We start from the raw sequence: 72,089 nt of genomic DNA on the forward strand, positions 1-72,089 counted from the left end.
ATCATTTAACTTTTAACAAGTGTTTTCCATTTCAGGGGCGGACAAAATGACAATTTAAAATCAGTCAACAGAAATGCATCTTCATATTTACAAGTAAAGCATATTATGCGGAGGCTTAGCCTACTTTCTATCGGACCCCTCCACACATCTAGTTTTGATGTGTATTTTTTTTTTTAAGAAACCTGAGCTGATCCTATAAACCAATAAAAGTCTGAAAATCAAATCAAAATCAAATCAAGTATATTTGTATAGCGCTTTTCACAATACAGATTGTATCAAAGCAGCTTCACAGTATTAAATTAAAATAAAATAATACAACAAGGTTTGTTTCTAGTGGAATTTATTGATTGATAGAATAAAATTGAATATCCCCAAAATATCCCCAACTGAGCAAGCCAAAGGCAACAGTGGCAAGGAACCGAAAAAACTCCATCAGGTGACCTAATGGAGAAAAAAAAACCTTGGGAGAACCCAGGCTCAGTCGGGGGCCAGATCTCCTCTGGCATTTATGAACTAGAGGCCGGATTGTAGTTTGAACTGTAAGATTAACAATATTATATGAATGCCTGGCCGAAAAGATGCGTCTTTAATCTAGTTTTAAACTGGGAGAGCGAGTCTGAGCAACGAACAGTAGTCAGGAAGACTATTCCAGAGTTTCGGAGCCAAATGTGAAAATGCTCTCCCTCCTTTGGTTGATCTGGATATCCTAGGTATGACCAAAAGCCTCGAATTTATTGATCTTAAAGAGCGCGATGGATTATAGGGCGATAGAAGATCCGTTAAATAGACTGGAGCTAAGCCGTTTAGGGCTTTATAAGTCAGTAGCAATAACTTATAATTAATACGGAACTTTATAGGTAGCCAATGCAGTGATGATAAAATCGGTGTTATATGATCATATTTTCTTGATCTAGTAAGAACTCTAGCAGCTGCATTTTGAACTAACTGTGCATTCACAAGTGATTTTATTCTATGGGAAAATTAAAAGATGACAATATACACAGTTGCTCTTGAAAATAGTTTTCAAAGAAGACCTTTTCTCAGGCAGTTCCTAAAAAGCTACATGTTAAATTCTGCTGAATGCAGCAAAGAAGTGTAGTACCGAAATGCCATGAATGCCCTAACAACACTTCATTATGTCAAGTCTGAAAGGACATTGTGAGCAGTGAATGAATATGTGCTCTACTCCGAAACACAGTTTAAGGATCTTGCAGAATCACTCCCTTGAGCGGCCAATTAGAATATGATGGATGAAAGAGCTAAATGAAAACAGCAAGCCTATTATTTTCAGCATAGCACAGATTGGAATGTCAGTGGTCTTAAAGGCTCTTATAGAAACTTCAGTGTAGTTCAGCTCTTGATTAATGACTCAGTCCTGTCATGTAGCGAAAGGTTTTGAAATACCACTTCAATATACGTGTATGTGAAAAACAGTGATCCGAGCTCTCCCAGGAATCAGTGGGAAACACCTGAGTACATTTCCAACTGCAGCCAGCTGGTGCGGAAATTCTACAATAGTAATTGTTTATTAGTTATTCTAATAAAACATACTGTGTGTGTAGGTGGTTAGGGGGTTAAACTTTTCCTCCCTGTGGTTGTTATTGGAAGACTTTTCTCATAAAACAAATACAGACCATTGCATATATCCATGCATGGATATGGCATGTACTGCAATTAACTGATTAATGCATTAGTTTGGAATCATTCCATGCAAGAGGATGATAACTTTAGTTACTAGTGTTTATTGTGTTAATGTTCAAACGTGCCTGAACAGGTCCAAGGTAGAAAACCGATGTCAGTGATATGAGTTGACAGACTTTGAAGTTTGGTTCCACTTCACTAATGTTGTGCAATTTGACATTAAATAGAAGGCAACGATGACAGTCTAATGCACGATTATTCTTCATGATGGGCGTCAACGCTCTCATGACTTCACTAAAAATGAAAATCCTGCCATCATGTCATTCCATACCTTTGAAAGAAAAATGTCTGCTTTTTTCATACAATGAAAGTCAATTGGATGTATAGTGTTGTTTTGGGCACCATTGACTTTCATTGCATGAAAAAACGTTCCTCAAAATATGTTATTTTGTGCTTCACAAGTAAACACCTCAGGTTTGGAATGACACGAGGGTGAGTAAATGATGACTGCATTTTTTAACTATCCCATTAAGTTGATGTTCATGTATTATAAGAGGCATGCTTTAGTTTGAACAGCTAATTAAATTATTAGAATTTAATCTTCTTTAATTCTTTAATTCACTGCAGTGAACATGATTCTCAAAGTGGTGTTATATATTTATGCATAAGTGTTTTTTTATACTGTGTTTTATTTCTCAGTGAAGATGCATTGAATTCATTAAAAGTGACTTTAATAAATTAAAGGTGCAGCAAGTGATTTCTGAGAAATATGTATAAATTATATAAATTCCAGAACATAAGTAACATTTGTGGTTGTCACTTCTCAATAACTGCGGCCTGATGATGCACACAGGGAGAAATGACAGCATGACTGTAGTTTAATTCACATACAGCATGATATGCGATTCACTTTCACAGGCTGATTATGCAATGGATGTTCCATTGACTCATTCTGTTGGCAGTCCTATGCATTCATGATTTCTGGAATGGAAATCCCCATTTCAGCCCTGTAGAAAATATTCATAAGAATTTCTTTATTCTGCTTTCCCATATAGTCACAATTACAGGTCTATAAGTCTATAACACACTGCTTTTTGTGGCTGTAATTAAACATTTTATTATCCTCCTCAGCTCTGTAACCTTTAAATTTCATTATGTAACTTATTCTCTTCTGCAATTAAAAATATGTGAGTAAGAGTTCATTTCAGGAACCCTGTTTTAAATGCAAAATTATCAATGTGCATATGTGAGGTTAATTTAACAATGTCAAAAGCTTTAAAAAAAAACAAAAAAAAACATCCAGCTATAATCTAGACTTAAACAGACCACTTTACCTGAACAAATTGTAAGTGGAAAACACATTTGTGATAACATCATTGCTGGAGCACTTGAAAATTGGCTTGATCTCTGTTCAAAATGAAACTCGTATAGAGCGCCTGAACCACTGCTGTAAAATCTAACCGCACGTCCCCCGCTGCCTTCACTGAGTTTGATCTGAGCCAACACAAGATGAATACATGTGCAAAAGTAGTACTATGTCCTTATAGACCAAGGAAAAGAGAAGGAATGGGCATGTGACCTTGCAAATCATCTAATAAGACAGCTGAGTAAAAGTAGCGTAAAAGAGAACATGTCTTACACTATGTAATGCTATATGATTTTGTTTCTGCTTAACAACCCAATTTGCGTTGTCTCACATCATGCTGCTGCAGTCTTCAGGAATGTGTGTCACCAAGATGGATTACAAGAAGTCATGCGTGAATATGTCATGTATGATGTTTCATTCCAGGATTTGTGAAAATCATACGGTCAGAGAACTGGGATTTCCATAAGCCAGTGAAAATCAGATCAAACAGAAATCAAAGGAACCTTTTGGCAATGCAGCTGAAATGGCAATCAAGCCTAACCAGTAACAGTCATTTGTTGGTGCAGAACTGAATCAATTTTAGTCATTTCATTGCATTTTTCCCCATAAATGTTAGACTAATGTTTCGTGAATGAACATCCCTTTTTATTTAAGAAAATAAATGTAAATTTTACATATTTAATACATGTATCATCGGATATGAGCAATTGATTATTTAGTGAACATGTAATTATAAAGAATGATTCATTGTTATTTAGCCTAATAGATTTTCATCTTGAGAGAGGTAAAGCCAGAGCTAACTGCTTTAACTCATATGCTGCATTCATGTCATATTAGAATTAATTGTGTTACTGACTAGCTCTTTTTTTACTCAGAATTAGAATTTGGAAAGTCAGAGTTTTACAAAAGCTCCAGCTTCTCCCCCTTAGACTGATGTGACATCGACTTTATGCCCTACATTACTACATAGCCAATGTGAGTGACGTACAATCATCATTAACTCTGCAATTATGGTAATTTGTATTATGATGTAAATTCAGCATATGTGCATTTGACATTGCAAACGTCTGGTGTCATCAAATAAGCCTGAAAAAAAAAAAAATCTGTTTTTGCCATGGTAATGGATAGGACAATAGCTACGTTTACATTGAACAATCCGAACGTAGTGTTTACATGAACGCTAAATAAAGTGATAGTAAAACGACACCTTCCTGAACCTAAAACAAGGCATCTGTGGATGAAAGTCTAAAGCAAGGATTGGTGAGACGTTGTCCTGCACCACTTAACAGACAATGATTGAAAGGGGAGTCACGACAGTCATTCATGACACTTTATTCAACAATAACGACAGCTTGTTCCTTACGTCATTACGTCATTACGCCATTTCTACGTCATTGCACATGCGCAGTACTTTCCAGATTTTTCAATCTGATCAAGTGTTTACATGTCCTCTCGATCGGATTAGAAAAGGTTTAAAGCACCCCATACAATCCAACTGAAATTTGGCCAATTCATTACGATTGACATGGTTACATGTGACTTTTATATTCCGACTGTGCTACTAGTCTGATTACAATCGGATTATTAGGGTCCATGTAAATGCAGCTAATGTTTGGTCTTGGCAGAATAGATCTGCTACTATTACTTCTGCTGCTACAGAGCAAGTACGAGACTTGCTACGGCCAGTACATACATGACACACTGCTGTGAGCAAGACAAGCTGCTGCTTTACAATAGCATGAATTACCTGTGGCAGATCTATACAGGTGGAGCTGGGGAAGGTGAAGGGTTTCTGAAAACGCATTGCAAACTGCTAAAGCAAACACTGACCAGGTATTTGAATGTTGAGCAACAAGCTCATTGGCTACTGATACAGAAGGAACCAATCAGCTGTGCCCAATAGAAAATAATATGATTGCAAGCAGATCGAGTTAAGGACCTATCAGCTTGAACCATCTAGAGTTTCATGACAGAACTTTGTATATCAGGGTTTCCACAATATTACGCAGCTCAACAGAATGATTTCTGAAGGAGCATGTTAAAATTCAGCATTACATGAATAAATTCCAATCACAGTTTGTTTTGTTCTGCATCATGTTTAGAGGCGTGAAAATGTAAAGTCGATATCCGTACAATAGAAGGTATGCATTGACGTCACTTTCCCGCGGGAACACGCCCCCTCAGCCGGACTGAGTGGCAAAAGAGCCTGCTGCGTAACTGGATTTAAATGCGAGCTAAATAAATGATTATCAGTTTAAACCAAAGGCTGGATTCGAAATGGTGTTCCTCACAACTTACCAAAGATCCAGTGATCCATGGATATTGATATGCAGCCAGGAATCATGTTTTCTGACATTTATATGTGCCTGATTTCGATCCCGGGGAAATTCATAAAGCAAATTTGCCTGTGAACGTTTTATATAAATATAATATAGGTAGGTCTTAATCCAGGTGATCACTACAATATATCATATGTATGATATGATCATACCCTACAATGTATAGGGTATGATTTTACCCCAAAATTCAGTATATTGACACAAAATGATAACTGCAAATCCAACTTTCGCTGCCTGAAGTTTAGTTGTTTCTATGAATTGTAGTGATCCATTTCCTTCTCTTTTCTGTAGCTTTTGGTTGTCTGTAAAAATATACCACAGATTTCTTGACAAATCTATTTCTTTCCCATTTTAGATGTGTTTTGTGTGTTTGTCGCGGCATTCACACTGAAAACCAACGCTGCCATCTTTTTGCCACTCAGTGGGCATAACGCCTTCACTTCGGCCAACGGTGACGTCACGTGCATACCCTCTATAACAGACCGGCGTGCATCTCATCAATTCAAGAACGTTGTGCAAGTTTACTACAACAATGGAGCTGCAAACTTCACATACTTTTGAAAATCCAGCGTTTAGTTGATCCTGGTAAGCGCTCATTGTCACAGTTGTAAACACGACGGCGTTTTTCTTCCACAAGGGGGTTTGTGGTCCGTGGCTGTCATAATCCCCCCCCACCCCATATACATGGAAACCATACAAAAATGCATACTGTACCTGAGGGCTGTCAGATAATATCTTAGTAAATATTTCCTGAGTCTTAAAGGATTATGGTCTGAAATGGATGTCAGTCATAGAGGCAAGCCATCCTCAGGTCTCATGGTGGACAGATCAGAACACTTTCACTCTCAGGCTTTCAGAGTTCAGCTGTTTTTGGCCTTCTCAGCCTGTTGGGCCTTGTTTGAGTTGAGTTCAGGGGCCTTTGTGTTTACTGAACACAGAGGTATTCTGAGCATGAGCTGGCAGAATAATCAATCTCTCATTCCTGGAGTCTGCAGCTCAATGGCTGTTTGGAATTACTTGAGCGCCAAAAAATGCTTTCTCCTTTTCCTTATCTATAAATATTGTCAGAAAATGGCAGATTCAGTGTAGGAGCCGACAACAATTTTTCAGAACCATACATGAATGATAGGGGAATGTTCTGTGTTTGCTGGGTTGAACACTGTTAAACTAGATGTTAAACTAGATGTTAAAAATGTCCGTCAGATACAACTCTTCTGAGAAGGTTTTGCTGCAAATATAAATACATAAGAATGTTTTTTGATATTCTAGTTGACGTTTTTTGTTGAATGTTTTTTGATATCCTACTGTATAGTCACTAACGGAACAAAGACCAGCAGGTTGATATAATATACTAGTTTAGCTAAGTAGTTCTCGCTAAACTGCACAAAGCTGCTGTGTAGAAGTTAGTCATGAATGAGGCTCAGTTTGTTGAAATGAAGAATAGTGGTTGTAGGCCTACCATAAAATTACCTCAAATGAACAGTAAAGTTGTCACAATCAGACTTACATTCTGCAGGTTGGTGTAGTTTGCAAATGGCAGCTGTTAACCATAAAAGTTAATATCTCTCCCATGCGGGTCATGATCTTAACAGCCAGTATTTGGTAGTGAGGTAATTGAGGATCAATGCTTTGGCTTTCACATTGTAATCAGCTCCATGTATCAGCATGTTATGGATATGTGCTATGTTGGATTAAATCCAAATCCAAAGGCGCACGTTTCTGTTCTGGTCTGATGTAATAGTCATCATGTGTAACGTATGCAAGAGAGTAAATGTGAAATGTGCACTTATGATGAGGGATGAGCACTGAACCCTCTTAGTGAATGTAAAATAAATATTTTTGGAAAAAAAAATATATAAATAATAATAATATAATATAAAAATATGATGTATATCTATTTGCTAACTTGCATTCTATTTTATATGTATACATAAAAATAAATCATATATTTAATATTTAGTTGCATTGTTACCAACTGTTACCAAGCTGGTGAAATTCTACATAATGTTAAGAATAGAACACGGCCTCATTTCACAATAAACAAAACACAGGTACAGCTTCTCCCATTTGAAGCTAGATACTAAGATGAGGTCATGTTGATATTATTTCCACAATGAGCGCTTTGTTTTTGGTCTCTTTTGTTTAGGAGTTAATGTGCACTGAGGGTCTCCGGTGTGTCACTCTTCACACTGAAGCGTAACCAAACCCCTGAAGTCGACACACACAGTGATTGAAAAGAGAAGACAACACAGAATCAGTATTTACAATAACTCTGTGAAAGCACCATGGTTACAGACTAGGAAAAGGGACTTATTGTTTTGGCTCTGGGCAGGTGTGTTTTGTAGCTCAGCACTAAATGGATTGTATGATATATCTTGCATTCTAATGGTCGACTGCAGATTATCCATGCTCTAGATTCTACCTACCTACCATCTATCTATCTTATATCTGTCATCTATCTCTCTTATATCTATAATTTATCTATCAGTTGTATTTATCATTCTATCTATGGTTTTATAGTTGTATTTATCATTCTACAGTACAGACCCTTTCCAAAAAATTAGAATATCATGGAAAAGTTTATTTATTTCCATAATTCCATTCAAAACGTTAAACTTCCATAGATTATAGATTCAGGGCCCACAACTTAAACAATTTCAAGTATTTAGTTGTTTATTTGTACATAATTTGGGCTTCCAGCTCAAAAAACCCACGAAAACAGGATTTCAAAAAATTAGAATATTACATGAAATCACACAGTAATTACACAGTGATACCATGGTCATTGAACCAGGTTTTGGTTCTTTTGGCAGTGTGGGCAGGTGCAAATCCTGCTGGAAAATGAAGGAAGCATCTCCATAAAGCTTGTCTGCTGAAGGAAGCATGAAGTGCTCTGAAAATGTCCTGGTAGACGGCTGCGTTGAGTGGACAGCACAGTGGACCAACACCAGCCGATGACATGGCTCCCCAAACCAACACAGACTGTGGAAACTTCACACTGGACTTCAAGCATCTTGGATTGTGTGCCTCTCCATTCTTCCTCCAGACTCTGGGACCTTGGTTTCCAAATGAGATGCAAAATTTGCTCTCATCAGAAAAGAGGACTTTGGTCCACTGTGCTTTATTAAATCCACGTTAGAGTCAACGCAGCCGTCTACCAGGACATTTTAGAGCACTTCATGCTTCCTTCATTTTCCAGCAGGATTTGCACCTGCCCACACTGCCAAAAGAACCAAAAACTTGTTCAATGACCATGGTATCACTGTGTAATTACTGTGTGATTTCATGTAATATTCAAATTTTTTGAAATCCTGTTTTCGTGGGTTTTATGAGCTGGAAGCCCAAATTATGTACAAATAAACTACTTGAAATCGTTTAAGTTGTGGGCCCTGAATCTATAATCTATGGAAGTTTAACGTTTTGAATGGAATTATGGAAATAAATAAACTTTTCCATGATATTCTAATTTTTTGGAAAGGGTCTGTATATGGTTTTAAAATTGTATTTATCATTAGATAGAATGCTAAATACAACTAAAACCATAGAACCACAGATAGAACGATAAATACAACCATAGAACCACAGATAGAACGATAAATACCAAACCTTATATGGTTTTATAGTTGTATTTATCAGTCTATCTGTGGTTCTATGGTTGTATTTATCGTTCTATCCATAAGGCCTATAAAGCATATGGATACAGCAAGTCTATACAGAATCAGGCACAGACAACATCACTCGTTCCAAGCAATTTATCAAGTTATGGTGCATGATTGATTACAAAAGCTGTCTTTCGGAAATAACGACAGTTCTAAATAGACTTTAGCAAGTAGAAACAGTTTCTTGAGTGGTTGAAATGAGTGATTCCAGTTCATCTTTAGGCATGTAGTGACCAGGTAAGACCCAGCAGTGCTAACAGATAGTTGACAACCTTAATGACCAGTTGTCCTGTTTGTCCTTGTTGATTTTATTCTGTCATTGTTTTTTCTTTTTTACTCTGTACAGCACATTGGTCAACGGTAGTTGTGTTTAATTGATTGATTGTTTGAATGACCACTTTACATTTTTTGTCTTCCATACAATATCTATTTACTTTAATATTATTATCAGGTTTTGATCTAGAAACCCCTGCATGTTGCGTATATTATGTATACTGTGTATTCAGATGGGCATCTCCACAATGCACATGTACTGTATATATTTAGAGCAAATCAGACAAGAATCAGAATAACCAAAAACAGACAGTGATTTCGGAAATAACACCCTGAATACATGCCAAAGGTTGAAGCGAGTATAAACACTGTGTATATACTGTAGAGGAATGAGAAACAGGTGATTATAATTAACTGTTGGGGTTGGAGGTCCATTGAGAGGGTCCTTTGGTGGGGAACTAAGTGAGTAGTACTGTAGGTCTGAATGTGACGTGTTCCCTATGAGTGGTTCCTGGCGCTGAACTCATGTATCTCCTGGGTCTTCCTCTGGGTTTAGAAGTCGTAGTAGATTGTTGAATGGCTCTGGAATAAATAGGATTACCATCAACAGCTGTGACACGAGCAGGCTGAAGCAAAGAAGTTGTCGAAATATGAAGTAGTTGAAACCTGGTCAGTGTCAGTGGTTGCTCTCGAGTTTCTCAGTGCTGCAGTGGTACACTTTTGTTATACTTAAATAATAAATCTTAACTGCTGCCGATTAGTTTTGTGAGTTGATGTAGGAAGGATTACTCACCAAAGGGTTTTCTTTGGAACAGAGTCAGGACACATACCACAGTTTCCAAGTAAATTGCTTGAAGGATGTTGTTTAAATGTATCCATGAAGACCAGCCTGACAAACATTTTTAGCTAATAACAATTTTTAATCAAGTTGAGTACAAGAACCATTGTGTCATATCTCTTTCTGCCAGATTGGGAGACATAAAATAATTCAACAGATCTGGAGACCTTTTTATTGTTGCCTATGTTCATAGGTCCAGATAGTAGTCTAACTATGAAAGATCAAATTTATGCTTCAGTTGGAAACATAGCTGGGAATGGTTGACTGCTGATTTATTGACTGTTTCTAGAAGACATTGCTCTGAGACTATTGCACTGTTTTCTTTGAACTGTTGCTTGATAAATTTTTTGGGAAAAGTCTTCAATCTCACTCAAAAGAAAACTGAGGATCCACGGGCAGAGATTTATTTACAATAAGCTAAACAAAACCCACAAGTAGAATAAACCACGTAAGAATCAGAATAAACAAAACAGACAGTGAACAGGAAATTACATGCTCAGAATTACAGTTGGAGTGCTTGCTGGAATTTAGGTAGTACTTGAAATGCTATTTTTATTAAAGTGCGTATCAATGCACATTATAATCATTTAATTAGCCACACAAGTACACAAATGTATAAGTAATAAAATATCCTTTGACATGCAGCTTGGACCTAATTGTTTCTCAGGTTTCCAAAAAGTCTTTCTGGCCTTTTCTTCAGAAATTAGTGTTTAGTTCTCGGAAAATCTGATTCTCATTATTATCTTACAATCTCAAAAAACTGAGCCAGGTTTCCACATAAAGTCCATGTGACACAAAAAGTGTGGTATCTTAGTTCAAACAATAAAGTTTTAATAATGCTTGATGTCAAATTGAGAACTTTATGGTGTAATATTTTAACTTTTATTGACTCATAATTGTATAAAGATGCACTTGCTTGCATTAGTTTGTCTTTTGTTGTGGACTCTACAGACTTTACAGTTTGTTCACGGTGTTGGCTGTTTACATTAAACTGTTTACTCCAAAACATACATCAGGCCAAATCCAGAGGAATGTCAGCAGAATTCCATCGGGTCCGTGTGTTTCCTCCGAGCACCTGACTGAAAATGAAAAGTGCGGTAAGGAGCACAGATGGATATCCCACAGACAGATTTGTGTTTCTCTTGAAGCGATTAGTCTTTTATCCCTGTTGATGCATTAGGAGCAGCTGAACTCTGTAGTTTCATAATGGTAATGTAAGCTGAAGGTTTGCAGGCTGCGGTCAAATTGACACAGTGAGATGTACACTGAGCCATTTACCTCAATCTGTCTCAAAAAGTTTCAGTTTTATTTCAGTGCTTACAGTGAAACACATACATTTAGTTTTAACTATGTGAGGTTGTTTGTCTTGTCATACATACTGCGGTCTGAAAAGCAGTATTAAACGGAGGGTCAGAAGGACATTACAAAACCATAAAGGGACAGTTCACCCAAAAATAAAAATTCAAACTCATGTCCTTCCAAATCTGTATGACTATAAAAAAGAGAAACTTTGAAGAACGTGTTGGCTGCACTTCTCCATGCATTTATAATCAATGTGAACTCGGGCCGGATTGACTTATACTGTAGTTTAAATAGTTATTTTTAAATAGACCTGTCTCAAGATGTAGCTGTTTATTACACCAGTCAAGAGCGAATGCGACCTGTGTATGGCCACATTCATATGTGCTGAATTAGTTATGTCCCCTATTAATTGTATTAAATGTATTATATGAAGCTAGTGTTATGTTGTAATGATTAATTACAACAATTAATTTGAAACAGCCCAATACATCTCACCTTTGGGCAAGTTGGAGGTTATCCTAACTTAAAGAGGTTCTTTACGATGATTTTTAAGAAGATTCTTTTCAAGAATTTGTATTCTTTTTAAGAAGTATTTTTGGGAATACAAAATATTCTTAACTTTTTCAATTAAAGAAGAAAATAGAAGAATTTTATTCTTAAGAATGTTTCATGAATCCGGTCTTGAAGCTGTCAAGCTTCAAAAAGGACTCAAAAGCACTATAAAATTATCATAAAAGTCGTCCATTTAGGGCCAGATTTACTAAACAGCCGCAATCTAATGAAAGCACCAATGGGAGTGGAAAGTACTGTGAGTGATCTATTGACAATGTGCAAATTCCATGTCATGTCAGGCGCAAAATTGGTTGAGACATTAACCATTTTTTTGGGCGGTAAATAATGGTGCAAATACCACTAAATGGACTACCGCAAACCTAAGTAAATCACGTCGCATGATTAATTTAAACATGTATGACAGAGAAACTCCTACAAATGCATAAACAATAAGGTCAGCTGCAAAAATAACTGTATCCACGACTTTTCATCGCTAATTTTCCACTGCGTATCTTTAGTAAATCCTGACAATAGTTTTTTATCGCCAAAAGAGGGTTTGCGCTGGAAATCTGGCCACTGGTCTTCTGAAGCATCAAAATAGTTGAAAAGGCTGAAATTAAAGGGATAGTTCGCCCAAAAATGATATTTAAGCCATGATTTACTCACCCTCAAGCCGTTCGAGATGCATATGTCAATCTTTTTTCAGACGAACACATTTTCAGTTATTTTAGAAAATGTCTTAGATCTTTCAGTGGTTATAATGTGAAGCAATGGGGTCCAGCTGATTCAAGTCGCAAAATGTGCATGCATCCTTCACAAAAATAATCCATCCGGCTCCAGGGGGATAAACGAAGGCCTTCTGAGGGTAATCCGTGCAGTTTTGTCGTAAAAATATACATATTTAAAACTTTATAAACGAAAATAACTGGCTTCCGGTGGCGGTCGGCGCGCGTTCATGGAGATGGATGCTGGCATATGACGTAGGACGTAGCGCAGGAAGCGTCGTGACGTAGAACGAGCGTGACAGCGCAGCTAGAGAGCAGAGCAAAACAAAACTCTACGTTCGCTCTACGTCACGACGTCATTCATCTCCATGAACGCGCGCCGACCGCCACCGGAAGCCAGTTATTTTCGTTTATAAAGTTTTAAATATGTATATTTTTACGACAAAACTGCACGGATTACCCTCAGAAGGCCTTCGTTTATTCCCCTGGAGCCGGATGGATTATTTTTGTGAAGGATGCATGCACATTTTGCGACTTGAATCAGCTGGACCCCATTGCTTCACATTATAACCACTGAAAGATCTAAGACACTTTCTAAAATAACTGAAAATGTGTTCGTCTGAAAAAAGATTGACATATGCATCTCGAACGGCTTGAGGGTGAGTAAATCATGGCTTAAATATCATTTTTGGGCGAACTATCCCTTTAAGTCTTTATTTTCTGAAAATATAAGGGTAATTAAACTTAAATGGTCTTTTGCACTCGAGAAGGCCATCAAAATAGAAAATTTCTCCATCTGTTTTTCACAAACATGACAATAGAAGTTTATACCGTGTTTTTTATTATAACAGACAGTGTTTGTTAGATGTTCCCTCAAATACTTGGCCCATGAGTGCTTCGGACTGATGAGTTGAGACAGCTGAGATGAGTGTGGTGTTAGATGCTGATTTCCCTTGGCTGTAATCCGTAAACGGAGAATATGGGATTTTAGAACAAGAATCCATCATTTAGATATCAAAAATCCTCTTGGCTTCAAAAGAGACGAGAAGTTATTGGCTCGACCTGGTGGTGTTGAAAACACATCCATACAGCTGAAAATAAAGGGTATAGCTGTAGCTTTCATGTTTAGTGTTAAAGGGGCTCATGAATGAATGATATGGACCACTGGTGACTAATTATCCTATTACAAAGCACAACCATCCAAGAGTGTTCGTTATTTCTGTATTACCAATACATGCAGGAAATTAAAGAACTGATGGAGTGGCTTCTCTGAACTGTAGCATGTTTTGATCTAAATGCCTTTTTTTGTTTGGCACTGCATAATCCTTTAACTGCCATAATAATGACAAAATATAAAGTGTTTACGTTTTATTAGCTGATCTGTCTCAGTGAAAACACAGCTGGTAAGCCAATACAAGAGAAGTTGTGACTGATATTTATATAAGAACTTGGGATGTTTTTTCTGGGAAAATCAAAAGGATGTGACATTAACACGCGCTTCCGAGAGACTCTTCCATTCTATGACACATGAAACAAAACAATGGTAAGGGTAATGTCGAAAGAGCTATTCTGCACTGTAATGTCAATGTGCCATGCAAAGAAAAGGGATTAATTCAAACTATCAAACTAAATTAACTTCATTGTTGCTTGTAAATGGAAACCACATCGTTTTCAAGTTTTGAAGGTCAACATTACAAAAGATTGCTGGGAAGTGTTGTTGGGAATGTTATAGGTGCGTACTGGATTCGTGCCGGGACTCAACTCACAGGGATTGCAGTAATGTACTTGGGAGTACATGAACTGTACCATAAATGTGCTGGGAATGTGGTGGGAGTACACTGTTATGTCAATGAAAGAAATTTGAAACAAATGTTCATTTCTACCAAACTAAAAGCGTTGAAGTTACAACTAAATCTAATGTATATTAGGTATTGCTTAATAGTTTTTTGATTAAGAATGCTTTGAAAAGCTATATGAAGGCTTGTTGTCATTGATGCATAGCCCAAAACACTGCCTTGATTAAGTCTTCCCTGAAACCACACACACCTACTTAAACACATGCAATATTGGTTTCTTTGGTGTGGATGGCCTCTTAAATTTTACTACTCCCGCGGGGTACTGAATAATACAGGTCGCCTCCATCAGAGAAACCTGCTGCAGCGAAGACAAATACAAGTCTGTGGAGCTTATGAAGTAAAGCTGTTGTGCAAGAGCTATGATTTGAGCAGGAAACCGTCTCAAGGCCTCAGGACTAGCATTACCTCATGCAGTGACAGACCATTGATTGAGAACACTGACAAAACACTGAGGGCTTTGACAAGGCGTACCTGACCCAGGTGCATGATTTGTAACCTTCGGAAACTGCAGATAAGTTTAAATTCTTTCTTTTTATATATATATATATATATATATATATATATATATATATATATATATATATATATATATTTTTTTTTTTTTTTTTTTTTATATATATATTTTTTTTAATATATTATATTATATTTATAAAGTATATATAAATTATAACTTTAATTATAAGTAACCATTCCCCAATAACCAAAAATGGAGTCTGTTGCAAACTCAGTAATGATTCTGAATAATTCACTAACTGAGTGATTCAAACCACTAAATCATGAGCAAGATCGAGATTTATTTTGTAAATCTTTGTGATTGAAAAAGAACCGGTTCATAAGAGTAATATAGAGTGTAATCACATATTGTGCTGTGTTCATTGCTGCATACAGACAACTTAGCCATGCATTTTAAAGATGTAATTAATCAATGTGATCTCATTAGTATTTGTATTTATTTTTTAGTGCTGTCAAATCAATTAATCGCAATTTATTCCATATAACATAAATGTTTTTGTTTATATATTATATTTATATATATATATTATATATGTGCGTGTGTGTGTGCACGTGTCTGTGTGTACATATATATGCATACATAAATGGGTGTGTGTGTATTTATATATATATATATATATATATATATATATATATATATATATATATAAATATAATAATTTATATACACATATATTATATAAACAAAAACCTTTATGTTATATGTGATTAATCGCGATTAGTGAAATGTGGTTCATTTACTTACATTTCCATCGACACTGAAACATACAATATTGTCATATTTACAGCACTAAAGCGTAAAATATTTATGTAGGAACAACCTTACAGACCTACCAATCTTACCAATGCGTATGAATCCTTATTTTTGAATATTAAAATCGTTGCATAAATATTTTAATTCTATTGTATTCAATTGTTATTCCAGTGGCATTTATAGTCTTGTGACTGACAATAGAACCATAAAAATACACCAAAACGCGACGTAAATTCACAAAAGTAATGCATTTTATTTGTGCGCTGTAATCCAAATCTTTAGAATCCATTTGATTGTGAGGAACAGACCCAAATTCAAGCCTTTATTCAGCAATCTCCATTCTCCTGCATTTGTAAAAAAAAAAAGAAAAAAAAAGCCGCCTCAAGTAGAAGTACCTGTAAATGTTACATATTAATACCTGTAAATGTTATGTATTAATTAATGTTAAGTATTAATATCTAATTGATGGAACCTAGAGATGATATGCAGAACCGCATATGGACATAATTTGATTTGAAATCCATGGTGCAATTTCTTTGTCGCATTGGCGTTTTAGTAATTTTGTGGAATATGTGACCTTACTTTTCTTATCTGCTTTGGGAAACATTACACCAGACAGATATGCAAGGACTACAAGGAATCTAGCAACATTTTATAAATGTAATGAATGGTATGTTGTATAGTATATTGTTATTATTAATAATAAAAAAGCAAACAAGAACAGAAAACCAGATAACACACTCATTATTTGTAAGTTGAATGATTCAACACATCACTAGTATATTTTCCCATACTCTTGCGGAGCCATCTGGCTTCATTCACAGAACAAGGGCACTATGGGAAGGGAGTGTTATCAAACAGCAGGAGAGATCAGTTCTCTGGATTCCTTCTTAATAAGGCGTCTCTGAACCATATTGTTAAAATCAGCTGAAGGGTGAAAGCCACATGATTTCATTACTCCCATCCAGTCATGGCAGAGCAAATGTCTGGTAAATTGCCTCTTCTGCCAACACAGATCTTGGTTCACTACCTCTCCTTACACTGCACTCGTATTAGACCCTGTGTGTCTGCACAGCGTGTGAGGAGAGAGGGTAATCGGCCACTTGTCATCTTGCCATGCACACACAGCAAATTAAGATTTAACCCTTGCTGTTCTCTCCTGTGTGATTAATTCAAGCTCACAGAAACAATCAGGCCTGACCATTAAGGAGCTGTGCCTTTATTTAGATGCAATTGTTCCCCTGATCAGCTACTACTGTACAGGGCATTCGGCATTCGCTGTGTAATTTTGTGTAGAATTTAATGCACATGTGAGTTAATATCTTATTTTGACGAAGAACTACTGCTGTCAGCTTGAAAAAGGCCAAGCATCAGTGGAGACAGTCCAAGGGATCAAAGCTTTGGCATTGATTGTGGATTCCTGGCATCCACTGGTTCCATCTTCTTAAGATAACAAAAGGCAGTTTTGTTGAGTAAGGGCAAGAAAGACCGGCTGGCCAGAGAAGCAGCCATGGTTCACATCTTCAGCTCATTGCTGGAAGAGAAGCACAGGATCTACTGCGGATGATCCCTCCTGACATTTCAAAATATATCTGAAAGCTCCCTCAGTTCAGGCTAATCAAAATATTGTTTTTCTTGCTCACTAAACATCTTGAAATAAAAAAGAAAAATAGAAGTCTGTTATACAGACTTTACAGAGGTTTTCAAGAACTTTCAATGTCCAACCTCTTAGTCCAAAACCTCTAAATATTTTAGTTTTTGGAGCAGCCCGTGTAAAAAGAAGTACTATACTTACTAAAGAAATAATACACTTTAAGGCCCCGCCCTATTACTCTGCCCTATTAGCATAGACCCCGCCCTCAGTGAGCTGTACACAGTCCGCCATGTTTATCTCCTCGCCAGAGCATTTAACAGCAGCATTCAGGTTAGAAATGGACTCTTATTAAAGCTACTAAAGTTATTCAATCAAGAGCAGTGAGTGATTTTCTGTTTTTCTTTTGTTGTTTGATTCATATTAACCACATATTTAGCAGTAGTATACATAAATCTAATGTGATTTCTTTACTTGCTGTTTACATTCACAGACAACCAACTGTGTTTATGTGAGCTGTGTGTTTTTAACATAACCTTGTGTGTATTTGACAGTTTAAGCGCATTAAGACATGAAAGACAACTTAGTTTTATACGCGCTGTCTGACAATCCAGCTCTTCGTTTTGACGTGTGCTCTCAGAAAACCATATATCAGAAGTTTAGACTGAAATGGCTTTAAAACGAATGCAGATAATAAACTTTCATGATTATGAAAAAATGAAATGTCACGTGAGCGATATATAGAGATAATAATCAAAACCAAACAGATGTTTAAGTTTTTGGCAGAGTATCTGAGGCATTAGTTGTAAGGCTCCGCCCTCTTCTGGAATGCAAGGTGGAGAGCAGCAGCTCATTTGCATTTAAAGATACATGCACGAAAGCAGCATGTTTTTCCGTCCACTCAAAAATGGGCATTTACAACATGGTATAATAAATATGTGGGGTATTTTGAGCTGAAACTTCACAGACACATTCTGGGGACACCTGAGACTTCTATTACATCTTGTAAAAAGGAGCATAAGTCCCCTTTAAAAGAGTGTTGTGTTTTAAAACTTACTTAACTTAATCACAATTAAATGAAGAAGGCTTATAGTTTGAAAAATAAGTGAGCTTATTTAAAGTATGACAAAAGATAATTAAAACTTTTAATTTGACATTATAACGAAGTGCACTTTTTAAAAGCGTGTAAAGAAACAGTATGAAAATACCCTTTTTTTATACCCATCATTTTTTTTTTTTTTTTAATATAGGCTATTTTTTTAAAACAATTAAGCACACTTCTTTTTCACATAGGAGCCCATAAAACATAGAGAAAAAGTATTTTTTTTTATTCTTTTAGTTTAGACTTCCAGCTATAGGCTGCCTCACTATTTCCACATAAACATTCAATATATCAACTATTACTTCCTTCTCCATCGCAACAGTAAATTTAGTTGTCAACAACAGGTGCCATTTGCTTCAAATTCAGCCTGGGCAAATGATGATGGCTGCACAACGTCACAATTTGAGGCTATTTCTGTGTTGATGATCAGGGAGTGCCTGTGATCTCACCAGTTGCTTTTTTTCTGTACCTTGCTCTGATGTCTGAGGTTTCACACACATTAGGCACAACCCTTATTTTGATGTGCGTTATACCTTTTCACCATAGCAACTTAAATCTACAGTAACCCTGGAAAATCCCTAATTATGCCCATGCAGAGGGTGAGGTCAATGTGGTGTTTTTGTCATTTATCACATTCCAAATAAGTATTTGCAATTCCTTGTGATGGAATATTGAAGACTTTTGTAGAATACCCTATTTGCACAATATGACAGGCATTTTGAAATTCAGATTTTACGAGGTATGAAGATTTTTTTTTAATAGTGATTATCTGACCTGAAAGCAAAATGCTTAAAGAGACAGTTTACCCCAGAAATTTAATTCTGTCAAAATGTAAAAAAACAAAATTAAAAAAATTTCTTTTCTTTTTTTTTACTGCAAAACACAAGAATGTTGGGGTCTGGACAACATTGGACCCCTAAAAACAAAAACAAACGGACACATTCTTCAAAATATCTTTTTTTATGTTCTACAGAGGAAAATAATTCATACAGGTTTGGAGCAACTTTATACTGAGTAAATGCTGATAGAACATTTTTTGGGGTACTGTCCCTTTAAGATTCATCCATTTACATATATGAAAATGTAAAGGTAAACTTAAAAGACAAAAAACACAACAAAAAAGAGACTTGGCAGTCTCATGTCATCTCTAGAATTAGCATTTGAGCTTTGGATCATTTTAAACGTTTAGAGATCTTTGCAATTTTTTACAGTCCAACAGCTCATTATGTGAGACCCCCGTAACAGAAGGTCCTGTTCATTTTCTAAACTTGAACTCTCAAATGACCTTGTAAAAGCCGTGTCTCGAATGACGTGGATTTAAAGCAGCTCTCTAAAACAGGCAAGTGAAGCCAAAGAAAGAAATGGCCTCTTGGTTCACAGAGCATTTTTTCTCCTGCTTAACTATTGCTGGCCGCCTTCACGCTTGGCTTTTGATTTGTATGGTGGTCCAAACAAAGAATTAATGGGTAACAATAGGTTAAAAGCTTACAATAAGGATATGTCATCCACCAACATTCACTGAATGTGTGACAGTGAGTTCATTTTAAAATCACTAATAAATTTTCAATTCAAGGATTTAGACTCGTTTGACAAAAAGCCGTTCTTTCATTTATTTGCCACATCGTCACTTATTTGACTTTAAAATGGGTCCAGATTTCCCTGTGCTATCTTGAAGCATTAACTTCAGCAACGCTGATCATATAGATTTTCATGGGTGTTCTCAAGGTTCAAGAGCAGTCGAGGTCAATCCTGTGGAACAATAGATCCAAAGCAGCTGAGAGTTTTAATATCGTGGAGTTGGACAAACTGTGTGCACTGTTTGGATAGGAGAGTGATCATTTTTATTGGAAGTCAGTCAAACATGGATAAAACTCTTGAAGTTTATTTCAATGCATTAATTTTTTTCCAGATTCATCAAGCAAAAAAAAGTGCATAAAGAGTTTTCTGGATGCTTTAAATCTTCTGACATCATGCATATGATTATGATTATTAAATGGATTGTCTGTACTGCTGAAAGACTGTTTTTTTCTCTGTAGGTGTTGAACATAATCCTCATTATACATTAGACCTGAAATGTGAAGCTGTTAGTTTCATAGCCATACTCTTTTTATTGCAGCTATGCAGTGTGTGTGTGTGTGTGTGTGTGTGTGTGCATCATGAGGTAAGAATAATATTTATTAGTAGTTCATATGACCACATGGAAAACCATTTGCTCCCTGCAGCCAATATCTTCAGCTGTAAAAATGTTGCTTTTTTCGTCAGTGGAAATATACGTTGTTTTCACTAATGACACAGATTCCCATCATTTCCAAAATAATTCAGGCTGAAATAATCACTTTTTATTATAAAAAAAAAGAAAAAAGTTTTAGAATATTTTTATTTTAAAGCATACATTTAGCTATCGTTTTGATTATATTTTAATGTATAATGTATATTGTATATTGTATGTATATATATATATATATATATATATATATATATATATATATATATGTGTATATATATATATATATATATATATATATATAGAATATATATATATATATAGAATATATATATATAATATATAGAATATCATTTCATTGGAAGGCCGGAAGATTATACTGCTATTTTGAACTAATAAAAAAAAAATAAAAAAAAGGATGACATGCATAATTCAGTTATTTATAATTCAGACACCAGTAAAGTTGTTGTTTTTCTTTAACCTCTTATTCTTTAAAAGTAAAAGTCATTCTTAGAACTGAAGGAAAACATAGGATTTAACCTGAAAGTTTAGATAATGAAAGTTAAAATCACTTCAGCTTTCAACTTTATCAGTGGTAGAAGGAAAGATTCTCAAAACCTTGAGAGCATGTTGCAGGCAAAGTTATTTATAGACCATTTGGGTGTTTGGAAAACACCTGGTTTAATGGCTTGCAACCAGGCATTTTTAGCTTGTAGGTAACCCAGAAGCGAAGACCATGCAGGAGACTTGGTCGTATCTTCAGCTGGATTCTTTACTTTGAACGTGCGGTTTGGTCACTGCAGTCATCAAGTCAAACTAAGGCAGTGATACATTGTTGTTTATAAACGTTTTAGGGGGCAGTACTCATGGGGACAAAGCATCTGAGTAACGAACTTAAACAAAGCATGCAAATGAAGTATATAGTTATAGCAACCCACCCCAGACGCTAAAGTATCACCAGTCCTAATCCAATCAGCAAAACTATTCAAAGAATGGGACAGGGGCTCCAAGAGCCATTAAAGACAAAAGTAATCTCAGTAATCTGGCTCATTTGACTTGCAATAAAGAGAACAGGAACTGCAGAAACCTCTTGCTTAACAGAATCATTCATCTGATGTAATCATCTACCTTAAATGCTAAATACAATGTACTTCACCTTAGTTTTTTATGTGATGTTATGTCAAGACGTAGGATAAGCAGATCTTAAACAGATTCTTATATTTGTAATCCCACAGCATCTTCAACCATGGTATTCTGTAAAAATTAGACCTTTTTTTTTTTTATCTGACATCCAAAGGCACAACAAGACATTTTTTTCTCTTATACCGTCAATCTCATCCAATTTTCTGCAGTGACAACTGTGACGTCTGCTCCCATGTGGTCTATTACGATACAGACAGTAGAATGGAACAACATACTGTATAATTTAGCTATAACAAATCAGGTAGGCACTGGCTTTCTTGTAGTTTTAGCTTTCTTTTCAGCTTTTTTTTTTTTACCTTCCCTTATAACATGAGCAAAGCAGTGGAATACAAACACCAAAACCAACTGATAGGAAACCAAAAGACCATAAACTTGAAGGCAAATTGGTGGTGATCACGAGGGGGAAAAGCACATTAACATATTTTCCTAAATGCATGTTTATGCAATAGTTAGATACTTTAATATCTCTATTAAGTTCACCACGATGCTATTCAATTTATAAGCTGTCAGATGAGACCAACCATGACATAGTTACATGGGTGAATGTGATTTCACCAACTACAATACAGTAGGATCAACATCTTTGTTGATCCTGGGACAACATTCCAATCAAACAATCAGATTTGAGGGACAAGTTTACAGTTTATGTCAAGTTTAAGCTTACAGTACAACCAGTTACTTCTATATCAGTTTTATGCACATCTAATTTCCCTCTGATTTTAGGGATAAGTTATGGATGGTGTTAGGTTTAGGGGTAGGACAAAATTTTTGGACAGGAATGTTGTTCCGGATCAACAAAATATGTTGACCCAGGAGCCAGTTACTTGTCAAAATCACAGTGACCTACATGTTAGAACACACAAGTAGATAGAGGTGGACAGTAACAAAGTGAATTAACTTGAGTACTGTACTTAAACGTACAGTATGGGATTTTTTTCTCCACTAGGGGTCGCTAACCTATTTACAATAACAAAGGCGTAGTTTGATGACGCAACATTTGCTAAGAATTATGGATCTTGTCGTCAACGTCAAGCCGACCGATCTAATAATGTTTATGGATGACTTAATACATCGATGTTTTTGTCATGACTATGATATGAAGCAGTTCGGGATTGCTAAGAGACAGCTATCAGCTCCAAACCGCTCCAAACGTGACGCGAGTCCCGTGGATATAAAAGGAATATGGACATTTCATTCTACCGAACTACACGCAGAATCACTACTCACAGGTCAGTTTATTAGACAAATTAAACTTGTGAGGTAACGCAGCGCTGTTTCACTTGGTCTAACATTACACTATCACACTAAACTGCATTTGAATGTGTTGAAATGTAACTTATGTTTTAGTTTGTCTGTATGAGACTAACGTTAGCAGTAACGTTAAGCTAGATCAACATTAGAATAACATACAGATCATATTCTGACATTTTATCATTGTTGAACTATATAACATTGATTAGTTTTATGTAAATGTGCTCACCTGTTTAATAAAGTACATGTAGGAGCGGTCGAAGTCTCGGACGTGGAGCTCTCGTTTATATACTGTCTATGGGAGATAGGCATCTCGAAAACACCGCGCTGATATTGATTCTCGTTTTAGTTCTCCTTTTTTATCCAAAGTCTGCTTGCCATGGTCCATAATGTTTGAATGAAACAACAACAGCGTGCAGATAGACATTGCAAACTACAGTGGTCCACGTCTGTCGTCTTGGTTACTATCAGAGGGCTCTGGTTCATAGCTCTGGTTACCATGGCAGCACGAGCGGAAACCAGGGACAACGCGGATATGACGCCATTGACTGCGACATAACGGAAATAAAGACACGGTCCGTGTCTTCGAATTAAAATATTAATTTCTCTGGATTTAGAAGTTAATTGGAACTGTCGGGATAATGTAAATACACAACTTTAAGAAATATATAACATAGATATAGTGATTTTTTATATTTTTAAAGCAAAAAAAATACATATTGTGCCTTTAAGTACTCTTTTTGAGTATCTGTACTTTACTTGAGTATTATGTTTTCTGGAAACTTTTTTACTTTAACTTCACTACATTTGAAAGACAAATATCGTACTTTTTACTCCACTACAATTCTGTCGAGGTACTTGAGTAGAAAGTAGTAATGTCACTAAGGGGATGATTTTGATTGCAGGGGTTGCATTTTGGTTGGAAATGAAAGTCGGTTTGACGTCAGAACCCGACTGATGCTGGTTTCTGACGTCAACACGATTTTCATTTTCAACCACAATACAACGTCTGTCCAACGTTGGAGATTAATGTCAATCTGGCATTGGATTCTGACATCAACCTCATTTTCATTTTCAACGTTGGGTTTGGTCTTCTAAATGCGAAGTTTGTCATTGTTTTGGAGCACACTAGCTTATAGATAACAGTAAGGCTATATTCATACTAAAAGCCAAAAACTTTAAATAGGGCACTATTTGAGGGAACAGCCATTTCGGTGTCCGAAGCCATTGTGGACGTTATTGAGTGACTTATTCAATCTCACATTCAATCCCACTACTGGTGTTCTAGAAATAAATTTGAAAGTGATATGAGGGTAGGTAGGCAGGCATAGATTCAGAGGCATGAGGTACTGTAAGTATTACATACAACAATGCAACAACAATAAGACAATGCATTGACATTTACTTTTTACTTTTGATACTTAATACTTAAAAAAAAAAAAAGTACTTCTGTACTTTTACTTATTAAGTAAAAATCTGCCTTTACTACTTTTACTTGTAACGGAGTAATATTTGACCTGTAGTCTCTGTACTTTCACTCAAGTAAGGAAGTTGTGTACTTTGTCCACCAAGTAGTATGTAGTGGAAAGCATGTGTGTCCCCCACAAGCAGCTGCCTCCCCAAACAGAACCATCCTGTGTCTGGATTGTCCCAACAGTCCTCATTTTGCATACTGAGATAGCATTAGCATGATGATGAGGGGCATTGTTCCACGTTTAATTCACATGTATTTAAAGGGACTACTGATATAGTAGGGCAGGAAAGAGTTGCACAAATACTCACTCAGGCCTACAAAAGTGTGCATTTATTTGCTTGTTTTAATTTATAAAAACTATATTAAGTATTATTTAATTTAACCTTGGCTTGAGTTTGACTTGGTCAAGCTTGGCTTGACTTTTTAATACTGTAATTTTAATGCCAAGTTAGTGCTTGCTGCGACTAATGTTATAATTCTGGAAGGGGGGGGGGATTTCAATTGTTGTGAAATCACTGAGTTGGAAATCGTTGAGTTGGAAATAGCTGACCACCACTGGTTTTAATTGACAGGGGATGTGCAGGGCTGACAAAGAGAAATAGTCCCATTTAATGTGACTGCTTATGAATGCAGATATTTTATGGTTTCCACACTTCTAGGTTTCACCTGAAAAAGCATCCGTCCATTCTGATGCTCTATCTATCTATCTATCTATCTATCTATCTATCTATCTATCTATCTATCTATCTATCTATCTATCTATCTATCGGTCGATCAGTCTATCGGTCTCTATCAGTCGATCAGTCGATCAGTCTATCGGTCTCTATCAGTCTTTCAGTCGATCAGTCTATCAGTCTGTCAGATGGTTGAGCTCTGTCACACAATTGTAATGGCTTATCAGTCGTCTCAGCAGAATTCCAGTGTCACTGTATACCATGGGATTTTCCATGATGCTTCGTCCGGCCTTTGGTAAAGTGATTACCTATAGTGTGGCATGCATGACCAAATGACTTCCCCATACCCAAGAGTGTGAGGATATACCTTTAAACATTTCATGTAATTTCTTTATTTATTTATGCACAGTCGATGGATGTATACATAGTATACAATGAATTTCAATAAAAAAAACATGAGTGCCTTTTGCTGTATTAACAAATGATGAAAAAATTAAAACATGAAATAAGGGAGCACCTTTAAAATGAATGAGATGCTCTCAGCAACAACGTCTGGTTTACAGGGATTGTTTGCACAAGTTACAAAACATCAAAGTCCAGCAGAGAATACATCCAATTAATTTACAATAAAACTCTTGATTTTCCATCCAGGAGACATGGTGACTTTACTAAAATCATAGTGGCCATAGCAGCTTCATGTTTAGTATGAATACAGGCAAAATACGACTTATATTTTTGTTTAATATTTCTTCTTTCTTTCCCCCTCTGTATACTGTGGAGAGTTTAGCTATTAAAATTTTTATTGTATAAGAGGTTCAGCCATTTGGCATCACATTTTAAAAAGGCGATGGCAAAGGATCAGAAAGTATCTCACTTTACCTGTATCCACCCCTAATCCAAAACTGAAAACTGGGTTTAGTTCGTTTTATTTTTATAGATTTTTATTTAGGGCGGCCATTGTACAATATTTGCATCAGTGTCTTTTAGCAGAGTTCAGTTTTACAAGACCCAAAGACTGTCTTATGGTATACTTACAGAAGCTGAACTGATGAAGTTTATTGCCATAAAAGTATATGAACTGATTTATTTAAAGTATCTTAACTGTTTTATCCCTTTGTGTACAGTACCATTATATTAAACTTTAACATTATTTATTTTATTAAGTAAATATGTTTTCAGAATCTGTCCTCTTCAGCCCAAAATGACAGGGTGAGATACTGATTATGTTTAATAAACTCAAACAATGGCGCCATTGTTTTGTCTTCTCTATACTTATATGTAACCCTAAATTCTGCTTGTTGGACCTTCAATGATTAGGAACACTTTAATCTACTGACTAGCTCATCTTAATATACGAATACAAATTATCAATAGTGCATGGACCAAGATGCCCTATTTTTGCATACAATATGCTTCACATTTAGATCAAATTATTCACATGTATATAAAGTCTGAATACAAACTCAAACACTTTTGCCACAAATCTGATATCTTCACTTTATCTACAAACCACATGCAGAGGAGATGCTGTAAAAGTTGTTGTTTTTTGTGACAGTGCTAATGCCATAACAACATTTTACAACTTTACGTGGTCTGTTTTATTTGGTTGCTTTAAAACACCCTGTCCTTTTCGAGGTAGGTGATATCTAACTATACCTTAAAATGTTACATGGTAAAATTCCTCATCGTCTTTGTCTTTATTTCATGACGGTATTCCCATTAAAAAAAAAAGTGAGGCACCACAGAACGCACAAGTATAAAGATCACTGCTTTTCACGTTTTAGCTCCATAAAATGGGTCCCAGAACACACAGAATGGGTCTCTAGCAGGGCCGAACGGTGCAAAAGTCCAGTTCCTGTGGCTTTCTTTTGCTTGAGCAATTGTCTCTAGGGAAAAGCAGCCCAGTCTGAGAGATGCATCGCAGTGGGCGTCTCTTATAGCCTTTCCCGCAGGTTTTAGAGCATGAGGACCATTCGCCGATGCTCCACGTTGGGCAAGGGTCACCACACACCCTCATAGTACTGGGCCTTTGGGTGCCGTCACAGTGTGTGGCTGTTTCCCCATCTGAGTCCAAACACTGTATCATTCTACTTTGGACCCCGTTCCCACAGGTAACTGAGCACTTATTCCAATCTGCCGTTACCCACTTATAAGACGGCATCTTATAGGCCGGCTTCTTCAGTTCCACTTTATTGCTGTCTTCCAGCACGCTGTTATGGGTAGGGTTCCTCTCCTCCTTCTTTAAGATCTTGCCCTGTTTATTTCCCATAGTCAGGTAGTAGGAGTAGCGCACGCGAGGCGGTGTCATTTTACCCACCGACAACAGTTCCACGGTAAGAGACTCTTTGAGAGGTCTAGTGGCCTGCAGCGTCTCCACCGATGTGCCGGTTCCACTGTAGCGCAGCAAACTTCCCTTCACGATAATGTCTTTTTCTACCGCTGAGACCACAAAGTTTCCATTCAGGAGGTATTTGCCTTGGACATTCTTTACTGCTAAATAGTTGTCATCGTTAATCAAACCGCGGTAACCGCGCTGCCTTACGTCCACGTTTGCAGCTCCGACCGGTAGAGTCACCACAAAGTTATATCCATTCCTGTAAAAGCAGATCACAGGATTGGACAGTATTCAGAATGAATTTGAATTTTTGACGTTAAATTGGAAGTTGTACTGGAATGACAGGTGAAATAAGAAGTTGAAGTGGAATTTACAATTCAAAAAAATTCAACATGCCATAGCATTATGGGAAATGAAGGTGTTCCACCAGACTTTAACATTTATATGATTAAATTATTAAATTAAAATATTACAGTAAAATAAATAATAATATTAAAGATGTATATAAATCAAATTAGAACCATCTACCCACTTACATGGGTTTTGTGAACATTCCAGAGACTTTCTTGCAGTTTTGGTTGTCACCACCACACACACCACACTTGTCAAACTTCATGCTGGAGCTCAGTTTGCCATCACAGCCAGCCTTGATGCACTTTCCTTGAACACACACCGCTGAGGTATCAGGGGAACAAGTGGTTCCGTCCACCACCTGTCACACAGATAACATTCACCGTCACTACACCATCGGCCTCTTTTTAAGTACGGTAACTTAAAGGTGTTGAGTTATACAAGAGTAGTTCCCAGTAAAACCTATGACCTTGGTGTTGTTAGTGGCATGTTCTGCCAAATGAGCAACAGGAACACTTCTAGCTCTCCTTGTCCATGTTTCATCAAGTCAAACTCTTTGGGGTTTTATTGTCATTGTACAAAAACAATCTTATGATTTGTCCTCCACTGGTTGTTTTAAAGTATTTAAATAGAAAAAGAAATACAAATGAGAATGAAATATATTTATTATATGGCAAAGCTGAATTTTCAGCATCATTACTTCAGTCTTCAGTGTCACATGATGCTTCAGAAATCATTCCAATATGCTGATTTGCTAATCAAGAAACCTTTCTTAAACTTTTCAATGGCCTAAAGATATAGAAAGATAGATTTAAGTAAGAAAGTATTAGAAATGTAAGTATAAGTATTATATAATGAGTAACTTATTATAAAATACATATAAGTATGAAATATACAGAAGTCAGTAATAATAAATAAGCACAAGGGTGCAGTGTGTGTGGTATGTTGACCAAGTAGTGCAAAATATTATGATGATAAGCAGGATTTTGGTCCAATGGGACGTCATGTGGGCGTGGCTAGCTCATAAATAGAAACCAAGCGACTAACAGACTAGCATCACTTGTCGCTTGTGTTGTGTTGCAGCTGGTTAGGACATGGTTGTAGTTGTGTAACTATTGTAAGCTGAGACACTAGCTGTATAGGTTGCTGATACTGTGGCTGATTCTCTCTTCCCATCTACATGCTGTAGTGATTGTGACAAGCAGCCCTGCACTGTGTCACTCCACACAGCCATATCTGAGAGATAAGCTCCCATTACTTTTTAAAAGTATCTTGTTCACTTTGAAAAATGGATGTTATTCCTTCCATGAGATAAAAAACTGGCTCAGAACTCCTCCTGCATATAAACCACTAATGTCAAACAACTTTGAAATATTGAAGCGGGTAGTTTATTCAGTTTATTTACCTTCTGCGCGAGGACATAGAAGTATCCGGTGCCATTGGCTCGGCAGATGAGCTTGCATCTGTCCTTAACAGAGACTCCAGAGTATTTCGGGACCCAGACCACAGACGGACTCAGTCTGTTAGTGTTCAGACTGAAGCCATTGAACGCCTCACACTGCTCCTCACGAAAGCTCTTTCCTGTCACAAATAATCACCGTCAGATACGGATATTGACTCATTCATTGTTTAACAGGAGGCTGAAAGATTTAGTTTACCTGAATCTTTACAAGGCTCTACGTTGCAGGAGCGATGCTTCACTCTCAGTCCTTGGCAGTACTTGCCCCCGTTTTCAGGGACGGGGTTGTTACAGTCCCTTTTGGCGAGCTGCACCCCTCCCCCACACATACGGGAACACGGACCATACAGACCCCATCGACCCCAACGGCCATCTACCTGCGGAAAGAGTCCACACGGCTCAGAAATGATTACATACCTGATGAAAAGACTAGCGAACATCCTCAACAAATATTAAGCTAGCCTAGACTAGCATCAAATTGTCAGCAGAATTTTTGTATAACATTGTATAACACATAAAAAAAGACTTCTTATTTTTTAAGTTAAATTTATTTGAGAATCAACACTGGATAAGATTGTATCTTGCAGACTTGTTTTCAAATATTATATCTTGAATAAAAGTGTTTTTTTTGTTGTGCATAGGCAGATTTTTTCATTTGTTTTTAACAAACTGTTTTTAAAATTTATGAAAACAAGTATTAATGCCTGATTTTACTTCTAATATTTTTAGTATTTTTTTTACTGGAAAATTGGACAAAAATACTTCATTGTCTTCATCAATAATATAATAATATAATAAATTATTGTATACACTGTGTGTACACTATTCTGTGTATCACTGTTCATAAGTCAGTAAGACTTTTTCTGAAAGAAACAAAAACATTTATTCAGCCAGGACATGTTAAAGTTATTAAAAGTGACAGTAAAGACATTAATAATGTTACAAAATATTTATATTTCAAATGAAATATCTGTTCATCAAAGAATACTGAAAATTGGTTTCCACAAAAATATTAAACAGCACAACTGTTTTCAACATTGATAATAATAAGAAATGCTTGTACTATAAAATCAGCTTGTAGAATGATTTCTGAAGGATCATGTGACTCTGAAGACTGGAGTAATGATGCTGAAAATCCAGGTTTGCCATCACAGGAATAAACTAAATTTTTAAATATATTATAAATATATTATAAATATAATATTTCACAATATTGCTGTTTTTGGTCAAAATAAATGCAGTTGTGGTGAGCGTAATAGTATACTTATTTTAATATCCAGAGGTGACTGACAAATCAAGCGCATTTGTCTGCAGTGAGATGTATCACTCACCTTGTCTTTGGTAGTATTTTGCTTATCAGTACAAATCCCCCGGTGGCACAGCTTGTTGCTTCCACAGGTCGTCCCGTCAGCCCAGGGAAAGTGGCGAGTCTGGCACACCAGCTGTCCTTTAGCTTTCCCAGTGCACCACAGTTTGGAGCAGGCCTGCATATACGGGCAAGGCTTAGATCCTGAGCCGAAGGCCAGCTCGCACTGACGGGTGAGCGAGTAGCTGACACCCGGAGGCTCCTCTGGAAGAGCCAGGAGCTTTTGGGGCTGATCCAGCAGACAGTCACCTAGAGAGCAAAGAGTACAATTTGTGCTGAGCATATTGTTCGATGTGGCTGAGATACACATGTCAGTGTTGATCGCAACAGAGTAGTCAGCAAACTCACCATGGCCAGCGTCCAGGAAGTCTGTGATGATGGCAGCACTGCAGACGGACCATGGCATGTTGTGGTCAATCTGGATCAGTGTCGGAGACATCATATGGTTGTCCTTCAACTTTCCAAATGCCTCCTCACAAGCCTTCACATTGTCGTGTGGCATACTGAAGACATGGCCTGGACAAGAGCCAGAGAAATAGTCAAGCCATGTCAGTTTTAATTTTGATAAGGGAACTTGGACATTAATATTTATATTTTTACACAGTTTGGCTATTGACAAAAATATTTCATGTCACATTCAATAATTTCAGTCAGTTACCTTTACTGAATAAACTGTATCAACAATTTATTTGATATCTGTCTGTCTGTCTGTCTGTCTGTCTGTCTGTCTGTCAATCATCTATCTATCTATCTATCTATCTATCTATCTATCTATCTATCTATCTATCTATCTATCTATCTATCTATCTATCTATCTATCTATCTATCTATCTATCTATCTATCTATCTATCTATCTGTCTGTCTGTCTGTCTGTCAATCAGTCATCTATCCATCTATCCATCTATCCATCTATCCACCTATCTACCTATCTACCTATCTATCTATCTGTCTATTTGTCTGCCTGTCTATTTGTCTATCTATCTATCTATCTATCTATCTATCTATCTATCTATCTATCTATCTATCTATCTATCTATCTATCTATCTATCTATCTATCATCAGTCTGTTTGCAAGACTAACACATTCAAATATGTTCAAAGAGTTTAATAGGTCTGTACACACAATATAAGGATGGCACTCATGGACCAGCCACAGTGAATGTGGTTCTTTCAGCATCTGCCAATGTTTTCTCATCTGTCTTTTATTAAACCTTTGTTTCCCAGGGATCAAGAGATGTGGAAAACTCTTGAATGTTGTTGTCATCGTTCTACTAAATTAGTAATAGAGTAAGACAGTTTGATTTTTTCTTTTCTTGAAACAGCTGGCACAACATTCATGTTTAAAGATCAAGGAATCAGCGATAGAATTTCAGGAGTGAGAAGCCTCATCAAAGTCCCATCACCCTAAAGGATTCGACATAATTACACCACAGAAAGTCTCAGGGTGGGCACTGGGCAGAGAACTCAGACAGGGACCTTCAGTTCACCTTCTTTCTTTTTTTTTTTTGCACACAAAAGTCTGACTTTGAAACCAGACATAGATCTCACCTAGTTCATGTGCAGTGGTGAAGGCAGAGGGGAGACCATCATCTTCAATAACTGAGCAGCTCCTCTTAGGATCACACATGGTGCCTACATCAGCCATTCCCAGAGTGTCACACGTAGTGGCCCCACACAGGTTCTGTGAAATCAGTCATTGTATTGTGACATAACAGGCATAAAGTGTTTCGGGGGCAGTATGAAGATGACAGCTAGAAACAGCTACAGCTTATTGCTTAGGTCTGATCCAAAGCGTATGTGTGTACCGTCTAATTCCAATTAGCCAAATCAGGATTCAAGCTTAATGGCTATTGACATAATGAGAAGCACAGGACCAGCAAGGGTGGTCAAGAATGCCTGTAAACAGCTGTAGTTATGACCTTGTTAACAGGACAGATGGAACCATGTGAGAACATCATAATGCAGCCACCTGGAGTCTTCAGGGATACCATTTGGGAATGTTGAACATAGTGTCTTAAAATAAATGGTTCATGTTTTTCATACTGTCAAGGAAGATATATTAGTTCAGCTTTCAGTAGTGAAGCTTTTTTAACACTTAAAATAATAGCTTTTTTACTAAATATTTAGCAGAAACAAATTTGTATTGCTTTATTTACAAGTATAAAGGTATGGAGTTAATCTTGCTGAAATAACAGGTGCAGCGCAGGTATCTTGGCATAGCAGGCATCATCGAGACAGCTGACTTCGATCAATCCTCTGCTCGAGTCGGTATTATATTTGGTGTTTTTGTAACTCCTGACATGTGCTTTCAGCTTTCTGATGATGTAATACTGCTTTTAAGTTTGTATTGGAATCAAATGGTAGAAAATTACATTTTCTTTTAGGAGCACTCCCTAGCTTTGACATGTTTCCAGAAATGTTTTCTACCAGATGGCATGTCATGTTCGTTTAGAAAGGGATTCTACTATGGCAAAACCACTAAAGGATGTAATGCGCAACAAACTCAGCCATACCAGGTGACCAATAAGGAACAAATTAAGAAAAGAAGAAATGGGTCAGTGACTAATCAGGATATCAGAGGTGATGAAAAGTAGAAATATTTTAACAATCTAGCTTAAAGCGTGTGTGCGTGTGTGCATAGTAGAAATGTAATCTTTGTGTTCATGGTGGTTTGAAACATTTTTGAAGAAAACATTTATACCATTTTCAGCAAATATTTTGAGTATAGGCAACTAAAAAAAAAGTAATAAAATACTTTCTTGGCACCTTGACCAAATGTGTGTGTGTGTGTGTGTGTGTGTGTGTGTGTGTGTGTGTGTGTGTGTGTGTGTATATATACACACACGCTTTAAGCTAGATTGTATATATACAATCTAGATTATATATATACATTTAATCAAAAAACAACAACAAAACATGTTCATCATAGAAGGGATGTATTGAAGTCATTTGGGATGAATTACATTTTTTGGGGTATTTTAAATGACTTAATATAGCATTGACCCGTATGTATTTCTTACCTGCTTTGTAAACAAAATAGCCGTGTCCCAATACTCTGGGTGTTTGTCGTTGTTCTTATTCAGCTTCTTCTGCCAGGTGCAGAAATTGCGCAGTGTTAGTGCCGCGTTACTGGATACTTTGGGTCCCTTTTCTGCCTCATTAATCACCATAAGCTTTACAACCACTATACTGATGGCGTTCAAGATACTGGGGTGTTTGTACAGCTTTGCAGTGACAGACATGAGAGTCAAAATGTAATGCTTCAGGTCGTCACCGTGGAATTTTGCCATAGACTCATCAGCAACCACCAAGACCTCTACGTATCTCGGTATAGAGGCGAATCTTTTCGATCTGCTCAAAGTTTCTGTGAAGTTCCTCATATGTCCCTTCGCGTGCTTGTACTTTTCTAAGGACTCCACAGCGCCCGGGTTTAAGCCAGATGTAACCCCGCACCGAGATGTTGAGTTCCGAGCGTGAAGATGTCTTCTCCTGCGGATGATGTGCGTTTTCTCAGCATCATCTGTGTTGGTCGACCTTCGCTCTATGAGGTACTCCATCCCGTTATAAGAAAACGCACCTCGGACACCTTCACAGAGACTGACAGCTGCGTATGAACTCCTGTCTGCGTTAATTTCACCGGAGTAAAAGCATCTTCTGAGAGCAGGTCCTGAAAAAGCACTTGAAGATGAGGTGTCATATTGAAATGTGCCGTCAGGAGCCAGAAAACTTGAGTCAGGCAGAAGATTGAGATAAAATTCCTGATTAAAAGCGTTTATTCTGTAAACAACAAGTTCTCTGTTCGGTTTGTCAGGACTTGGGAAATTTTCACGGTCAAGTCGAACAGGTTCACAAAAATCAGTTTCCATACAGAGGTATATTTTCGTTAAAAAAAGCAAGTGACAAAACAAAACAACGGGGAAAACCGACATCGTTGCTGTTGGTGATTATATATCCCTCAAAGTGTAAATCACACCGTGATGCTCTCGATCACGGTTCTGTACATCCGTCATAAGAATTAAGCATTGCCACAATCGCCTTCCATCGCCATGGTGTTTCTCTCTGTGAAACCGGCTCTCTCTTTTTTATTCTTTTGCGTCATATGTAAACATTGCAGACTGTAATATAAGTTTTTGGGAGGTTCAGATGAGAACTCATGGTTAATGTTGAACACCGCAGACACCTCTGGCTCTCTAAATATGAGCATCAAGCCAGGCGCGCTTCAGAGGTTACCTCCCACTCTATTAGAAATGCCTGTCATTTCATAGAGGTGTGAAAATAGGCTACTTGGAAAATGACTTTGAGGGAACTGTGTAAACGGGCTTATTTTTATGATACATAATTTTTAATTACTCCTAATTTTTTACTTTTTATTTAAAAAAAATACTAAAAATAGAATAAAATTATTAAAATAAATGCAATGCAATGAAATGCAAATGTTTTAATCATTTCAAATATTTGATCTATGCCTATTATTAAAGCATTAAAACACATAATCCTAATCATTTTGATTATTTTAGGCTACTTTGAGTTATTGGCAGCCATGAGAGTAAGTTTAAAAATTAACGAAGTCAATGAACAAAGATTCGAACAAGACTTCAATGGAACCGAATCCCTGAAAGAACTGTGAACTAAGGGTAAACACTACGCGTTTAGAAAGAAGTGTCTGTTTAATATCCGTTTCATTTTAATAGCCTGCGTGTATTCAAGTGTTTTTTAAAGAGTAATATTTTTTGGGGAAAAAAGTATTTTTATGGTGCATTTAGAACTGCCTATCATGATACTGTGTAGGCTATCAAATTATACGTAACAAGAAGAAGCTTCATTCACGAATATCATATTCACGAACAACATATTCATCATGAAGTTGAATGGATAAAGTTGTTAGCCTATAGGCTACTATTTTTATTGCCATTTGACAGTAAGAATTAATACAAATGAAAGTCATTAACAATTTTATTCATCAATATTGTTACAATTCACCTCTAAACAAATGCAAGGATAATAATTACCCATGTATTCATGGTATTAATAATTAGTATGGCATTCAAACATATGTGCAGTGTTAACACCCAGTCTTTCCTCGTTTTAGCCATCATGGATTGGATTCCCTGAAGTGGTGCTACCTTTGTATAATTCACATCCATCATTGATTGAATACAAAATGTGCACATTTTTATATTTGTAACTTCGGGCTCTGCAAGTTTGTGTACTGCTGCTGGATGCTGTAGCAAAGTCCTTCAAATTTCCACCATCAACCCCTCCTCCCATCAGCTGAACTCCACACATGTGGTCATGACAGGGCTTTGAAAGCTCTTTGGAAGCAGCACAAACATTAGATGACTGTCCATTATGACACCAACTGTGAACTCTTGCATGAACTGCCAAATGAACCACATGTAGAACATTGCAGCTTCCTTGCCCTTGCCCATAGTGGAATAAGTCACATTTGATATAGCGATATGGACTAGCCTGTCTAGTTATGGGAAAAACTCCATCGGTTTGCTGATTTTAGCATGTACATCAGAATCCTTTCTGGCGTTTGTAACCCTCAGTGTTGACCTAAATGCCATACAGATTCTGTATAATCTTGCTTTGGGCTTATAGCGAATTGGGTTCTCTTTATGCTATAACCATTTTTATTTATTTTTTTAATTTCCAATGTCGATTGGTAGCTATGCATAAAAACTGGTTGTGAATCATACATAGTTAATATGAAAAATACTCATAAAAAGGTTGTTTACTGTAACCTTGGTGGATGCAAATGCAGTTGGAATGCAAATGTTTTATTGCAACCTAAGACAATATCAATCTTAACAGGTACGGTACACTGATGCAAAGAGGAACAATTAAGGGACTACAATAATACAGATTTATTTTTAAAATATTTAAATAGGCCTATTTTTACGTAATATCTACATATAGGCTACTAATAGTTCAAGTAGCCTATCGTGAATGTAGTCTTAAACTTATTTCTACCTCATTTAAAGCATCGTCGCCCTCTGGTGTCTGAGTCACAGAATGTCTCAACTGTTTCAGACTAGCACGAATCAAAACGAAACATGAATAAAGCGAATGTATGCGTCTGTGCACATCCATATACAACGTCTTACTGCCACCTTGTGGGGACTGAACATTATGTCCCCATTCTAGGCTACATTGAGTCAGCTACACTGACGAACATTTCTAAAATAGTGATGTAGCTGATGTACATCACATCAATCTGAATACAACCTACAACATTGTATAGCCCCTCTTGAGCAGATTTCCAGATTGCTTAAGTAATTGCATTTATTTATTTATTTATTTACATAAATCTGCTGTATGCCCATATTATTTAGCACTTTATCAAGCATTAAAATGTCGCAAATATATTTGCTGGAACATATTAATAGCACACGAAAACTAGAAATACACTAATATTAACTACTCAGTTTACAAACTGTTGCTATTTAGGACGGGGCGTGCTTCTCAGTTTTCATTGGGCAAACCCGATCCAGAGGTTTTTCATGAGGGCACAGTGGGAGGAGAGACTGAAGCAGCGCTGGATATCAAAAATAAACCTCTCATTTCTCAGAAAGTATAAATACCAGCGCCTCAATCCGTGAGACAGTCCTGGAGCTCACGTACTTGGCTTCGATTTCTTTTAAATTAAATTTGTGTAGCCTACATTAAATAATTAATTATTCAGTTTCAAAATAGATTTAAGCTAATGAAGGCATGTGCTGGATAGTAATTTTAAACGTTTAGGATATTAACATTTTTCAGACAAGGAACAGACCAATGATTCAGTTTCTGAAAGTGTATCATGAGGCTATAGTAAATTCGATTAAGTAATCAATTCGTTATATTTATTGTTTTCTTTTTGAAACAGCGCCATTTTATGAAAATGTGGTCGTGTTTAATCATATCTACATTAATTGTTTGCCTCTGTGCTGAAACATCTGCTCACTCGTTTGAGACTGAGGAGATTATACCTGTACGGCTGACTGGAAGGACCGGTGGACGAGTAGCAAAGAGGAGTGAAGAACAACTCAGCTTCAGACTCACGGCTTTCGGCAGGAATTTCACACTTAATTTGACACCGGACAGCACATTTATATCGCCAGCACTGAAGGTATATCGCATCAAAGTCAAACCACAAGAAAGACTTGAGTCAACCAGCAACCCGACAGATCTTTATAAGTCCTTGAATCAAACCGAAGAGACTGGAGCAGATTTATTAAAAGGTTGTTTTTACACCGGCGCTGTTGACTCCAATGAGGACTCTATTGTTTCTGTCAGTTTATGTCGTGGGATTTTAGGATCATTCATTACAGATGGTAAAGAATATACAGTCGAGCCTAAACTTTTCGGCTTGGGAACATATGGAAAGTTAACCGAGCAGCTGCATGTCATTAAAAGAAGACGTTTTATAAAGTCCCCGCAGGTCTCTAAACAGCTGTCAGAAATCAGAGATGAGCATCAAAAGTCGATGATCCAGATGCCGTCTAGGCGCACGCGCTTTGTCTCCACGCCCAGGTTTATTGAGACTTTGGTGGTCGGTGACGCTTCCCTGACACATTTCTATGGAGATGAGATCAAGGTAAGGGCTCACACGTGTAAATAAAGATAGGTTTAGTTTTAACGATTTTGACAGCTGAAAAATCTGTTTCAGATATGGTGGCTGGTCTAAGGTGTTTAATAGCTGGTGCAAGCTGGTCATTTTCTGGTTGACCAGCTATAATCTTCCAAAACCAGCCTGACCACTTTCAGATGGCATGCCCGACTGGTAGCTTGGGTTTGCTGATGGTCTACCAGCTTGCACCAGCTAATAAGTGTTTACATAGGCCTACAATATGATTAAGATTTTTTAATTTGTACCTTTAATAAAAGCTTGCTAAAAAACAGCTTAAGTTTTGACTTAAGATTGTATGCTGGTCTTAGCTGTTTTAAGGTCTCATCTAGTTTAAGATGGTCTCCCAGCATGGCCAAGCTGGTTTCTCAGGTCAGAAAGCTGGTCTTCCAGTCTAACTCATTTAAATTTGCCCCAAACCCTGCTAAAACCAGTCAACAGACTATGCCGGGAGACCATCTTGCAAACCATCTTAGGTTTACAAATACTATTTAATATTATAGGCTACCCCACCCTTTGAAGTCACATACTTGTTCTAATATCGCCTTTAACAGTAAGAGCTATTTAGTGTACCTTGAGGGACATCTCAAAATGCATATATCAGACTACAGTTGTACAAGAATGAGTCACAGTTCATATGAACTGTACTGTACTGATTTTTACACCCACTTATGATCCACCACCCCCTGAAATTTTCCTTCATTGAGTCATCGAAAACAAATGATTGGAAAAGACTAGAGAGTGAAAAAAATGCACTGTCTTGGTCGGGATCATGAGGCAGATAGCAATCCAGATGTTGATATTGGGATCCAAATTTGCAGATTCCTCATAAAGAAATCCATGGACGACCAGCTGCTTCTACTGTTGACGTCAGGGCTTTCCAACAAGCAAACCACATATTTATGTGGAGAGTAAACAGGAAAAAAAATCTCCAGAATAATCTCTATCGGCTAATAATTATTCCCATTTAAAGAATATTGAATGATGTATTATAACCTGTAAATGGGCAATCAGTACAGGTACAGATTTTGACATGCCTGCTAAAAGTAATCAATAATCCTGTATCCATTATAAAAATATTAACTTTTTTATTATGCATTGTCTATTGCAGTGTACTGCATCTGAAAAAGCTGGATATTTTATTGTCCACAATAACTTGGAAAAATATGCAGAGTAAAAGCCATTCCATTCCAGCAGTTCTGAACTGTCCTGCCAATGATGTCTTGCTTTTACACTTAAAGGTGCAGTAAGCGATTTCTGAGAATCTTTGTTGAAAGCTGTTGATATTTGAAATCAACCCATACAAACACATCCCTCCCTTCATTGCTCCGTCCCCAAAAATGCATGAACACGCATTGCAAGAGTGGATGTCTGTATATCATAGCAGAAGGGAAGCTTAAAAAAGCTTCCTGAAAAATAAAGCGAAGATGACGAACGAACATACAGTACACAAGAGTATATACAAGCAAGAGTTGACAGTTAGTAGCCAGCAGCACACACTCAAAACCAATGTGACTCATGTCTGTTTTCAGGCCTTCCCGCTTCAGTCTCTCCAGTGCTGGAAACCTTTTCTAATGTTAACACTGGTCCTAAAGCTCTTGCCAAGTCATAACCCTTCTTTTTCCATTGATATTCCTCTGACCTTTTCTCTTTTGTAATGCCTCTCAGCCAAATCTCTTTCTACAGTCTTTGCTCACTCTCTCTTCTCCCCCATCATGAGTGGACACGCCCCCTACTGCTGATTGGCTACAAATTTGTTGTGGTGCTCGGTTAGATCTACTTTCAACAGCGTTTCTCAGAAATCGCTTACTGCACCTTTAACATTCTGCTGAACAGTTGGTGAATAGCAAGCTGTTGGTTTTCTCTCTTTAGCACTACATGCTGACCTTGATGTCAATGGCTGCTCAGATTTACAAACATCCCAGCATTAAGAACTCCATCAACATAGTGCTTGTGAAGATGCTGATCGTGGAGGATGAAGAGGTTGGACCGTCAGTCTCCAGTAATGGAGGCGTCGCTCTGCGTAACTTCTGTGCCTGGCAACAGCTCTTCAACCCGCCCAGCCACAGGCATCCAGAGCACTACGATACAGCCATACTTTTTACTAGAGAGGTGAGCAGTGATTTATGATGTATTTTATGGGATAATGATGAAGTGAGATTCTTGACTGTAGCTGAATTTAGAATAGCCGTCCCTTGTTAAAAGAAGTACACTTAAGCATACTTTTTTAATGATGAATATTAAATAAAAATAAATAAAAATATTTGAAATTTGAACAACAACATACAACTACAGTTAAAATGATAACTTTACATGTGCTTTAACATGTTAGTCAAAACATTAAAATAAGTGTACTTCTTTACAGCATGACAAAAGATTGTTAAAATAATCATAATTAAAATAAACATAATGATTTAAAGGGTTAGTTCACCCAAAAATGAAAGTTCCGTCATTAATTACTCACCCTCATGTCGTTCCAAACCAGTAAGACTTTTGTTCATTTTCATTATCAGATTTCTGTCCCTCCATTGCAACTCAAGGAAACTACCAAAACGTTCATAAAGAGATCATACAACTTATCCATATGAATTAAGTGGTTTAGTCAAAATTTTCTGAAAGGACACAATCCTAATTTAGACACAAAGCCTAAATTAAATCTGTTTCTCATGTAAAGCGATCGTGTCCTTTCAGAAAATTTTGACTAAACCACTCAATTTAATGACGGAACTTTATTTTTTGGGTGAACTATCCCTTTAAATATGAGCTTGACTTGTCAAAGAGTGTTTTGAAAAGTGTGTCAAAAAGTGTATGGTGCATTGCTCATTTCTAGAGCAGACGTTATGGCATATTGAAACCGAAAACGAGGCTGAAAATAGGAGCAGACCGACTAGCTTCTCTGAAAGGTGAACACATGTGAGACCGGCTCTCAGACTGTGCCAAGGCCAGATGTGCCTTGAATCATGTGTGTTTTGTGGTCTTCTGTTTTGGAAACATTTGTCTCCATCTCGGATCTCTGGGCAAAGAATGGAAAAGACTCCAGTCATGTTTTTGAGATACATTTTCAGACGCCACATAGTTACATTTTCTCACTTCATAGGTCTGCTGTCTGCCAAAACTATTTATTTGCTTGGTTTTATGATGGAAACACTGGCAAATATGTTTTTCGCTCTTACTAATAAGCAGAGACCTGGAACAGCAATAAGAATTACATTTATTTTTATCCCAAACTGCCTTTCAGGACATCTGTGGACATCAGAGTTGTGACACATTGGGTGTAGCTGATGTTGGAACCATGTGTGACACCAAAAGGAGCTGTTCTGTTATTGAAGACAATGGCCTTCAGGCCGCTTACACGACTGCCCATGAGCTTGGTGTGGATGTCCTCTGGTAAACACTAAGCAATTGTTAAATTGATTGGACCTTCCATAATGTGATTTTGTTCTTCTTTCAGGCCATGTTTTGAGTATGCCGCACGATGACACTAAGAACTGTGAGCAGCTTTTTGGACATCTAGGCGAGCACCACATCATGGCCCCTGTATTCACTCAGTTCAGCAAGACCTCGCCTTGGTCTTCCTGCAGTGCTTTGTACGTCACAGAGTTTTTCGACAGTGGACATGGTATGTGCACAAAATCTTAACTGGGTCAATGACGTGACACTTTTTGATCGTGATCTATTCAAATATACGTGAAAAATGCATTTCATATACTGTATACAGCGAATAGCATATATACTTGAATACATTTATTCTATGATGAACATGTTTTTAATTTCTGAATAAAAAATTAATTTTGATATTTCTTGGGTCATAAAGTCAAAAATGTCAGAGCGATACAAATGTCCTGATATTATAATAAAGAAAAAAAGAATGAAATTCATGAAAATAAATAAATAATTTGGAATAATCTTTTATTATTATTTATTAGAAAAGTTATTTATTAAATGTATTATTATTATATAATATTTATTATTTATTACAAAATTAATATTTAACAAAACATACAACAGGAAATTTTATCATAAAAATGGGGTCATCTCTGATAGCATGTCTTGTTTTATATTAATGCAGACCCTCATGATTTTGTGTCAGGGTATATTTTATATTATTATTTGATTATTAATAATATGATTATAAAAAGATTCACGTGAATGCCTTTAAAAAGTCAGCTTAAAGGCACAATATGTAACGTTTTTGCTTTAAAAATAACAAAAATCACTATATTATATTATATATTATATTATATATTTTTTTTACTTGTGTACTTACATTATCCCGACTGTTTCCAACAACTTTCAAACCAGGAGAAATTTGTAATTTAATTCGAAGACACGTCCCGTTTCTTTATTTCCGTTTTGTCGCCGCCAATGCCGTCATATCCGCGTTGTCCCTGGTTTCCGCTCGTACTGCCATAGCAACCAGAGCCCTCTGATAGTAACCAAGGCGACAGACGTGCACTGTGTAGTTCGCAATGTCTATTTGCACGCTGTTGTTGTTTCGTTCAAACATTATGGACCATGGCAAGCAGACTTTGGATAAAAAAGGAGAACTAAAACGAGAATCAATATCACCGCGGTGTTTTCGAGATGCCTAGAGCTCCCATAGACAGTATATAAACGAGAGCTCCACGTCCGAGACTTCGACCGCTCCTACATGTACTTTATTAAACAGGTGAGCACATTTACATAAAACTAATCAATGTTATAAAGTTCAACAATGATAAAATGTCAGAATATGATCTGTATGTTATTCTAATGTTGATCTAGCTTACTGCTAGTCTCATACAGACAAACTAACACATACATTTCAACACATTCAAATGCAGTTTAGTGTGATAGACAGTGTAATGTTAGACCAAGTGAAACAGCGCTGCGTTACCTCACAAGTTTAATTTGTCTAATAAACTGACCTGTGAGTAGTAATTCTGCACTCGCGTGTAGTTCGGTAGAATGAAATGGCCATATTCCTTTTATATCCGCGGGACTCCCGTCGCTTGTGGAGCTGATAGCTGTCTCTTAGCAATCCCAAACTGCTTCATATCACAATCATGATAAAAACATCGATGTATTTACTCATCCATAAACATTATTAGATTAGTCGGCTTGACGTTGACGACAAGATCCATAATTCGTAGCAAATGTTGCGTCATCAAACTACGCCTTTGTTATTGTAAGAGGTTAGCGACCCCTAGCGACGAAAAAAATTACATACTGTACATTTAACTTTTCATTGAGCGGGGGGGGTTCCCCACATTTATAGTAAAGCACTTTTACGTCACCTTTTGCTTGTAAGATTCATAATTTTCAGTTCCTTTCCATTGAGTCAGAGAGAATGCATTCCTGTCACTTCACTGGAAAAAAGGGAATGTAACAAATGTTTTCTTTCCACCAGGCCACGTCTCTTTAGTATTGGTCTCGCACGTTTCCTTTTTAGCTGCTGTATCAGTTGAAGTGGGCAGTGGCCCATGTTCTCCACGTGCATTTCTGCTCACTCGTGTTCCTCCTCGCGGCTCACTCCCCCAGATGTGCATTCCTGCAAGTCTCCCTAAATGTCAGCTCCAGGAGCCCAATGTTCCTACTGTTTCACAATCCTTTGATTTCATGATTTACTACCCTCTAACTCTTCCTCTGGATAATAACAGGAGACTGTTTACTGGACACCCCTGAGACGATAGTGGCCTTACCCACTGAGCTGCCAGGCATAACTTACAGCCTGGACCGCCAGTGCCAACAGATATTTGGAGAGGAGTTTTCACATTGTCCCAACACTTCAGCCAGTGAGGTGTGCATACAGCTCTGGTGCCAGCAAGAAGGGCAGTCTGTGTGCACAACCAGGAACGGGAGTCTTCCCTGGGCGGACGGCACAAGCTGTGGCCCCAACAGGACCTGCCTGAACAGTGTATGCATGTCCTCAGACGAAGTCATGAGGCCTAAGGTATTTGAAGCTACTCTTGAGTAACATAAATAGGATTTTTAGCCTTTCATTTAATCATTTTATCAGTACTAGGAACACAGACGATTAAAAAGAAAATTAAAATAAAAGGGTCAAACAGAATCCTTCAGAAATCATTATAATATGCTGATTTGCTGCTCATTACACATTTCTTATTATTATCAATATCAAAAACAGTTGTGCTGCTAAACATTTTTGTGGAAACCAACATTTTTTTAGGATTTTTTGATGAATGGAAAGTTTAAAAAAGAACAGCATTTATTTGAATCTTTTGTAACATTACAAATAAAAATGTTATAGGAACTTTTAATTGAATGTCTCTTTCCTGAATTGTAGTACTGTATATAAAGTATTAAAAATTAATTCTGACCCCAAACTTTTGAATGGCAGTGTACATTAAAAGCAATTCATACATACAACAACTTTTCTACACCTCATTCAGTCAGTCAGTCTCATCCAACTGCCCTGATATAATTTTTTATGAATGAATCATTTGTGATAAAGAATATTTTGCCATTAAAATATATTATGTCTAAAAATGAATGCAAAAGCAAAACCTGTGAAAAGAACTATATTAGTGAGTAGAATGCCAAAAACGTTTTTGAAAATCTTAATAAAGATCAAACATATTTTCCTTTCACCTTGAATACATGCACTCACATGTATTCAAGGTGAAAGGAAAATATGTTTGATTTGTAAAATGTTTTTTGTTCTTTTCTTTATAATGGACACTTATATGTCATGGTCATTATTTTTGCTGTTTGGTTGGGTGACACTAGTGCGACTAATGGCGCTTTTCCACTGCATGGTACGGCTCGGTTCGGCTCGGTACGGTTCGACTCGGCGCGGAACGGTTCGGCTCGCTTCGCTTTTCCACTGCGTGGTACAACTCGACTCGGTACGGAACGGTTCGGTTCGCTTTAGCTCGGTTGCTTTTCCACTAGAGGGTGACACGGGAGTGGATTTTCAAACCTCTCCCGTCCCACTCCCACAAAAAAAATCCTGTCCCGTCCCAATCCCACGAAAAAACATCCAATCCCGTCCCAATCCCAGAAGAATGACTCCTATTCCCTCCCACTCCCGTGTTGTGTTTTTTTGACCGGAATCTGTCAGTTACAGTAAAAAAAAATGCATCACAATAAGTGTATTGTAATTGTCACTAACATTTTAGTAACTAAACTGATTTTTATTAGGTTTAGTGACAACATGTTACAATGTTTACATGGTACAATTTCTGGTAAGCTACGCTTTTTTATTATTTCAATTCAATTCAATTATTGTGATTTGATATAATATTGACTCATTTGGATAAATATTAGGTAGGCTACACAAGATAGGCGTTATTTTTTCTCAAGAAAAAAACAACAACTCACCTAATGCTGTAAACATACAGAGAGCCCTATCAGCTGGTAGTAGGCTATTATTTAAGGTTAAAAATAACTCAAATTAGATATAATGCGTTTTTTTTATTATTATAATAACAACTTTATTTAATGATACAAGTAAAAATATAATAAATATGTAATATAGAACACATATTTAGCAAAATACTCTCTATAGCTATTTTTTTCTTGCCAACTACGTGCTATAGCCTATATTATGTTCATTAAATGGCTTTCCTGAGGTAAATGTGACATAATTGTTCTCCAGCTATGTTATTGACCTCTTCACGCTGATGAAAAACACTGATTGATCGATATTATGTATGAGGAATATACATTTCGGTAAGTTGTACTGTATCTTTCAACAGTGTTCATTCGTCTTTATTAACTATTAGCTAGTAGATGATCGGTTCACGTGCGCTAGGGATCTGTCACGTAACATTTACAAGCGCCAAAACGGTATTTATTGTTTGAATTTCGTAATAAAATTGAGAGAATCTGAGAGCTGAGATTTTTTTATAACATAAAGTAACCTGCTCTGTCTAGTCTGTCGGTGTCCGTGTCCTCTTTGCTTTGCGATTTTTCTGTGCGTGAGAAAATGGATGTAATGTGTGGCGTGAGAGCGTGTGAAAAGCGTGTGTCTCATGCGTGTGTGGAGCACGTCATTCACTTTACCAGCCACACCAAAGCAACAGGAGAGCATAAAGAGAAAGGGCAAATATAATTTAGTTCAAAATTTAAATATAGAGTTTATTTATAGAAACTGTATATTTGTGTATAAAGTTGGGTATCATAGTTTTATTACGATTCCCGGTCCCACTCCCGCTGATATTTTTTCCTGTCCCGTCCCAATCCCGTGATTAGTGATTTTGTTTCCCGTGACCCGCGGGATTCCCGAAAAAATGTCAGCCTCTATTTTCCACTGCAGTTAGTACCGCCAGAGCCCGTCTACGGAGAGCCTTGGCACTCCCTATTAGCCCCATTGTATAGATCTTGGTTGCAGTTCCATTAGAATTCCACTGGAGGTGATCGCGGGCGAGTGCAGATTGAATGGGAGTCTATGGGGCTATACGGCTAAATGTGTATCTTTCACCCGATTGCCGTTGAGAAATCTCAGATTTTACTGTAAGTTTTGCAAGTTCAACATGGGTTATAGGTCGAAAGTTGAATGAACGAGTACTTATGTCCTTTCGATTTCTTACAGGTTGAGTTGTTGTTGCCCATAACACGCTAGCATTCTGCTAATGAACGCTGATTGGTCAGTGAAGGACTGATTACGACCAGAGATACCGCTTGATGGCATCGTGGCATCCGAAGCGGGACCAGAAACAAACAAAACAAAAACTCTTCTAGCACGTGTATTTACCTGTGTCAGCTGTGTTGTCGATGCCTCGAGTGAAAAGAAAGTGCAGAGCGCGAAAGCACCAAAGTGACTGAAGGATTGCCGTAAAGCTGTATGTCTGGTCGTACGATGTGTATGACGTCATTGACATTTTAAAATACTTTTTAAAGCAAATAAGTGACTCTAAAAAATCTAACACCCAGCAATGTGTAATTTCTTTGCATCTCCTTTCGAATACAACATTCAAATTACTAGACAAAAAATTATATCCTGAGAAAAGTGGGTTTTGAGGGGTATTTCGCCATAGACCTCCATTCATTCTGCACTCGCCTGCGAGCGCCCCCGCATGGACAGAGACGTGTTACTGCAGCCAGTCCAGAAACCGGAAGTAAGCAGAGAGTGCCAATTCTCTTCCTATTAGACATTCTCTGGTACCGCTTCAAAGTGGGTGGGACTGATCGTTATAGTTGCCGTCTCTACTGCCATGATATCATCATATTAAATGCGAATTTTTCATTCCGTGTTTCCCCATCCACTCCTCGGCAACCAACGAGAGGAACGTCTGCACCTCGTCCACTGACCACGATTCAGCCATTTCTTTTTTTGAAGTTTATACTCTTTTTTTTTATTTTTTTTTTTAAAGCAAATACTTTTAAAACAGGCGCTACAGCGTTGGCTGTTGTCTACTGGCTATTTAAATCTAGCGGACGCTGGTAGTGATGATTCTGTCTGACCAATCAGTGCCGGTACGGTACGCTTGGAACCTCAACAGAGGTGGTACCATTTAAAGCGAGCCGTACCGTACCATGCAGTGGAAATGCGCCATAAGTGAGCCGTACCGAACCGAGCCGTACCGTACCATGCAGTGGAAAAGCACCAAAGCGTGACGTACCGAGCCGAGCCGTACCGTACCATGCAGTGGAAAAGTGCCATAAAATCACACACAGTAGTCTTGACATTCATTTGGTTGTGTGGTTCTTCTGGTTCAGCCCGTTGTGGATGGAGGCTGGGGCGAGTGGGGACCATGGCAACCATGTTCCAGATCATGCGGAGGCGGAGTGATGTTCTCCTACCGAGAGTGCGGCCGGCCATCTCCTCAAAACGGTGGAAAATACTGTGTGGGCCAGAGAGTGAATTACCAGTCCTGTAACAAACAGACCTGTGAGAATAACCAAGGTGGGTTCTTCTCTTCAGTGTCAGTCATTTCATGTTGTGTTATTATACTAGGTAACAATTCTTTACTATTGCAGGGAAAAGTTTCAGAGAGGAACAATGTGAGAAGTACAACAATCCCAATCACTTCGATGTGCATGGAAATGTGAAGCAGTGGATACCAAAATACGCTGGAGTGTCGCTACGGGATAGATGTAAACTCTTTTGCAGAGCACGAGGCAGCAGTGAATTCAGAGTATTTGCACCTAAAGTAAGTTGCACTTTTTTTCCCAAATCTATAGTGTGAGCACACTTAAATTTACATTTTGACTTTTGGCAGATGCTCTTATCCAAGGCAACTTGCATCGCATCAGTTCTTGCTTTCCCTGCGAATCAACCCCATGACCTTGGCGTTGTTAGTGCTTTACTGTTTAAGCTACAGGAAGAAAATTTACTGTGAAAAATAAAAATTTTACACACAAATACAAAACACCTTCATAGTAACATGACACTAAAATAATGCAATAAACATTCATTTAACAACAAAATATGTAAAATATAAACCCTAATATACACAATAGATTTTAAAAAGAAATCAAATGTAAGCAGTTACACAGAATTCTGGGAATGTAAGTTTATGTTTTTTCACTGTAAATCATGAAATTCTTTTTCACTTCTAAATCTGTTCATGTAATTTTACAGTTAAATACTGTCCCATGTCCCATACTGTCCCATGTCCCATTAGATTAATTACAGTATTTCAGCATGTAGACCCTTTCACACCTACCTTGTTTGGTCCGGACTTTCGGAATTTTCTGTTTGGTCTGAATCAAAATTGCGGGTGTGAAAGCTCCCCCGGACCACGGTCCGGACCAAACATACGAAATTTGGTCCGACGAAAAGAGGTAGTCTCGGTCCGGATCAAACTGAGCAAAGGTTTGGTTCGTTTCTAGTGTGAAAGCATTTTCTGTTTGGTTCGGACTTTCAGACCGGTTCCGGTGGTTCCCGCGTAGCCTAAACAACTGAAGAAGAATATTTATGTTCAGATCTGTCAGTCCTGCCCACAGCTTTCTTCCAGCGCGCGCACACACACATACACACACACACACATTTTTCCTGCGTCCTGCCAGCGACGATCAAATGTTCGCACAACGAGGACGTTCATTTGGCGAATTTGAACTAGCCTAGAGTATAGTTGGTGCTGCTGGGAGTAATGCCGTAATAATAAAAGTAATGACAACGATATGCATCTGTTCATTCATTCTTGTCAAAGCTACCCGCCGAATTGACAACACGCTGACGTCAGACGCACGTCAATTTTCAAACCAATCAATGTCAAGATGCAGCCCATATAGATGATGACGACAGGACGCAAATACGTCATGTAAAGTTCTTTAGTGTGCTCGCGTAATTGCAATGTGAAACCAAACCAAAACTAACCGAATGTATACAATGTATCTATCAAAACATGAACTTTGGTTTCGGACCTTGGTGCGGACTTTCAGGTGTGAAAACGCCCTAAGGGAACTTACCGCTAACCAATTAACAGGTTTTTACCGTAGCATTTTTAGTCTTTTACTGTTAAAATTATTATACTTTTTTACATTGTCTCAATCTTAGGTAATTGATGGAACCCTATGCGGTCCAGATACCACATCCTTCTGTGTGCAAGGCCAATGTATCAAAGCTGGTTGTGACCTAGAGATCGATTCTAATAAGAAGCTCGACAAATGCGGCGTGTGTGGAGGGAACGGTCAGAGCTGCAGGATGATATCTGGCTCGTTCAATAAAGTCGTGTAAGAATACCTAACTGCTATTTTTAATGAAAAAGTCATTTTTTCATTTTTGCCACAGTAATCTAAATCTCACCTGTGTTTTTTTTTTTTAGCCATGGATATAGGGACATTGTGACGATTCCAAGTGGAGCCACTAACATTAACATCAAACAGCAGAGCCATGGAAGTATACCACACGATGGATATTACTTGGCTGTACGAAGAGAAAATGACGATTATATCTTGAATGGCAACTTCTCGGTCTCCACAGTGGAGCAGTATATTCCAGTGCTTGGGGCTGTCCTGAAGTACAGTGGCTCGTCCACCACATTGGAGAGACTTCAGAGCTTCCGCCAGCTACAGGAACCAATCACAATACAGCTGCTGTCCACCGCTGGGGAATCCATCCCACCGAAGGTCAAATACACCTTCTACATTCCTAAAACCATGTCTTTCAGCAAACCTAAAGACAAAAAGATGGCTGGCAAACTGATCCATCCCTTTGGGGTGCCACAGTGGGTCTCGGGCGAGTGGTCTGAATGCTCCAAAACGTGTGGTTCAGGATGGTCCAGGAGAAATGTGGAATGTAAAGACAATGCTGGCTTCTATTCAAACCACTGCAATAAAGATCTCAGACCTTCTGATATCAGGCCCTGCGCAGACCTACCATGTCCCATGTGGCAAATAGGACCTTGGACTTCATGCTCACAAACTTGTGGCCACGGTGAACGCCAGCGTAAGATGCTCTGCATTGATTACACTGGGAAGATTGTGGAACCAGAGGATTGTGACACTGCCAAGATGCCTCGGTCAGTATCGGAAAAGTGTTTCTACCAAGAGTGTTGAGGACATCATGCAGGCTTTCAAATTATTCAGAGGTGATAAGACGTTCCTGTGAAACAATATACAGATTATCATTTGACCGTGCTTCAGGTTGGAGCAGGAAATATTCAGCTTTAGGTGGAGAAATGGTTGAGCTGTGTGGAGTGAACTTGGTCATGAATATTGCAGGAAACTGATCACTTGGGCTTTGGTTTTCCAAATATACATGTATATTAATAACCACTATTGAAGTTTTATCCAATAGATATCTACCTCAGCAAGCAATGCTGTTTCCCTAACTTGTGTCTCCCAAATACATATAAATTAGTTTTCACAATGTCATATTTAATGATTCTGAAAAATACAAAACACACCAATCAGCCAAGGCTTTTCCATTTATCTCAGGCTGACTTTTTAAAATAAGGACAGAAATCATTTAGTTAAAATGTATTTGTATTTTGTATGTGCTCGCTAAGCCACTATGAAGGTGCTATAATTCTTTATTGATTTACTTCGTGATTGGGTCAATAATTATTGACTTTTACTTTTTTCATGGCTTGCATTTATCAGAGGTTATTTTCACTTTCAGAGTTGAAGTGTATCAAGAACACTTGATTAAAGCATGATCATATAAATATATTAATCCTATTTTTTTTATTCTTGTATATTGAAAACTGTATCAGAGTTACACAGTGGTTGAGTCTAATTTATTTCCTGGAACATTGACAGTTACTTTGAATTAATTAAGTGTTAGATCTAGTTTAAATTTTACTTTTGAAAATTCCTCAACAAACAATGTTTGTGTCCATTCAGAGGGTTATACAATGGTTATGTAATTTACCATTTACTATAGCTGTTCTTTGTATTAAACACTGTTTAATTTCAAAAGTGCACATAGCAAATTGTTGTGAATTGCTACGTGAATGAAAATGTGGAGGTTTGGAAACATCAGACCTTCCAGTGTTTTCATGCTTCATGAGTAGATGTCTGCTGAGATTTTGAAAGAGCTGTGTAGTTGAACGTTATTGAGAAAAAAAAACAGTACAGCATAAAACTAAACTGACAAATAGGTAATGCTCCTTTAAAATGATTGTATATGAATGTCCAGTTGTGTACATTTCATATATTAGTCATATTAAAATGCAGCAAAACATATTATCCCTTCAGTGAAGGACTGTACTTTGTTACTTCTTCATTGTAAAGCTATTTATTTTTGTACATTTTTATTGTATAAAATAGATACAAATTATGCAATGTTTTCCAGATGCTGCTTTCTTTTTGTTTTGTAACTTATCAATGAAATGTCTGAAAATAAAAATGCCTAAACATTGCAAAATCATCTTTTTGGATGAATGTATTTAATTTAAGCTAGACCGGAAGGGTAAGTGCAAAACATAAACCAAGATATTTAAATTTAATATGAATGGCTACAAAAGTGCATGGACCAGCATAATGAGATAAGAAGGCTCTAATTTTCCTAATATTATGATGAAGCATGGATATGCATGCTAAGATGCGGTTTGTAAAGTTCAGCTGGATGTCAAATACGATAACAAGGTTCCTGGCTAGCTGTAGTGTTGTTGACCTCAGTACGGTTGAGATAGAGGTGGCATTCCTTCATCCAGTACAAAATGTCATAAAGTCACTGAGATATATGCTGAGTTGTTGGACTGGAATGACTGTGTATCATCTGCACAGCAGTAATAAAAAAGTCAAGAGACTTTATAACAGGGCACAAAGATGTTACAGAACGAGAAAAGGAGAGGGCTAAGCACCGAACCCTGAGGTTCGCCAGCGGTTAGCTGGAGTGTCTCAGACACCTCTCCACTCCACAAAGCCTTGAAGAATGGTTCTCACAGACAGATCCTTAAGGTAATATGGATATCTAAGAAAGGTTCAACTGAGAGCCAGGAAAGGTTAGAAACACTGGATCTAAACTCCTTACAGACCATCAACAATCAACAGACTATTTTGTCTCAACTGTATCATTTAAATTAAAATCATGACTGCTAAAAGTGCCTCTGAAACCCATCACTGCCAAAGAAACCTGATGGTCTACTAACACTAACACTGAGGCCCTGATGTGCGGCTTGGAATTGCAAGAAACATATTTTGGCATGACATCCAAATAGTAACAACAACTCCAAACTTCGGTCTCTGCCTTAATCAGATTGGAGTTTATTGGGCCAACATAGCCTCAGAGTTTTTTCCCTAATTTTGAAGAGGTATTCTTTCCTAAAAGAGGGCCCCTTTGAGAGAATGTTTGTTTGATGGAAAATCCTATTCCTCAGAGAAAGCACATGTCTGAGAGGCAGCTGCTCTGTATCTCTTAGAAAGGGTTTTGCATGAGTTTGGCTCTAAATGAGATGCATCTGCTACAATTGTTACAAAATTCGCACTATATCTTGTGTCTAGCTCTTCCATTCCACTGATAAAATGAACAGAACTGCACTTTTAAAACGAAGTGTAATCTCTAATAGTTTCTCATATTGTCAAACTCAACTATTAACATTGTGAAACGCTGCAGTACTGTCTGTTTAATTTGCAATTATTCATAGTATATACTAGCAGTATATACTAAAAGTATATACTTTTATATGGGCTGATTGCTGAACACTTTTATACCAACATGATAGTGTAACAAAAGTGTTTTGTGAACTGTTAATTGCTTACCTTCACCAGACATCATGTTCTCATAAACTGCCACATAAGAACAATCTGCATATTAGTGTGTTGTGCAAATCTACCTTAAGGATGTGGAACCGAACTTTCAACAACTCAACAAACACAAAGCAGATATGTGTGCTAAATTACAGCAACACACAATGTTCTAATATGCAGTTACTATTAAGCCAGCCCTTATTGTATCCAAATGAAAGTATCCAGATTACGTGCCTTAGTAAAGCTCACATAGTTCAGAAAATGAACCAGTTGAAATTTTCAGGAAACCAGGCCAAGACAAATCTATTGTGCCTCTGCTGAGCCAGTGGAAATGACCATCAATAAAAGGAGATTCATTAATTTTCACCTGTTGTTCTATAATCATGCAATTTTCATTCTGTAGGGTGCATGCTTTCATGAAATGTTTCTTTTTAATTACAGCTGTTACAAGCCGTTCTAACGTTCTTATGTGATTATTGGTTACATGTTGTTTACCAAGCACTTTTCAATCAAAAATGAGCTACAATACTCTGCTTAAAGTATGTGCCTTGCTCAAGGGCTCAGTGGTGACAGATTTGTGTTGTGAGCTAAGAAAAAAATCCTATTCTCACATCAACTAATTGCTATTTTCATGCTGACCCTTGAGCATAAAGACTCCAAACACACCCTTATGTGTTTCTAAACAAGGCAACACAGTGAGCTAATGCATTGCAAAATGCATAAAAATATATAAATCTGTCAGTGAAGATTAGAAAACTATTTGTACTCCCATTCATCTCAGTGGCACTTTCTGGAGTAGTGTTTTTAAAAAAATCTTTTGTTTTTATAGCTTAAGTAAGAGTACATTACATAAGACTACATTAAAGTAGTAGAAGTTTAGGGGGGCTTAAGTAAACGCTCCACAATGGTGTCACTCTTTACAACGTCGGACACATAACGGTAATTAATATGATTAGCCTTTTGCTTGACTATCAAACAATAATTTGTTGCTAATGTTCTACAAACCATGTTCTTGTTCGCCATCTCTGAGTTAGGCAGCTGCCTTCTAACAATCATCAGAAATGCTTTGAACAACTCAAAACGTCAGTGGAGAAAATAAGCATAGGCTATAGTTCATCATAACATCGTAATATAGCCTACATCATACACCCACTATATTGCTAAATCTACCAGATTGTTCATATTAACAGAAAAATATACCAGGATAACCTGGCTTCTCTTCAGACTCCCCTGCTTCGCAGCATAGTTAATGATATGATAAATCCCGCCGGCACGTTGACGTGATTGGTTACAAGGTAGTTTGTGACGTCAGAAACACCAGCAATTTCAAACCGCGTTTTAAGACTGTCTTTAGATCACTGCCGTTTTAAAGAGAAAATACTCAGCAATGGTGTTGAGTTATGAATTTCCACATGGTTTGTCTTAAAGCACATTAAAAACACCACATAAACATATAAACAACATTAAAACTTGATTTTCACCACAGGGGGACTTGAATTTTCTAATCCTGCATCCTATTCTTCTGCAGTCCAGAATGGCAGCACAGCTGAAAGGTTTGTTTGGGCTGCGCCCTCTACTGTACAGGCGTGAGTTTGTATTTCCTTCTGCCTGAGGCTTATTCATTTCACTTTTGTTGTGAAAGGGCTTTTACATTTGACAAAAATATAACTGAAAATATAACAAAAATATATTTTTTTTATTTTTTTTAAAAAAACATACAAGCAACCCCAGCTCAGGTGAGGAAAAAGTAACACGAAAGTAACATAGGCCTAACACATTACTTTCCATAAAAAGTGACACCATAGTTACTTTTTTAGGGAGTAACGCAATATTGAAATGCATTAACAGTAACTTTCCCCAACACTGAACATAATAATACAGACATCATCCTCAAGGATGCGCATCTTCATAAAATCATATGCACATGAAATAATAACTGTTTTTTTTTTATAAAGCATTTTACCCTCGGAAAATTATGATGTTATGTGCAAATATGATGTTAATTGTGGAAATATTGCATCATGGCTTCAGTTCAGGAGGGAGACAGTGAAGATGGCTTACCATCAGCCAATGCTGGCAGGCAGACCCATGCTGATGAAAGGTAGGGCGTTGAGTTTCCCATTATAACTCCGGTTAATCCAAGGAAAAGGGAGTATGGAAAATCAATTGAATCAGAGAACCTCTCCACATGCCACAGCAAGTTTGTGTCACAAGTTCAATATCAAAGAAGCATTTTAATATGCAGCATTAACATTTTTCTGGCTAATCATATTTCTGGTAAAATGTACAATACTATTTTTTATACCCAATCTGTGATCCAAAAATTGGGTAAATTACAGAATAAATCAATTCAAGCACTTAAAATGGCAGTGTCTTGTAGAATACAGTGGACTGCATCATGTATGTAATATGTATCAACCATTGTTTATATCCTGTTTATACTTGTGCAAATGACTCTTTAAAGATGTCCTGGCCTCAGTAAAGTTAACCACCGTCTTTATGGCCAGATTAGTCTTTTGGTGGAAAAATTGTTTGGAATTACTTCTGCAAACCTTGTGGCAATAACTTTAACAGCTCAATACGTTTAATTAATTTTCAAGCTGTTGTTATCTGTAAGTGTGGCTTTCTCATTGAGGAACAGCCTTTACGATTTACAACACTGTCCATGTGTCTTAAAGAGACAGTGTCAAATTTGCATGAAACATTCTGTACAATTCACATATTTTTTTTGAATTATATTCAATATAATTTATTGAATATAAATTATATTCAATAAATTAGCCCCCCCCCCCCCCCCCCCAGACCTAATTATTGTCTGTGTAATTTTTCACAGCTCTGAACCTGTATGTACAGCCTTTCAGACATTATGCTATTCTAAATCTGCCAGAAGGAAAGATTTACTAAACACTTCAAGAATAAGACTAAGCGTTTGCAAAAATCCTATTAAATAATTCTTTTTGCACCGACTTCTGGAAAATCCTGATGATGATTTTGGCTTTACTTTCTCTTTTATGATCACACAATAAAAATGGTTTATAAGCTCAGCTCGTTCCTGTGTTGACAAAGTCATTACTTTATTAAATTCCATTAATGAGAATTATTCTTCTAAAACCCTTATTTGATAGTACTCTTTCACATGTATCCTCACATTTTTTTTTTTTTTTTTTAGGTAGCCTAACATGCACTATAGGCAAGATACTTTTAAACTGTACAGTTTAAGTGTTTATATATGTACTATTTACTTACATTTTATACAGTAAATTGCAGTGATTAGCATGGTGATTTCCATTTTTTTTTTTTTTTTTTTTAAAGAATTTGAACCTGAGACAAAAGGGAAAGGTCAGGCTTTGATCATGTTTTAATTATTTGCTCTTGTCCTGGTATTTATTTTCCCTTGAGCAGTTACAGATTTTCTGTGTTTTTCTTTTTACCGCATTACATTTTGACAACTGTGTTCTATTTAAACAACTACCAAAAGGTTACCTCAGGCTTAGTTCTGCTCTTTATGCACAAAACATTCAAATATCTTGGATCAATCAATTTTTAACCTATTTAACAGTGGATAGCAATAATATGCTTCACATTTGCTTCTCTCTGTCCAATAAAATATGTGCTTGGTTCCATGTGAACAACACACAAATGAAATAAAGGCATAAAACAGCAGGATCCCTCTTGTTTAGCAGCTCTAATTGAAAACGTGTGTATTAAAACACATTATAGAGTCATTTGATTAAATTTTTTTTCTAATAAAGACATTCTCTCACACTTCATGCAGTTTAAAAGACTCCTTTTATTGTTTTTCTATTGCTAAAATTCCATTTGTAATTCATTTCACAACATGAAATTTCACAAGAACATGGAAATGATTTACGCAGTAAACTTTGTAATGAAAGATTCCTGCATATTCTGAAATATTCTAAAACCTGTACATCCGTACACAAATATATTGAACATTGATGATATGTGACCCTGGATCACAAAACCAGTCTTATGTTGCACGGGTATATTTGTGGCAATAGCCAACAAAACATTGTATGGGTCAAAATTATAGATTTTTCTTTTATGCCAAAAATCATTAGGATATTAAGTAAAGATCATGTTCCATGAAGATATTTTGTAAATTTCCCACCTTAAATATATAAAACATTTATTTTTGTGAATGGATGCAGCACTATCGCCAATAGAAATGGACAACTTTAAAGGCGATTTTCTCAATATTTCGATTTTTCTGCACCCTCAGATTCCAGATTTTCAAATAGTTGTATCTCGGCCAAATATTGTCCTATCCTAACAAACCATACAACAATGGAAAGATTATGTATTCAGCTTTCAGATGATGTATAAATCTCAATTTAAAAAAAATTACCCATAAGACTGGTTTTGTGGTCCAGGGTCACATATGAGACATGATATTTAGAAAGTTTGGAATGCTAAGGATGTTTTTAATCTCTAGTGCAAGTAAAGGTAAAACCAAAATTTTGCATTCCAAATAGTCGCCTATGACAGTTCAATATATATTTTGATGATTTAAAAAAATAAATAATAATTTCTCAAGCATCACAATGTCCTGAATCTTCGTTCACATTCATTTAACTGTAATTTTACACATGGCTGTGATGTGCAAGAAACTAATACTTGGATTTGAGATTATACTTATAGGAAGTTCATTTTCATTTTTCAAATTTCAGTTTGGATTAAAATTTCATATATTTGATCAGCCGCATGGTAAATGCATGCTGAATTCACCAACAAAAAATGCAATGAAACAATGACAAATGAAAATGTGTGCACTTTCAAGCAGATTTTTTTCCACTGCAGTGATTAGGAGCAATGGAAAACCCAACCTGACATGATACCAGTAAAAACCCCTGTGACACCTGTGACATTTTCCAGTAGCCATTATTTAATCCAACACGTGCTGCACATATGCAGCACATCATCTCCTGAAGGCTGCGAGCAATTGCATATAATTCACTGGAATAAAGAGCAAGGAACACCACGCGCCTCACATCCATCAAGCTTAAGTTATTACGTATCCCTTAAAAAACAACTTCTGTTGGTTCGATCAAAACAAAAAGAGGAGAAAGTGAAAAATAGACATTTGATGGGGGTTGGGTTTAGAACAAATGAGAAAAATGAGTGTTATAGACAGACATACAGACAAACCATACAACTGGCATTCAATTAAGTGTTGTGCAAGTTGATATTCAGGAAAGATATTAGATGTAAGAAAAATCAACACATATTTTTATCACATATGTTTCACACAACATAAAGCAAAGGTTAGATGCGTTATTCTGCATTCAAAAATGGCTAGCTAATCAAATCGCATATAAAATTCAATAACTTTTTTTAATTGTTTTGCTTTATTTTTCAACATCGCCTGCCCTCTCGCAGGCCTGCATTTTATGGGCTGAGTTTCAAACAACTGAAGTCCACACTGAAATACACTTTCATTTGGCATAACTCATTTATTATAGCATGGATAATTTCATAAGCATCTGAGAAGAAAGTCATTTATCCGATCACTGCCGTGCTGAAATCAGCCTGTTGTTACTGTAATAATTTTATTTCTGTAGTTTCATTTAGGCTAGGTGTGGATGGACTGGAAAAAGCTAAAGTTACAGTTTTTTTTTAATGCATGCAATAAAACTTTACGTTCTCTTAAAGCAGGATAAACTGTGCCACGAAATTCTATAGATTCCTTTCTTTGAAAAAGAAAATCTTTTTTTTCTTGAGATATCACAAACTAAGCCTGATAAATGGTCATGGATAACAGTCAATGTTCAGGTCAGGACGTAAGTGTTGGTCTTAAGTTACATATGGAAAGCTAGTATTAGTGGAAAGGTTGAAAACCTGTTATATCATGTGAAACAGAACTGGTGTCATTTGATAATGTAAACATGTTTAGACATTTACAATATGTTTTTAAATCAAAATCTTCATAGAGCAAACACACAGTGGCCCTTAATCGTAATTGAAGACTGAAGTCTCTCTCTCTCTCTCTCTCTCTCTCTCTCACAAAGTGTTGTGAAGTTGTTCCAAACCTGTATGAATTTCTAAAATTTCTTTGTGTTCAGCACACGAAAGAAATTCACACAGGTTTTGGAACAAACGTGTTTACGTGTTTCAGACGGACCGTACATTTTTTGTCAGTGACCTTTTCTGTACGTTACATCTTTATGCCAATTTATAAGTCATTCATGCACCGATTCATTAAGGAACGAGACAGCAGTCTCGGAGAAGCTTAAAGTAATTTGTGTTGGAACGATTTTCGTTGGCGAAACAAAATAGACAAACACAATAGCCTACTCTGTCTAAAACGTAAGTTACTCAAATATTAACTTATTTTTTATTGAATTGTAGGCTGTTGTACAAGCCCACTCGCAATCGTGCTGTTTTTGTTTACCTGTGGCGTCACGCCTATAGCCCACAGCGGTTTCTGATATTCTGAATAACAGCACGCTTGTTCTTGTGATATTGCTGATATTTATACGCTAACAGCCTCTAGACATGATACTCTTGATACATTGCACATGGGCTACACATTTACTTTTTTGATCTACAATTACTTTTCATTACTGGAACTATTGAGTCATTGAAGAGAACTATATAACCACTTGATTGAAATGATAAGTGCAAGTATAATTCGAGATACAGTAGGCTAAGTAAGATCTAAACGCACACTGAAGGCTATTACTGCAAGGCTCTTTACACAGAGTGCTGGAAAATTCCTTTGAGTGAGCCAAGAGAATGTTCCTGTGATAAGACGAGCCACTGCTCAGGGTGACAGAGCAAATAAATGATTCTAGATCATTTCCCTGAATCTACAGAGATCAAACAAACTGTTTAATGAGATGCATAACTAACTTCAGCACGCATTTATCATTACACATCCATAATGAGATGAGACTGTTATAGATATATGAGTGTTTCTCCTTTTATAGATACATGCATGTGAGAATGTGTGTGTGTGTGTGTTTCTAAAAATTGCCCTTATATGGCCCTTTTAAACACTACAGTCAAAAGTGGAAAAGTTAAGATTTGTTTTTCTTTTCAGCGCATCACAGAAATATATTACAGTTTTAAATATATTCAAGTCAAGTCAAGTCACCTTTATTTATATAACGCTTTTTACAATACAGATTGTTTCCAAGCAGCTTTACAGTGATAACAGGAAAATGATGCATCAAAGTTTGTTTCGACTGTATAGCAGATCTAGAAGAAAATAGTGTCATTGAACAGTAAGTAAGTTCAGTGTTGATTAATTTCTGTTGTAAACAAGTTATTAATTTAGTTAATTTATCTATAGGCTACTACAGCAGCTCTGGAGAAACAGTGATGTCATCGTCCAGCTCAGTTCAGTTCTCATAATGGTGCCAATGACGTCAGATCAATGTTGAACATTCAAAGAAACAGTTACTGCTTTTTGATCAAATATGTAGCCTTGGTGAGCAGGTAGGCTCACCAAATAAAAAATTAATAAAAAAAAATAAGAGGAAGATGATAAATTAAAGTCATTTTTAGCCTTTGAAGCAAAAACGCTGAGGATTAGGTAGCCAATAGACCTTATTCACAGCAGCGCCATCTTTGATTTTTAATGGGAATGAAAGCGAGGCTGTGAGGGACAGACATGCTTCTCTTCAATGGGCAGTAGTGTTATTTAATGTGTTTTTTGAATTGTTCTGCTCATGAAACACTGGAAAGAAATTTCAGTTGACAAAAAACTCCTGACAATATAAGCTGTGGAAAATTGTAAGTAATCTAGGAGCTTTATACAGCTTTTTACAGCGGATGCCATTGGAAACAAGGCAAGACTATCCCTCACAGCCTCACTTTCATACCTGTCATGGCGCTGCTCTGAATAAGGTCTATGCCCGGGTAATCGTTAAAACATCGCGATCTCATTCCTAAATGACAACGATTCGCCTGCGTCTTTAAAACTTTGACAAAATCACACCAGAAAATCATCAACACTCAAATCTTCGCCCTGCCGCTGAGCCAGAGAGAGCAGTTATCATACAGTTGGCCTATAGGTATGAAACAGCTTCACAAACAATCATTTCAACCACACAGTATCATTATTTCAGTCTTACAAATATTCATATTATCACAGAAGTACTGGGATAAGTTTATAGCTCGGATATAAACACCAGTCTAATCTAAACGAATCTATGGTAGCGATAAAAATAGAGTAAATCACCATTTGAAAGTAACATGGTGCTTCAAATAACGATTGTATTGATTGCATCTTTACGCCACCAGGTGGCGACAAGTGACTGTTAACATTTTTTACAGTCTATGGTTAAAACATGTAGGCCTGTTTGTAATTTAATCATTCATTCAAGAGATTCGTTCTTAAACGCTGATTCAAAAGTGTATTTATGAGTCATTGCATCATTCATTCAAACTGAGTTTAAAAAAAATAATAATTCAGATTAATTAAATATTTTACTTAGACTGCAGCAATTAACATTTTGTCAGAACCTCAGAATTATTTTGTTTAGTTGTTGTTCAGAATCGTAGGAGAATCGTGATCTCTGTTTGAAACAAACAACCAAAATAAATCGTGATTCTCAATTTATCCAGAACCGTGCAGCTCTAGGTTATCTTACAGTTTTTCTCCATTGGTTTGGCTCATTTCTTGAAACAGAAATTACATTCTCAAAACTCTAAGATCATTTGGCAAAACAGTCTTACAGTTCAGCACAACACTATAGCTCACTTGCAAAAGCTCATATCTCTCCCAAAACTGTTCACTCATGCTTCAAAACTAAATTTGTTTCCCATATAAAGAGTCAGTGCCACGAAAATGGCAAAGATCCTTTTCAATTGCTTTGGCTCATTTTTTTAAACAGACCGGACGTTCTCAACACTCTTGGTGCTTTTGCCAAAATAACGTGGATGGTTCGGCACAACACCATGGTTCACCTGCAAAAGCTCATACCTCTCCCAAAACAGTTCACTCATGTGTCAAAACTAAATTTCCTTCTCATTTAAACAGTCAGTGCCCCCAAAATGCTTTGTCCCTTTGGCATTGTGTAAGCACTGCAAGTCAAAATGTTTAGATGTTTTGTCACTATGGCAGAGGACCATTGAAATATCCCTCATGTCCACCTTTCAGTCTTAGCCCAGTCCTTCACTGACAGTGGTTACTGTACTGTTTTCTGTCTAGCTAACAGAATACAATTGTGTATAAAACTGAAAAAAGAAATAGGATTTTAGGGTAAGAGTAGCCTCCAAGGTTTGACATCACACATTGCACTCATACTGCCAAGGAAATTGTAACCATTATCATTCACACACATAAAGTAACTTCCATACATCAGAGTAAAAAGAAAATGTATACAGCATAATATACTGTAATATAAAACACACAAACAAAAAACAATGGAAATGATATGCAGCCTACAGTTCTGTAAATAAAGCTGGAGTTTCACAGTTCTTCACTGGCCACTGTCCTCACCCTCCCTCTCCTGGCCACCGTCCTCACCCTCCTGGCCATCCACACGCTGCTGTCTGTCTGGCCACAGATTCTCGTCCACATCACAGCGTATTCTCCCTTGCGATGCAACGAGGGAAGAAACGGCGTGCATGTCGTAACCATCCCCTACACTGATCTCCTGTAATATTCGCACACGCAGCGTCCATTGCATGGAGCAGGGACCTCTGATCTTGAGCCCGATGCTCATACACTCTCCACCTCCAAGCGGAGAAATACTCCTCAATAGGATTGAGGAAAGGAGAGTAAGGTGGTAGGAACACCATGACCATCCTTGGATGAATAGTGAACCAGGCCCTGATGAGCGGGCCACGGTGGAAATTCACATTGTACCATACAATGACATATAGTGGTAGGTGAGGCCCTACGAGACCTCTCTCATTTTCAGGGATCAAATAAAAATGAAAGTGGTCCAAGAAGATGAGGAGCTTCTGTGTATTGTATGGGCCAAGACTGGGGATGTGAGTGGCCACACCATTGTCAGATATGGCAGCATACATAGTTATATTGCCCCCTTGCTGGCCTGGGACATCCACCATTGCCTGGTGGCCAATAGGCCAATAATATTATATGGTATAATATATATATGTATATATATATATATATATATATATATATATATATATATATGTATATATATATATATATATATATATATATATATATATATATACATATATATATATACATATATATATATACATATATATACATATATATATATACATATATATACATATATATACATATATATATATATATATATATATATATATATATATATATATACATATATACATATATATACACTCACCTAAAGGATTATTAGGAACACCATACTAATACTGTGTTTGACCCCCTTTCGCCTTCAGAACTGCCTTAATTCTACGTGGCATTGATTCAACAAGGTGCTGAAAGCATTCTTTAGAAATGTTGGCCCATATTGATAGGATAGCATCTTGCAGTTGATGGAGATTTGTGGGATGCACATCCAGGGCACGAAGCTCCCGTTCCACCACATCCCAAAGATGCTCTATTGGGTTGAGATCTGGTTACTGTGGGGGCCATTTTAGTACAGTGAACTCATTGTCATGTTCAAGAAACCAATTTGAAATGATTCGAGCTTTGTGACATGGTGCATTATCCTGCTGGAAGTAGCCATCAGAGGATGGGTACATGGTGGTCATAAAGGGATGGACATGGTCAGAAACAATGCTCAGGTAGGCCGTGGCATTTAAACGATGCCCAATTGGCACTGGCCAAGAAAACATTCCCCACACCATTACACCACCACCACCAGCCTGCACAGTGGTAACAAGGCATGATGGATCCATGTTCTCATTCTGTTTACGCCAAATTCTGACTCTACCATCTGAATGTCTCAACAGAAATCGAGACTCATCAGACCAGGCAACATTTTTCCAGTCTTCAACTGTCCAATTTTGGTGAGCTCGTGCAAATTGTTGCCTCTTTTTCCTATTTGTAGTGGAGATGAGTGGTACCCAGTGGGGTCTTCTGCTGTTGTAGCCCATCCGCCTCAAGGTTGTGCGTGTTGTGGCTTCACAAACTTTGCGGCTTTGCTGCATACCTCGGTTGTAACGAGTGGTTATTTCAGTCAAAGTTGCTCTTCTATCAGCTTGAATCAGTCGGCCCATTCTCCTCTGACCTCTAGCATCAACAAGGCATTTTCGCCCACAGGACTGCCGCATACTGGATGTTTTTTCCCTTTTCACACCATTCTTTGTAAACCCTAGAAATGGTTGTGCGTGAAAATCCCAGTAACTGAGCAGATTGTGAAATACTCAGACCGGCCCGTCTGGCACCAACAACCATGCCACGCTCAAAATTGCTTAAATCACCTTTCTTTCCCATTCTGACATTCAGTTTGGAGTTCAGGAGATTGTCTTGACCAGGATCACACCCCTAAATGCATTGAAGCAACTGCCATGTGATTGGTTGATTAGATAATTGCATTAATGAGAAATTGAACAGGTGTTCCTAATAATCCTTTAGGTGAGTGTATATATATATATATATATATATATATGTACAGTGTATATATATATATATATATATATATATATATATATATATATATATATATATATGTACAGTATATATATATATATATATATATATATATATATATACATACATATATATACTATACATATATATATATATATATATGCACACATATATACACACATACATATACACACACATATATATATATATATACACACACATATGGTATTCATGGTATTATGTTTTTGACTAATTTTGACAATTGAACAGACTATTGTGCATGTGATGACTTATACAATGAAATGACGCTGACATGTTTTGGAGCGAACAACCATTAGACTGAGAATCAACAATCAGTTTAGATCAACAAGATCTATTCACTTGGAAATTGTGCTAAATGTAGGCTACCTGTACTTAATCATTTGCACAGATGTACTGAGACATTGAGACATGTACTTAGACATTTGCAATTTGATGAAATGAATGAGAAATTCAATTCTGTTGTGAACAATTACTAAGTGGTTTGGAGGTTTGTCCATGTTGTTTTGAGAATGTCATTTCTGTTTCAAGAAATGAGCCAAACCAATGGAGAAAAACTGTAAGATAGCAGTGAAAATAGTGTGCTTTTATCTGTTCTCAATAAGACATTTGTTGTTCAGCTTAAAAATAAACCCATTATATATTTTACATTTTATTTTAAATTAAATATTTATGTAAATAAATCTCCACTGCACAGTGGTACCCCTTTTCATTCAAGAGTTAAAAGTGAGAAACGTTTTTAAACGTAGTTTCTATCATTTCCCACTAGAGGACAGTATTGATCACAAAATGAATCACAGAAGTTGGTTGTGTGCAGGTAAGGTTCATGTGTCCAGTATTTACATATTGTAGCAGCACACATTGACAGATTTTTAAAGGTATGTCAACACCTGTTGAATTGTGGTGATTTTTTTTTTATCTCTTTGAATCCAATCACTCATTTATGTTGCAAAAATAAAGATTGAGATTTGCTTTGGATGATTATAATTTCATGCAGTTAGTTTACATTCCAAAACTAGTGAACATACTAAGAGCATTTGCTTATGGATTTTTGACAGTATTTCAATATTTAAGTTATATATATATTTAAGTTATAGGTATTACGGTTACAAATTTTTCAGTCAGATAACCCATCAGATTATTAGAATTAGGCTACATCATTTAAAAAAGAAAAGCGAAAGTTCAAAACACTGCTTTCCCTTATAAAACTTTGTTTTGTTCTATGAAGATAATTTCATGAAAATGTAAAAAAAAAAAAAATTATAATAATTTAATAGCGAAAAGTCTCAGCTATCCCTCAGCTAGTGAACAAATTTCTGTCCCTGGGAGTCAAAATCTTAAAACAAAAGATCAAATCTATCCCAGTATCCAAAAGTAATTGACCTGTGGCCTTTCATTGGAAGTCTCTCACAGTCTGGCAGAGTCAGATTTGCATTCTTTCTATATTTAACAAGTCATAAAAAAAGTCCTGTATTGTTAGTCAAAACCTGCCTTACATTGTGACATTTCACGTTTATTAGCTGTGACTAACTTGATGTAATTTCATGCAAGTCCACATTCATGCATGTTAATTATTAAGAGTTATTGGAGTTTGATGCCCTGCTGCCATTAAAGTTCTTGTAAGTAATTTGTTGAACTGTTTTGAGTGAGTGTCCCAAAAAAATCATGTGATTTTTAGCATGTTTTAGCATATTTACATGTACCCTTAGTATCGGTCTTTTATTTTAAGAGTTTTTCGTGGGTTTTTATGTTCAGTTCAGTGGTTGGCACTTACCAAAGTGAGAACAATTGATGTCACAAAGATTGGTGACTTGACAGCTGAAATGATTCCCTAGAACCATTTACACTAGATTATCTGTGTGAGTGCCAAGTTCGAGCAGCGTGGAATGCTTTTTAGTGGCGCCAGATAAATGGAGGGAAATTATGGTGGCTGATTTCATATCGATCTTTTTTTTACTGTCTGCCCAGCCTTTACTTACTCATTCACATGTTCCACAATTTTTAAGTGCAAAAAAAATTAAATCTAAAATAGCCTTGAGTCAAACTTTTAACATTTAACATGTAAATGTGTGCCATATACCATATTTCAATTGAAAGCTGTAGTATATTAGCCTGACTACGTGTCAGACAGCGTAATAGCTTTCCGTTTTCCTCCGGCCTGAAAACAGCCGGCCAATCAACGAACAGAGGGCGGGCTGAGAGCCGTGACGTAGACGCTGATTGTACCGTGGATGCGTATATTTACTTCACATAATCTGCAAAAGTCGTTCACAGCCATGTTCACTCCGGTATTTCGCTCGATGGTTTTGTTTTCGCATCATACATGTGTTTACAGTGGAAGTTAGATGCGGCTGAGCATGCGCATAACACACGCCATAACCAAACGTTATGTGATTGGCTTACGGGTAACGATGATTTTAAACTTCAGACAAGCGCCCCCCCGCGAGAAAGAAAACGTTTTTCAATTATGCCATGCCAGACTCTGTCTACGAAGCAAAGCGAAGTAGCAGAGTTTGGTATTACCAGGCTAGTAGTATATAGAATCCGGCCAAAATGTATTTATATTTAAATAGGCAAATACTTAAGAGTCTGTGACTGGATACATTTTGCTATGATTATTATGTTACAATACAAGAGTTTGGCTAAAAATTGATGCACCTCTTGATAATAAATGTTGTGAGGTCATTTCTATCTAGAGGTGCATACATTTTTGGTCAAGATCTTGTATTGACAATGCAAGAGTCAAGCACTCTGTAAAGTCTCCTCCAGCACATCCCAAAGACTTTCAATGGATTTAAGATCTGGACTCAGAGGAGCTAATTCATCTTTGAAAATGATTTTTCATGCTCCCTCCCAACCATCCTTTCACAATTTGAGCCTGATGAAGTTAACGTAAGAGATGGAAGGATATCCTGGCACCCAGGTAGAAACAGGAAGTCATGAGTCACTCATAGAAAGAACCGAGACACTAATTCTTGTTTTGGCAGTTACACTGCCCCATCAACCTAAAATAACTTGCATGAACCTCCAGGGCCTTTGAATTCACTGTGTGTAGACATAAGGCTTCACCAGAGAGTGCTGAGGTATCTTCATTTTTGGTCCACAATTTTCCCTAATTCTAAAACATTGTACATCAATAACTATCAAGCCATCTATCTAGGATAAATATGAATTCGTCCATAGTGGTTTTAGTTAATTTTATAATGTTAGTGCTGAAAGTACAACACTGCCGGTAAAACTTGAATGATGATATAATGCTAAGCAAATGTTTACGAGATTCACACCATGCATACTTGACTTTCATGGTTATAAGAAACACCAGATGATCAGCAGAGGTTAGTCGTGACATTACCAGTGATGATGGCGTGTCATTCGTGCTTGTTTCTCGCTAATCTAGAAAGTTGATGCAAATGCTGGAAAACGTCCTGCCAGTTATTTGCATGCAAACAAATGTGTGAGGGTCATTTCAAAAGCTGACTTCTGATCAGCATCTATAGCATCATTCTCTAAAGCGGAGTTGGATTTCGTGTCTTTGGTATAATGGTCAAATTCAGCTGGAGTTTGGGAGTCGACACAGTTGTTTCACTGGGATAGATAGAGTATATTTCCTGCCACTTACAGCTGAGGTATCTGCATCATGGAAACTGGTAAATTTGACCTGTTATTGTTAATTAAAAACTATATGTAGCTTGAGCTCACTTTTTGTCATGCTGTTTAATTTTTAAGCTAAGATTAATCTTGGAATGGTTGAACTGTATCATTTAATATTTAACTGTTAACCGGTCTGATTACTAAATTACAAGAAATCTTTATAAAAGACATGACTCAGTGTACTTTGAGCCTGTTTAAAAGCACGTTTAATGCTGCAAAAATGTGATAACTGTGATATTTCAGACACAACCGCTTTTGATGCTTAAATACCAGCAGAACTTCAGAGCTCCTCAAATTCATTCATGAAGCTGGGGTCTTTTACATAACGCTACAATGATTTTTGCATGCAATTTCCTATCACGGACATTTTAAATTGCAAATACACTGTTGTGTTGACTAGGATCTGTGCTTCCCAGGAATCATCTTTTTTGTATTTTTTGGGAAATAAACTTTAAACGTTAGCTCATATGTCGGTATATAACTTGACACTTGCACAGATACTCTACGTGCAAATGGTTAGTGAGACATATCAGGCTGACATTTTGAGTCACAATGGCAGATCTGACATAAACATAAAATGATAATCGGCCCCTGATGATGTTTCAACTGGACAGAGTTAGTGTTTGTAAACTGACCAATTTGCATTGACCAAAACCAAAGATAATTTCCATGCCAGTTATATAGATGCACGCCATAAAACTGACTAGAGAAACTGTATGGTCATAAATTAAGCTGCAAATGAGAAATAATGATGTAAACGATGTAATAAATGTGCAATTATTAAACAAATCTGAGCGTCTGAATATCAACAGTTTTATATTCAATGCATGCTGTATTTGTGATTTGTGTGCAACTGATTTCATGTGAATTCATCTGATCGAGATTAATTTATGGTATGTTTGTATTAATATTGTACACAAACTGAATAACACCAGCCATCCAGAGTTAATCAGCACACATTTTAAAGTACTTTTCCTTGTACTTTACACAATTTTTTTGCAGAATGCTCCAAAAGAGTGTATCAGGGAGTCCGGGTCAAGCACACTGTGAAAGATCTGCTGGCAGAAAAGAGGTCACGGGAGACGAGCGGGCCATGCTACACGGTAATTCCACCGCTTAATCTTACCTGGTCAATACCCTCAACTGAAATATACCCCGCCCTGTCATTCACAATGCTTCCTTTCACTCCATTCACCCTGCCACTCTGCTCTTCTTTCATATATGCAAACAGTCAGTTTAAAATAGTTGGTATTTTCTGTGCCCCGCCACTTTTATTTGCTCATTGGCTTATCTTTTTTATTCTAATGATGAACCTATGGCCTCAGATACAAGCCCTCAGAGTCTTGTCCTTTTCTCACACGGGTGGGATGAAGCAAAGCCCGTTAGTGAATACCTGCACATAAGCGGCGAACAATAGCAGCAGTGCTGATGGTCATGAGCGCCTGAGGTTTGGGAGTAAATCATCCTTTTGCTGCTGTAGTATGGCTATGCAAAGTCAAACACTCGCACACCTGCTCCACTGTATTGTTCCTCCTGCAGACCACAGACAAGTCGCCTGTTGTCACTCTAGACAAGCTCAAATCAGACTCGCAGACATCTGGCTGCACAAGAGGGAAAGCTTTTCTCCATGTCTATGGCACACTGAGCTCGCTTTTGTTTGAATAAGTAGCGTAATGACTTCTGTCTCGTCAATGTTCAGAGCTAATAGTATTAACAGTTTAAAAAAAAAACTGAAATTTTACACAAACATTTGTATTAAATTGTATGTAATACTTAAAGAACATAAGTATTGTGAAAATAAAATTAACCTTTCTAAAAATGTATATATATATTAATATGCAATTACAATTTACAATTACAAGACATTAAGAAGAAATTAAAAATAGTAAAATGAAATACAGTTGTAATCGAAATTATTCAATCCACATTGCGAATCAGGTTTATTGGCAAAATTTACAGACATTCAGCTGTTTGCAATGAACAAATCAAACAAAAGTAATTGAAATAGCTCAACAAAAAAAATTTTTCAAGTGGTTTCCCCAAATTCAACTGAAAATGCAAGTTTTAATGATTTCTGCAGTCTCAAAATTATTCAACCCCGTCATGGCAAGCATCTTTAGTACTTAGTAGAAGACCCTTTTGCTGTTATGACCTGCTGCAAATAAGATGTATAACCAGACACCGGCTTCTGGCAGCATTTCTGAGGAATCTTAGCCTCTTCCTCGTTCAGTAATATTCTTGGGTTTGCGTGCTGCAACCGCTTTCTTCAAATCCCACCATAGATTTTCTATGGGGTTCAAGTCAGGTGAATGTGATGGCCACTGTAGAATCTTCCAGGACTTCTTCTGCAACCAAGCCTTGGTGGAATTTTAGGTATGCTTGGGATCATTGTCTTGTTGGAAGGTCCATTGACAGCTTCAGCTACCTCACTGACGGCATGACGACGTTTTCTCCTAGGATTTCCTGATATACAAAAATGAATCCATCTTGCCTTCCACACACTTCAGGTTTCCAGTTCGAGAGGATGCAAAGCAGCCCCAGAGCATCACCGAGCCCCACCATGCTCAACTGTGGGCAGAGTGTTCTTTTCAGCATATGCTTCATTCTTCCTCCTCCAGACATACCGCTGATCCATTGGACTGAAAAGTTCCAGTTTTGTTTTTTCGCTCCACAGAATAGTCCCAAAACTTCTGTGGCTTGTTTATATGATTTTGAGCAAATTGGAGCCGACTTTTCTTGTGCTTTTAGGTCAGTAGTGGTGTACGTCTTGGAGTTCCGGCATGCATTTATTACGCACCTTACTGTGCAAGCTGAAACCTTAGTGCCTGTTGCCACCAAGTCTTGCTGCAGGTCTTTTGCAGTCACTCAAGGGTTTTTTTCTGAACCTGCCTTCTCAGAAATCTGGTTGCAGCCGTTGATAGCTTCCTTTTTCAGAAAACCACTGTTAACCAACTTTAACTTTGAACTTGCGAACTATGCTTCAAACAGTGTCTCTAGGAACATTTAGTGCCTTCGCTATCTTTTTGTATCCTGTTCCTTGTTTATTCTCTTAACATTTTGTTCCGTTCTTTTGATTTAACCATATTTCTAAGATGCAGTCAAACGTGACACTCAACAAACCTAGCCAGTTCAGATATTTCATGTGTTCTTGCTCAAGCACACCTGATGCAAGTAATGAAGCCCTTGATAAGTTGCATCACGTGTGCTTGAGACAACACCTGTTTTGCAGATTTTTGTTGTTATGAGGGATTTTATTCAGGGGGTTGAATACTTTTAAGATGGCAGAAGTCATTAAAAGTTGCATTTTCAGTTGAATTTAGGGAA

General features: G+C 37.1%; 3 protein-coding genes across 3 annotated transcripts in view; 2 read left to right on the forward strand and 1 right to left on the reverse strand.

Moving 5' to 3' along the window:
* Positions 1-25,694: 25,694 nt before the first annotated feature.
* On the reverse strand, positions 25,695-35,041 carry adamts15b (ADAM metallopeptidase with thrombospondin type 1 motif, 15b). The gene is made up of 8 exons (XM_084125478.1): positions 33,870-35,041; positions 32,398-32,530; positions 31,197-31,364; positions 30,814-31,097; positions 29,682-29,859; positions 29,429-29,604; positions 28,209-28,384; positions 25,695-27,931 (listed from the first exon to the last, which is right to left on the reverse strand). The coding sequence occupies exons 1-8, from the start codon at positions 34,776-34,778 to the stop codon at positions 27,160-27,162; spliced, it is 2,796 nt and encodes a 931-aa protein (XP_083981604.1). The 5' UTR covers positions 34,779-35,041; the 3' UTR covers positions 25,695-27,159.
* Positions 35,042-37,421: 2,380 nt separating this feature from the next.
* Positions 37,422-52,216, forward strand: LOC311090255 (A disintegrin and metalloproteinase with thrombospondin motifs 8). The gene is made up of 9 exons (XM_084125477.1): positions 37,422-38,431; positions 40,334-40,573; positions 41,700-41,832; positions 41,913-42,080; positions 44,101-44,393; positions 48,125-48,311; positions 48,386-48,558; positions 49,908-50,083; positions 50,176-52,216. The coding sequence occupies exons 1-9, from the start codon at positions 37,730-37,732 to the stop codon at positions 50,906-50,908; spliced, it is 2,805 nt and encodes a 934-aa protein (XP_083981603.1). The 5' UTR covers positions 37,422-37,729; the 3' UTR covers positions 50,909-52,216.
* A 16,356-nt stretch (positions 52,217-68,572) lies between these two features.
* Positions 68,573-72,089, forward strand: part of pou2af2 (POU class 2 homeobox associating factor 2) — a 10,238-nt gene continuing 6,721 nt past the window's right edge. The window contains exons 1-2 of the mRNA XM_084125508.1: positions 68,573-68,761; positions 69,768-69,868. Coding sequence (XP_083981634.1) covers positions 68,752-68,761; positions 69,768-69,868 — 111 coding nt within the window. The 5' untranslated portion in view covers positions 68,573-68,751. The remainder of the gene's footprint in view (positions 68,762-69,767; positions 69,869-72,089) is intronic.

Source organism: Abramis brama (assembly GCF_963993115.1).
Source record: "Abramis brama genome assembly, chromosome: 10".
Classification (NCBI taxonomy): domain Eukaryota; kingdom Metazoa; phylum Chordata; class Actinopteri; order Cypriniformes; family Leuciscidae; genus Abramis; species Abramis brama.

What these genes read in the sequence shown, in the direction of transcription:
- adamts15b (XM_084125478.1), bottom strand. Translation starts at nt 34,778, where the DNA reads ATGTCGGTTTTCCCCGTTGTTTTGTTTTGTCACTTGCTTTTTTTAACG. An exon ending in CTATTTTGTTTACAAAGCAG is followed by an intron (nt 32,531 to 33,869) that starts GTAAGAAATACA and finishes CTGATTTCACAG; the next exon opens with AACCTGTGTGGGGCCACTAC. An exon ending in CACCACTGCACATGAACTAG is followed by an intron (nt 31,365 to 32,397) that starts GTGAGATCTATG and finishes GCTCTTGTCCAG; the next exon opens with GCCATGTCTTCAGTATGCCA.
- LOC311090255 (XM_084125477.1), top strand. Translation starts at nt 37,730, where the DNA reads ATGAAAATGTGGTCGTGTTTAATCATATCTACATTAATTGTTTGCCTC. An exon ending in TCTATGGAGATGAGATCAAG is followed by an intron (nt 38,432 to 40,333) that starts GTAAGGGCTCAC and finishes TTCTCTCTTTAG; the next exon opens with CACTACATGCTGACCTTGAT. An exon ending in GGCTCGTTCAATAAAGTCGT is followed by an intron (nt 50,084 to 50,175) that starts GTAAGAATACCT and finishes TTTTTTTTTTAG; the next exon opens with CCATGGATATAGGGACATTG.